Consider the following 72,089-nt stretch of genomic DNA (forward strand, 5'->3'; position numbering starts at 1 on the left):
GCTTATGATCCTGAATTCATATTATTAAAGCAGTCAATGATATTATTTCAGAGTTATAACTGACTTAGCAAAGTCACGTTATTATTTTTAAGCGAGATGGAATTAGATTTTATTTTTACTCAAGTCGTGGATTATTTCTGACTCGTGAGTTAATTAAATCTGCGGATTTAATTTAAATATTAAAAAAACAAACGAATTAAATCTACGGATTTAATTTAGATTCATTTTATAACTTATCGATTTTAGCGAGATATCACATGTCGAAATCGAGATTTATTTAAATAAACAGTACCAAGCAGATATGAGCACGCGATCCACTTTACAGTTACAGAATCACCGAGACATAGAAAATACATCATTAATCCTATACTATATATTTTTTTCTTCTTTCTTTTCTTTCCACTACCTTTGCTCCCCACATCATTTTGCCACCAACTCCACTTCATTTTGCCACCATTACAACGCCAATAATTCCTTCATCCTCCACTTAGCTCTCCACTCCACCAAACTTCCCACTTACTCCCTCCATGTCCTTTAACATTTCAGTCAGTAAACTCCCTTCACTCATTTCCTTTGACACCAGAAACCAGAAAATTTGAAGGAAAGAGATAGAGTTTGTAAAACTGCTGCCAACTTCAAAGGAGGTAAGTCTTGGCTAAATTTTCCCCAATTCCTCCTTTATTCACCTGCATTTATTAAAACAACAGCACCTTCAAATTCATTTTAGTTATTTCACACTTCATTCGATTCAACAACAAGCAATCAATTCGATCACATTCGAGGTATTTACTGAGCTCAATATGCTATGTCCTATAATGCATATTCTCCATCCAAGTATGATCAGTATACACATGAAAATAGGCTCCACAGTTTAATAAGAAAGGATACACCCTAGCTCGTGATCGGACAATTTTAGCTATGACATCCTCACACTGTTAGATGTTAGCACTGACTTTTCTCACTCAACTGAATCAATATGCATACTCCTCGACACCAATCGCGTAAACGAAAACAAACGAGACTAGAGAACTTAGCTTTAGGATGAGTGTGTCACGACCGGCCTTAATTAAGGATAATTAATCCGGGAAAACCATGACTGGGGAAGGGAAATTAAGAAGCGGGTTTAGAAAGGGGTGCATAAAAGAATACTCAAAGAGCTTGAATACGTGTGAAATATTCCTTAAAAAGGAAAAAGGCATAGTTCGCATAAAAAGGGTACTCAAAGAACTTGTATACGCATTATATTCCTTAAAAGGAAAAAGGCATCGTTAGGGCTTGGCTAAAACATTATCAGAGTTTGCAACGGAAGGCGTAACTGAAATAATCGGTGTTTACAGCGGAATGCATAACTGAGATACATGTATGAAGACATGTATCCTTTCTGAGCCTACTTTAAGTTCGACAAAAACTCCACTCAGCAACACTTCATCGCCCATCACAGCTCAACCTGCACAAACATAAACAACGAAGGGCTAAGTACAAGAGTACTTAGTGGGCAGTTGCCAAGCATATAACATAACATCAACAACAAAACACAACATCGCATAAGAGGAATAAGTTTCTTTCAAATCCTTTGCTTATTAAACCTTTCCAAATTCATAAACAGCATGAGCGCATTCTTCATCATTAACAATCATAAATACTCATCGTGTCGTGGAGAAGGCCTTCCCCAACGAACACGGGCATCGCGCCGTGAAGGGGGCCTCCCTCAGCGGTCACGGCATCGTACTATTGAGGGAGGCCTCCCCCAATAGACGCTGTAACACTGGCATACTGGCATCGCGCCGCTAGGGAGGCCTCCCTCAGCGGACACGGGCATCGCGCCGTGAGGAAGGCCCTCCTCAGCGGACACGGCATCGTACTGTTGAGGGAGGCCTCCCCCAACAGACGCAAGCATCAATCATAAGCATAAACTTATCAGCGTAAAGCATTCAAGCGTAAATAAGCGTAAATTACATAGGCGTAATAGTATAAATAGCATAGCGTAAATCATTTAACGTGCAACATAATAAAGCTTAACTCATTTAAGCGTAATAAAGCATACCACACTTGAAGATCCAATTTGCATTTTAAAGCATAACACTTGCATAGCATTTTATTTACGCGTATGAAATTGCCCACCTGATAGCAAAGTTTTGCTAAGGTACTCTAACTCCTTGTGTAGTTCTTACTCTCGCGCTTGACCTTAATCACGAGAATATAAAATAAGACATTGTCTCGAGGAAAATTCTTAATTAATGAGAAAGCGTAATTTAACTATGCATGAATCTGGTATGCATGAACTAATACTCTGAGCGATAATCGGAAATTCTACTATTAATCCTCGTTAATAGATTTAGCTAATTCTCGTCTAGCGCGGTCGAATAAAACTGTGATTCTTCCTTCCTCATCGGAATATTCTAGTCGTGAAATAAACCTCGCATTTGTACTTGATTGAAAAAGGACTAACTCGGCTTTAAACGAGGTGTGACCTTGTAGAAATTATCGGGCTTTTCGATAGAAGCATCATTACTAGCGTAACCTCAAATAATTAATAGGCTCAAAAGAGAGTAGCCAATTAATTAAATAAACCAGTGGCTTAAATGAAATAAACAATAATGGCTTGCTTTAAAGTCGGAAGTCCAAAAACATTAATTAATAAACTGGGCGGCTCATTACTGATAAATAATTGGGCTCCATCAAAAATTGATACTGCTAGGCTTAGCTCAAAGGAGTAACTTCAGCTCAAGCTTTAAAAGAATTAAAGCCCAACTTAAAAAGTCTTCGACCCAAAACAATTAAAATAGGGGTCCAAATAATAATTAATGTGGACTGAAAAGAATTAATCTTAGCCCAGAAAGGCAATTTAATCGGCCCAAATGATGAATTAAACTGGCCCAACGAAATATAAATGGGACTAGAATAATAGCCCATATTAAAATATGCATCAGCCCAACTCAACAAAATAGGAATGGCCCAAACTGAATAAAATAAATCGGCCCAGCTCAATTAAAAATCGTAGCCCAAGTAAATTAATACAAGGGGCTGCCCAAACTCAAATAATTAGAGGCCCATCTCTCAATTAACAATAAAATGGGGCCCAGCCTAAAAATAAAAAAAATCGGCCCAAGATGACATAGCCCAAGTTAAAATAAACAAAAGCCCAAACCTCTACTTCTCCTCCCCCTCTCGGTTATCTCTCTCTCAACTCTCAAACCTTTCGATCCTTCCCTTTTCTCTCTCTCAAATCAGCCGCTCACCCCTTTCTCTCCAGCCTGCTCGCTCGGCCACCCTCCTTCAAAATCGATCGGCCTCTTCTCATCTCTGGTCGGCGTCATCTTCCTCAGCCGTTCAGCCATCACTGCTCCGGTCAGCTTCGACCGGCGACTCATGAAACCCCAGCATCCCAGAGCCCAACATCGAGCCCTGATTCTGGAAATTATCACCGCTGTCGCACCTCCGTCTGGAATCCGGCGAGCGGTCGCCTCCTGGAAGCAGCGCTGTTCGTCTCCCATCCTCATAAATCCCTCTCTCTCTCGGACTTACGGTCGCTGAGGCTACCTCCGGCGAGGCAGCCGCCGGTCTTGGCCCCCCTCTGCTCCAGCCGACAGTAGCAGTCAGCCGGACCGCCACCATCGCCGCCATCTCTCCCTCCGACGACCATCGACACAATCAGATCTCGCTTTTCTCTCTCTGGAAGAGCCGCTGCAGAGCAGCCGCTGCTCGGCTCGGTACCGGTCAAGGCAGTCAGCCTTCCCTCCTCGCCCCGACGTCAACAGAGGCCCCATCATCGTGCCGTCTTCCGAGTTAGATCAGGGCAGCAGCCCGCTCCCTTCTAAAGCTAAGTCAAAAATAATCTCGCCCCGTTTTCTATCAGTTCTTAACGTGAAATAGGCAAGGATCAGGGGTAATTTTCTTGTTTTGCTTACATCTCAAATTTTGCTCGTTTAAAATTTCATATAAACTGTCACTTGTTCATGAAAGCATAGTTGGGGTGTTTACTAAGTTCAAAATGCTTATACGTCGTATCTCCTTGTGAAACTACTCATGATCATGCTTTGATATGAATGCTTTCTGGAATGGGTATCTGAAATAGAATTATACCTTGAGAACGAATGTTGGTTGGCTGTTTGTCGTTGAGCTTAACGAACTGGAATGATTTGGGCTGAACTTAAAGTTTGGCACAGCAGTGAATGAATACTCCCTCTTGCTTCTTCGATTTCTTAAGGTATTAAATGGGTTGGAACTGAACTGAAATAAATTGATGTTGTTGCTCTTTATTGCAGGTGGGTAATGAAAGAAAATAGAGCATTAAAGCAAGTTTACCTTGAGAACTTGGCTGAACGAAGTGGGGGCTTCTCTGCTCTTTGGAGAGACCTCTTGGTGACAGGAAAATGATAGAGAATGTTGTGCTCCCTGCTGGAGTTGAGAGTAAGTGGAGGAGAGTTGGTGGTGCTTTAATAAGTGAAATGCATGGCTTTCGGTGGAAAAGGTGACAGCCCACTTATTTGGTGCCAAACAAATAAATATTTGAGTGGAGTTAGTGAGAAAAAGAGTAGTGGTGCACTTGGCTAGTACGTAGGTCTCATAGATATATGTTGAGTGGAGTTGGTGGCTGAGTAGGCCACGTAGAGTCTACAGCTTTTGTAATATATTAGACGATTTTCCCCAAGCTGGGAACTAGCCTGTAATCTGTGAACTGTAAATAAATACTGGCTTTGATTTTTAATCATTGCATTTCTGTATCTTGCTTGATATCTTTTTCCTTGCCTGCTAACTTGATAAACTGTAATATAACTTAAATTAAATCCGTAGATTTAATCTGCGTTGCAGTCGGAATAATTCCTTGACTTCTAGTAGCACTAATAAAATATAAATGCTTCTGTTTTTCGATTAATAAATAACATGACTTTGCTAAGTCAGTTATAACTTGAAAATAATAATTATTGAATGACTCAATAATCCTCGTCGCGTTTTTCTCATACTTATAAAAGTATAAAGCTAAAATAATAACTTCGTTTCTGATAAAAAAAATCAGGACCATAAACTGGATTCATATATAACTGGCAACTGGGTTTCATTTACTAAAAGATGCGATATTAATTATCGCGATACCATATTAAATAAAAATAAAAATGCGGGTCATTACATACTACCCCTCTTAACAAAAATTTCGTCCCGAAATTTGCATATCTCTGCTAAAACAGTTCGGGGTATTTTCCTTCATCTTGTCTTCAAGTTCCCGCGTAGCTTCTCTTGTCTGCGGTGTCTCCATAAGATTTTCACTGATGTGATTGAGGCTGATTTCGCAAGTGTCCACATATTGCTGGCAAAGGGTGCGGGTGTTCCCAATTGCTGAACCTCGTTGTTTGTTGGGGTATTGCGTGGAGTAGTGACCCTTTTCGGCCACAATTGTAACAATCGTTAGTCCCAGCTCGACAAACACCCCTATGCATCTTACCATAATTTGGGCAAGGTAAAACTCCTTTCTGACCTTGGCTACCCCCAGTTGACTCGAGGTTAGTCTGTGCCTCGTGCCTTGGTTGAATAAACTGTTCGGCCCGTTCATATTCTTGCCATACTCGCTTATTAATCGGATTGATTTTGTCTTCATTGTTGTCCCACTTGCGCTTCCCTTTGAGGGTATGCGAGGCTCCTGGTGGATCGTTTGGCGTTGAGATCAACAATGGGGCTGACTTGTCCGACGGCATTGCAGCTTCAACGTCAAGTGCCCTGTTCAGAGACTCCGTGTATGAGAGTCCTCCGTGGCTTGCTAGAGCCATACTGATCTTGTACCGCAGACCGGCACAAAATTTCTCTGCCATCTTTTCATCTGTGTCCACTTGTTGTGGAGCAAACCTAGACAGGTTGCAGAATTCCTTGTCGTATTCAACCACAGATTTCTTTCCTTGCTTCAACTCGTAGAACTCAACTTCTTTCTTCTTCCTATAGCTTTTCGGAATATATTTATCATATAATCCTGTCTTAAAATCTTCCCAAGTATAACTTGCCCATTGTTCAGGTGTCAGAATTTTTCGTCGTGCTTCCCACCAGAAATCCGCTGATCCTGTTAGCTGGAATGAGACGCAAGATAGGCGCTCCTCATCAGTACAATGTAGAAAGTTGAAGATGCGTTCATTTGCACGCACCCAAATCTCAGCTTCAGCTGGTTCACTCGTTCCGTCAAACGTAGGTGGGTTCTGCCTTAAAAAGAGTTCTTCGACTCTCCTAGTCGGGGGCGGAGGGGATGGGTTATGTCCTCGAGCATCTTGTGGTTCTTCGGGTACAGCGTTACGGTTTCTGCGATTGTTATTGTTTCTCGCAGGGCGTCCTATCTTAGGCGGCATTCTGATAGCAGGGATGTGTCAATTAGTACACTCTAGCATAATCTAATACAAACCTCTAAAGAATTCTTGTAAAGGTCAACTTATTCTAACTTGTAAACAAGTCAAGACTCCAATGACAACATTGATGTAGTAAGCTTTAACGGTCCTTAGCATCTCAAATCCATGAGTCATAAAAATTCTTAAGCATATAATATCACATCATCTAAATTGGATACTTAAACATAAGTCATGGAGATTTATAGTGGCTATAAAATCATGAGCTTAAAAATTATTCTATATGCATCACTTATCTTGCTGCCTCCACTATAGCCACCAAAAGATACAATCTAATTTCTTCTATGTTTGCTTCTATGTTCTGTCGTAGTGGTGATCTCATATCTTAATAGCTCTATGTTCATAGGGATTCATTCCATAGGCATACTTAATCGTACTTGCGTAAATCATTTCATTCAATAACAACATAACAAAGCTATTGACAGTTTCTCACTTTGTTATTACGATAATTCTCACTTTTCGTAAACATTAACTTAAAACTTGGAAGAGCTTACCATTCTGCTTCGTTGAGTGTGATGCGATGAAGTGCTGAGCTTTGTCGATTGAACTCTAGACACTTTAGTGATCCATTCTAAGTTTGGCTTAAATAAACTCTTAGGCTCAGAGCAAACGAACTGCTCTGATACCACTCTGTCACGACCGGCCTTAATTAAGGATAATTAATCCGGGAAAACCATGACTGGGGAAGGGAAATTAAGAAGCGGGTTTAGAAAGGGGTGCATAAAAGAATACTCAAAGAGCTTGAATACGTGTGAAATATTCCTTAAAAAGGAAAAAGGCATAGTTCGCATAAAAAGGGTACTCAAAGAACTTGTATACGCATTATATTCCTTAAAAGGAAAAAGGCATCGTTAGGGCTTGGCTAAAACATTATCAGAGTTTGCAACGGAAGGCGTAACTGAAATAATCGGTGTTTACAGCGGAATGCATAACTGAGATACATGTATGAAGACATGTATCCTTTCTGAGCCTACTTTAAGTTCGACAAAAACTCCACTCAGCAACACTTCATCGCCCATCACAGCTCAACCTGCACAAACATAAACAACGAAGGGCTAAGTACAAGAGTACTTAGTGGGCAGTTGCCAAGCATATAACATAACATCAACAACAAAACACAACATCGCATAAGAGGAATAAGTTTCTTTCAAATCCTTTGCTTATTAAACCTTTCCAAATTCATAAACAGCATGAGCGCATTCTTCATCATTAACAATCATAAATACTCATCGTGTCGTGGAGAAGGCCTTCCCCAACGAACACGGGCATCGCGCCGTGAAGGGGGCCTCCCTCAGCGGTCACAGCATCGTACTATTGAGGGAGGCCTCCCCCAATAGACGCTGTAACACTGGCATACTGGCATCGCGCCGCTAGGGAGGCCTCCCTCAGCGGACACGGGCATCGCGCCGTGAGGAAGGCCCTCCTCAGCGGACACGGCATCGTACTGTTGAGGGAGGCCTCCCCCAACAGACGCAAGCATCAATCATAAGCATAAACTTATCAGCGTAAAGCATTCAAGCATAAATAAGCGTAAATTACATAGGCGTAATAGTATAAATAGCATAGCGTAAATCATTTAACGTGCAACATAATAAAGCTTAACTCATTTAAGCGTAATAAAGCATACCACACTTGAAGATCCAATTTGCATTTTAAAGCATAACACTTGCATAGCATTTTATTTACGCGTAAGAAATTGCCCACCTGATAGCAAAGTTTTGCTAAGGTACTCTAACTCCTTGTGTAGTTCTTACTCTCGCGCTTGACCTTAATCACGAGAATATAAAATAAGACATTGTCTCGAGGAAAATTCTTAATTAATGAGAAAGCGTAATTTAACTATGCATGAATCTGGTATGCATGAACTAATACTCTGAGCGATAATCGGAAATTCTACTATTAATCCTCGTTAATAGATTTAGCTAATTCTCGTCTAGCGCGGTCGAATAAAACTGTGATTCTTCCTTCCTCATCGGAATATTCTAGTCGTGAAATAAACCTCGCATTTGTACTTGATTGAAAAAGGACTAACTCGGCTTTAAACGAGGTGTGACCTTGTAGAAATTATCGGGCTTTTCGATAGAAGCATCATTACTAGCGTAACCTCAAATAATTAATAGGCTCAAAAGAGAGTAGCCAATTAATTAAATAAACCAGTGGCTTAAATGAAATAAACAATAATGGCTTGCTTTAAAGTCGGAAGTCCAAAAACATTAATTAATAAACTGGGCGGCTCATTACTGATAAATAATTGGGCTCCATCAAAAATTGATACTGCTAGGCTTAGCTCAAAGGAGTAACTTCAGCTCAAGCTTTAAAAGAATTAAAGCCCAACTTAAAAAGTCTTCGACCCAAAACAATTAAAATAGGGGTCCAAATAATAATTAATGTGGACTGAAAAGAATTAATCTTAGCCCAGAAAGGCAATTTAATCGGCCCAAATGATGAATTAAACTGGCCCAACGAAATATAAATGGGACTAGAATAATAGCCCATATTAAAATATGCATCAGCCCAACTCAACAAAATAGGAATGGCCCAAACTGAATAAAATAAATCGGCCCAGCTCAATTAAAAATCGTAGCCCAAGTAAATTAATACAAGGGGCTGCCCAAACTCAAATAATTAGAGGCCCATCTCTCAATTAACAATAAAATGGGGCCCAGCCTAAAAATAAAAAAAATCGGCCCAAGATGACATAGCCCAAGTTAAAATAAACAAAAGCCCAAACCTCTACTTCTCCTCCCCCTCTCGGTTATCTCTCTCTCAACTCTCAAACCTTTCGATCCTTCCCTTTTCTCTCTCTCAAATCAGCCGCTCACCCCTTTCTCTCCAGCCTGCTCGCTCGGCCACCCTCCTTCAAAATCGATCGGCCTCTTCTCATCTCTGGTCGGCGTCATCTTCCTCAGCCGTTCAGCCATCACTGCTCCGGTCAGCTTCGACCGGCGACTCATGAAACCCCAGCATCCCAGAGCCCAACATCGAGCCCTGATTCTGGAAATTATCACCGCTGTCGCACCTCCGTCTGGAATCCGGCGAGCGGTCGCCTCCTGGAAGCAGCGCTGTTCGTCTCCCATCCTCATAAATCCCTCTCTCTCTCGGACTTACGGTCGCTGAGGCTACCTCCGGCGAGGCAGCCGCCGGTCTTGGCCCCCCTCTGCTCCAGCCGACAGTAGCAGTCAGCCGGACCGCCACCATCGCCGCCATCTCTCCCTCCGACGACCATCGACACAATCAGATCTCGCTTTTCTCTCTCTGGAAGAGCCGCTGCAGAGCAGCCGCTGCTCGGCTCGGTACCGGTCAAGGCAGTCAGCCTTCCCTCCTCGCCCCGACGTCAACAGAGGCCCCATCATCGTGCCGTCTTCCGAGTTAGATCAGGGCAGCAGCCCGCTCCCTTCTAAAGCTAAGTCAAAAATAATCTCGCCCCGTTTTCTATCAGTTCTTAACGTGAAATAGGCAAGGATCAGGGGTAATTTTCTTGTTTTGCTTACATCTCAAATTTTGCTCGTTTAAAATTTCATATAAACTGTCACTTGTTCATGAAAGCATAGTTGGGGTGTTTACTAAGTTCAAAATGCTTATACGTCGTATCTCCTTGTGAAACTACTCATGATCATGCTTTGATATGAATGCTTTCTGGAATGGGTATCTGAAATAGAATTATACCTTGAGAACGAATGTTGGTTGGCTGTTTGTCGTTGAGCTTAACGAACTGGAATGATTTGGGCTGAACTTAAAGTTTGGCACAGCAGTGAATGAATACTCCCTCTTGCTTCTTCGATTTCTTAAGGTATTAAATGGGTTGGAACTGAACTGAAATAAATTGATGTTGTTGCTCTTTATTGCAGGTGGGTAATGAAAGAAAATAGAGCATTAAAGCAAGTTTACCTTGAGAACTTGGCTGAACGAAGTGGGGGCTTCTCTGCTCTTTGGAGAGACCTCTTGGTGACAGGAAAATGATAGAGAATGTTGTGCTCCCTGCTGGAGTTGAGAGTAAGTGGAGGAGAGTTGGTGGTGCTTTAATAAGTGAAATGCATGGCTTTCGGTGGAAAAGGTGACAGCCCACTTATTTGGTGCCAAACAAATAAATATTTGAGTGGAGTTAGTGAGAAAAAGAGTAGTGGTGCACTTGGCTAGTACGTAGGTCTCATAGATATATGTTGAGTGGAGTTGGTGGCTGAGTAGGCCACGTAGAGTCTACAGCTTTTGTAATATATTAGACGATTTTCCCCAAGCTGGGAACTAGCCTGTAATCTGTGAACTGTAAATAAATACTGGCTTTGATTTTTAATCATTGCATTTCTGTATCTTGCTTGATATCTTTTTCCTTGCCTGCTAACTTGATAAACTGTAATATAACTTAAATTAAATCCGTAGATTTAATCTGCGTTGCAGTCGGAATAATTCCTCGACTTCTAGTAGCACTAATAAAATATAAATGCTTCTGTTTTTCGATTAATAAATAACATGACTTTGCTAAGTCAGTTATAACTTGAAAATAATAATTATTGAATGACTCAATAATCCTCGTCGCGTTTTTCTCATACTTATAAAAGTATAAAGCTAAAATAATAACTTCGTTTCTGATAAAAAAAATCAGGACCATAAACTGGATTCATATATAACTGGCAACTGGGTTTCATTTACTAAAAGATGCGATATTAATTATCGCGATACCATATTAAATAAAAATAAAAATGCGGGTCATTACAGAGTGGTACTGGACTGTCGGAGCTCTGCGACTCACGGCGACGGCGGCTTCGGAAGAGGCGACTGCCGGACTCTTGCTGTTAACAACAGCGGCTGGCGGCGCTCCCAGGCGGCGGCGTCGAGCGGTGAAGGGTAGAAGACTCCCGACCTCAGCGGCGAATCTCGCCGATTCTGGAGTGCAGCGGCACGGCGAAGCCGGCCTTCCAGTAGCAGCAGCGGCGTCGGGGCTCGGGGAATCGACGGAGGCGTCGAACTTTTACCTGCTCACTGGAGGAACGCAGCAGCAACGACGAGATTGAGAGTGGGCTGAGGGGACTAGTGCTCGACCAGAACTGAGTTCAGAGAGGAGAGGTCGACAGACGAAGGAGGGGCGGCCTCACTCACCGGAAACGGCCGTTCCCCGGATTTCGAAAGTGGAGGTGGCAGATTCAGATGATGGAGAAATTAAGGCTTCTTCTTCGTTCCTTCAATAGATTCGAGGGAGAGATGAACGTTTGAAGCCGAGAGGAGATGGGCGAAGGGAGTGTCCGAGTCAGGCAGAGCAACGACCGGCGACCGTTCGCCGTCCTTCCATGGGCAGCGGCGACGGCGGCGATTTCTAAATTGGGAGGGGGGAGTGACAGCTCTGTTTCGGAGAGGATAAGAAGGACGTTGAGGGATTGACGTTGACGAGGAGAAGCGGCGAAGCGTCGACCTCGACGGGCTCCGGAGCTGCGGCGGCAGGCGCCTCGGCTGAGGCCGGTTAGAGGCGGAGCGAGAGGGAGAAATAGAGAGAGAAGGGCGTCTGCTTTGAGAAGAAAAAAAAAGGGGGGGTCGTCTGTTTTGGTGAAGAGAGAGAGACCGATAGTGAGAGAGAGAGAAATGGGCTTTGACTTTATTTGTTGTTTTGATTTGTATGGGCTTTATTTAATATTTGGGCCGAAAATTGGGCCTTCTATTTATTTTCTTTGGGCCTTGTTGTATTTATTTTCATGTAGGCCTTTATTGTGTCTCTTTGGGCCGAGTTTACTAATGAAAGCCCAACTGCATTCTATTTTAATTGGGCTTTAGTTTAATTCATTGGGCCTTTGTTATATTATTTCAGTTGGGCCTTATTTATTTTACTCAGATGGGCCTCTATTACATTATTTCTTTGGGCCGAATTTATTTAAATTGAAGCCCATCTATTTTATTGGGCTGTTATATTATCTTCGTTGGGCCTCGTTTGATTTATTTAATTGAGCCCAGCTAATCAAATTATTTATTTATTGGGCCAGGATTTATTTAATTACTTGAGCCGATGAATTATTTCAATTGGGCCTCTCATGTTAATTATTCAAGCCCACTTCTACTTAATTAATTATTAGGCTGCCTTATGTTGAGCCTTTTAATTATTTGAAATTATATTATTATTTCCATTCATATTCGTTAAGCCTGATTAATTCTTACGTGATCATATGTCGAATGTTCAGTTTAACTGCCTTTTATTCAGCTATAGCGAGCGAGATTTATTTAATTGGCGGATTAGAACACCCTAAGAGATTGGATTGATTTTTGTTAATTATCCGGCTTCATGAGACGAGACTTAGCTTTTGTTTAAATCCGATAATCTGGATTAACAATAGAAATTCCCTGATTATTATCTCAGAATAATAGTTCATGCATACGAGATTCATGCATAGTTAAATTACGCATTCTCATTTAATTGAGAATTTTCCCTCGATTTAAAGTCTTACGTTATTTTCTCGGATTAAAGGTCGAGCGCAAGAATAAGAGCTCGTCAAGGAGTCACTAATCTGTAGCAAAGCTTTGCTATCAGGTGGGCATTACTTTCATATATATATCAAATGAGTTTAATGTTATGTTTGAACAGTTATTTCATTGCAAAATCATTGAACTGAAAATTATTTCAACTGTTGTCTTGCCATAAATGTTTCAATGTTTGGTATGATATCTATCTGATGTGGCTTTGCCAGTTATGTAATCGAATTCGGGTCCTGAGCAGTTGATAGCTATCCTGCCAGGGCTAGTGTACACCAGTGACCGTGAGTCATCTAGCGGGTTGGCCGGTCAAGTGACCGTGAGAGGTGGCCACCTCTCCGGCACACAAGCTTCAGATATGATAAAATACAAGAGAACTTAGACTGATCAGTCGAACTTTAAGAATCACAACTGAATTTAGTAAGCTTGGGCCTTTTTAGCGAAAAACCCCTTGATGTACTGTTTATGATGGCATGACAATTTAAATTTTTACGAAGCATGTTATATTTCATAGTAGGCATATGTGCCCACTGAGTACCTTTGTACTCAGCCCTGCATGTATTTCTAAATGTGCAGGTTGAGCAGTAGACGATGGTGATGAAGTGACGAGTGGAATCCTCTTTTGTCGCAATATTATATGCTATGAAAGACTCTAGGGTTACATGTCTTCATACATGTAATCAGAACCTTATTCCGCTGCGTACTCAGAAGTTTTATGTTATTTTGGCTAAGTCGGAGTTATCTGAACTTACTAGTTATTTGAGTCTATACGACTAAAACTCCGTTATATTATAAATATCCATGTTGTTAACAATGATGAAATGCGATCCTTTCTTGTTTGATTATTCCCCTTTCTACCTCGCTTCTAATCTCCCTCCATTAGTCACGGTTTCCCCAACTTAATTATCCTTAATTAGGTCCGGTCGTGACAATTTCACTACTATTACTTACGGTCAACTTTTTGCTTTTATTAAAAAAGAAGGTCTTTTACTTTGCACAGAACTTAAAATACAATCCAAATATGGTTCTGAAAAGAATAGATTCAAAAAAGAAATATGGACTTTTTGTGAGTCTTTTGGTCTACAAAAGATTCAAGCTCCATCCTCAAAACTTAAACAAAAAGAGAAAAGATTTTCAAAAAACACTGAATATAAACCCCATAAAAGAAAATACTTCAGAAAACCTTTCAATAAATCCAGAAATTTTTCTAAACAAAAACCTTTTAAAGAATTTGAAAAAACAAAAATTACTTGTTGGAAATGTCATAAACAAGGACATAAAACAGACGTCTGTCCTCTCAAAAGCAAAATTGATGAAATATTTTTCGACAATGAAGATCTTAAGAATAAAATCTCATCTCTATTAATTTCAGAAAAAATATCATCTGATGAAGATCAAGAATATTCGAATGAAAATTCCTCAACTGATCCTGAAAACAATTTCATAAATCAAATATTTGATAGTGATGAGTCAGAAGAAGATGAAGATCCTTGTAATGGATTTTGTCCTCTTAATATTAATGTTATTACAAAAAATAAAAATGAAAAAGAATTACTTTTTGACCTTATAGAAAAGATCCCTGACCAAGAAGATAAACAAAAATATTTAAATAGACTCAGAGAAATAATTTTGAAAGAAGAAACTCCTAAGGAAGATAAAATTATCCAATCTATTGAACCCTTTAGTATTTCAAAATTATTTGAAAAGACTCCTTCTTCATCTATTTACAATAAAAGTATTAATACTAATGATCTATAAATGGAAAATAATCTTTTAAAACAACAAGTTAATATACTTAATAAAGAAATCAACAATTTACATATAAAAGATCTCGAATTAGAAACAAGAATATCCCTTCTCAAAGATAATCAAGAAGATATTTCTGAATCATCAGAACATCACACTATTGATAATTTTGACTCTTCTATACTCAATATTGAGCAAATATCTTTTCAGAAATGGTATTCGGTTATCACTTTAGTTATAGTGGAGCATATCAGAATTGTATTAGAGAAGGACTTATTCCTTCCAAATATTATAAAAAAACAAATGAAAAATTAACTGCAGCAAATGCCACTCCTCTTAATATAAAATATAAACTTTCTAATGCTCATATATGCAACGAAGGATATTGTTTTAAAACTCCATTCATATTAGTCAAAGATCTCAATCAAGATATAATTCTTGGAAACCCATTTCTTACTATCCTTTATCCTTTCGAAGTGAACGGAACAGGAATCACCACTAATATTTTAGGGAATTCTATCTCTTTTAAATTCATAAAACCTATTAAAGAAAGAGAAATATCTCTACTTCAACAACACTATATTTTTCAAATAAATTCTATTCAAAGAAAAGAATTTCATATTAAAACTCTACAAGAAGAATTACCTTATCTCAAAATCGAAGAAGAACTCCTTGATAAAAATATTCAATTAAGGATTACTAATATAGAAAATACTAGTCCCTCCGTCCGCCAAAACTAGACTACTTTGGTTGGGCACGGGATTTAATAAAATTGTTGATGATTTTGATGTAGTGGACAAAGGGTCCCACCACTTTATGAGATGTGTGGTTGTGTCACACCCCAATTCTTGAATGAATAAATATAATCGAGGTGCAACTAATTCATAGAAATAAACAAGGAACAACCTTGTAAAAACCCGAAATAGGATAGAAAGTCGGGCTATGCCCCTTTGGATCACAAGTTTTGTTTCATGCTTCTGACAACCGACATTCATTGGATAAATTAAGTAGTGAAGAGTCTAAGCTCGGTCAGATATATCATTTGAAATTTAACATGAAGATCTTAAGTTGGGAAAACAAAAGACTGATATGAGTAATTGCTATAGCGGAAGTCTAACATAGGAATTTATCTCTAGCCTCAGCTCCGTCCCGTCAGCACCGGCCAGCCAACCTGAAAACATTTGAAAGTATTTTTGGGCTAAGTACTAATGTACTTAGTGGGCATGCATTTTCATAAACATTTCATTATTTTCTTAAAGACAGTTTATCCAATCATACTTGACATGACTTAGAAGGTTTTAAATTGAAAGAAGTACTTCTAAGCATGTTAAAACATTTTCTTTCATTTGTGCGCACATGTCACACTCCCTTTCTGTTACTCGCTGTGATCCCGGACCTTTTAGCCACCGACGGATCCATTTTTCCCATTGCACTTGCCCTGAGGACGTAACTCAGACAAGTTGAATTGACCTCGGGACGCTACCCAGGCAGGCCTTACATGATACATGCTCCGGAACACATCCAGCCAAGCACCCTTATAACGCCTCTTACATGAATTAGTGCCCGATGGAGATCAACCCACCGAAACAACTAACAAGTGTACACAATTCTCAAATAACGTGTTAGGCCATAACAGAACCTCGATCGATCCATGAATTGCGAGCCTTAAACAGAGCAGAGTGCACATAAACATTTTATTGGATAAACAGTTTTCATTACATTAAATAAACAATTTGCATTTCATTGAAACATTTAGAGCTTAATAACTCAATCATACTTTGTACATTTGGAAAGTAAGCCCACCTGGATAGGCAAAGCCTGAAGATCATACACATATAAACCTGTCTTGGAAAAGTAGCGCTAATCCTCCTGGTCATCACAAAGCCTACAAGAAATCTATTCTCAATAGGTCTTCTTGAATTCTAATCTTAAGTCATGGTGTAGTGCTTAATATTCTATGATTCACTTAGCCGGGTTTTCAAAATTTAATGAATAAATAATTGAAAACATTTCTCTTGAGTTAAGAACACCAACAATATTCTTACTCATCTTTCTTTAATAATTGGAATTATAAATAAAACCAATTAAATCATAAATACTTTTATTGCAAAATATAATGCAATTTCATGTCATGCTTAGCATATAATAAGTAATAACTTAAAATATGCACATAATAATAATATGATATTATTATGCAAATTAAAATAATTAATCAAACTTAATAAGTCTAATTAATTTAAAATAGTGCAGTCCAATTAAATGGAGAAGCTGCACAGCCCAATGAATAAATTAAAGGCCCAAAGCATTAAATAAAAACATTGGCCCAACTGAAATATAAACAAAACTCGGCCCAATTAAAGAGCCCAACTGAAATTTAAAACAATGCAAAACTCGGCCCAACCCAAAGAAAAGCAAAGCCCAACCTTTAATATGTTTCGACCCATATGCTCAAGCCCAATTCGAAATTTCAAACCCATCCCCAAAGCCCAACACCCCCAAGCCCTAGCCCAACATTCCACCTCTTTTTCTCCCCCCCCATCTGCCGAACACCTCACGCACACACACCTTCACTCTCATTTCTTCTTCTCCCCAAATCACTCTCTCACGGTTCCTTCAAAACCACCGCACAGCCTCTTTCGGCGGCCGCAGCAGGAAGCTACCGCCGACCGCGACTCCCATCTCTCCCTCCGTCCGTGGCCGAGCAACAGCAGCCATGGCCGCCGAGCTCTGGCCTCCCTCTGCTAAACCCAGCTCCGACCAGCCCACCTCCTTCTCTCCAACCGTGGCCGGGCAGCAGCGGCACAGCCGCCGTGCCCTGCCTCCCTCCACTGAACAGCCCCGCTGTCCAGCCGCCGTCCACCCCCATTTCATCTCTCTCCCTATCATCTCACGCACACACCAACTATGAGCTCACGCCCAGACACCACCCTTCGTCCGCCTCCCTCCTTGGCAACGGCGAGGGCGCCGCCACCTCCCTCTCGCTCTGCTGCGCCGGACGGACAACAGCGATGAGCCGCCGCCGACCGCCGTATCACTTCCCAGACTCGGCTCACACACCCAACAAACATATAGCATTCTTCTTCTTCTCTTTTATTCATTTCGATTTTAATCATTGTAAAACATTTGATATGTTTGCTTAAACACATATATGAGTTTGTATATATATATAAATGAATGTATGCATATGTGTTTCTCTGTGAATGAACGAAAGGAAACATTACAATTTATAGAGTAGAATTTGGAAGTGAAACTTTTATAAGGATTCTCTGGATTAGTTTCTGTATATGTGTGTGTTTACTGCTATGAATGGAAGAAAAACCTTGATAGGAAAGGCTGAGCTTGTTCTTGATGTTATGCCTGAGTGTTCTACTAGTTTGAGGAAGGGCTTTGAGTTGAGCCGTTGAAATCTGAAATGGTTCGATTGCTGAAATGGTTCGATTGCTTGATTTGTGAGGAGAATGAATTGCTTTCTGTCTCAACTTGGCTCAGAAAAATAATTTGTATGAATTGAGTAAAGGAGAGCTTGGATATGGTATACTTATGGATGCAGAGGAGTTATGGAGCACTTGATTGCGTTAAAGTGGTGGTAGTAGGAGTTATGGAGCACTTGATTGCTTTAAAGTGGTGGTAGTGGGTGACAGCTTATTTTGAGGGAGGTAAGTGGTGTATGTTAGGTGAGTAGTAGGTGGGAGTAGTGGGAGTAGTGGGAGTAGTGAAAGAGTAGGTGGATAAATTAGGTGGAGAAATTAGTTGGAGAAATTAGGTGAATAAATAAAATATAATAAAATAAAGTCTTCCGGGTTGTATTATGAAAACTGTAATAATCGTTCAGGGTACGCTTAAATAAATAGCTCGTGAAAATACTTGAATGCTAAATTAAATAAATATGCAATGCATATAAATTTAATAACTAAATTTACAAATGTTTTTGTAAATCATTTTTGTTGGAATTAAAATAAATTCATTTTCTTTATATCCGGCGTGAATCATCCTGACTTCTAAGTTCAAAATAATTCTAAATTTAGCTAAGAAATAACGGGGTGTTACAGGTTGATATTGAATTTGGGGTGGGGTTTTTGTAAATAAAGAGTGTTTGTAAGGATAAAAGATTAAAGTGGGTGGTGGGACCATTTCCATAAAAGGAAAGTGGTCTACTCTTTGCGGACGCCCAATATAGTAAAAATGGTCTACTTTTGGCGGACGGAGGGAGTATTAAATAAAGTATTTGTTTAGATTTACCAAGTGCTTTCTGGGAAAGAAATAAACATATTGTTTCCCTTCCATACATTCCTAAATTCGATGAAAAGAATATTCCTACCAAAGCTAGACCTATTCAAATGCTGAAATAGAAATTTTATTAGAAAGGAAAAAAAGAAAAACAAGAGTCAAAACAAAAGCAGTCTTAAACACCCGCGAGAAACCACGGGTAAACGAATCATGAACTACTTAATACTTGCAAAGAAGAAATAAATTCTCTTCTTATGAAAAAATTAATTAGACCTTCAAAATCTCCTTGGTCTTGTGCTGGATTTTATGTTAACAATCAAGCAGAAAAGGAACGAGGAGTTCCCAGATTAGTCATTAACTACAAACCTCTTAATGAAGTTTTAGAATGGATTAGATATCCAATACCCAATAAAAGAGATCTTGTTAATAGATTATATAAAGCAAAAATATTCTCAAAATTTGACCTCAAGTCAGGATTTTGGCAAATTCAAATTATTGAAAAAGACAAATATAAAACAGCTTTCACAGTTCCTTTTGGACATTATGAATGGAATGTAATTCCATTTGGATTAAAAAATGCTCCTTCAAAATTTCAAAATATTATGAATGAATTTTTTAATGATTATTCAGATTTTTCAATTGTTTATATTGATGATATCCTTATATTTTCTCAAAACATTGAACAACACTTCAAACATCTAAAAATATTTATACAAGTAGTTAAAAGAAACGGATTAGCCATTTCTTCCTCAAAAGTAAAACTATTTCAAACTAAAATAAGATTCTTAGGACATGATATTCATAAAGGAACTATTAAACCTATTACTAGGGCTATTGAATTCGCACACAAATTTCCTAATGAAATTAAAGAAAAAACTCAATTACAAAGGTTTCTTGGATGTCTCAATTATATATCTGATTTCTTTCCCAAATTAAGAATAATCTGCAAACCTTTATTTCAAGGACTTCAAAAAAACCCTCCTCCATGGACTTCTATCCATACTGACATTATCAAGAAAATAAAAATACAAGTTAAATCTTTACCCTGTCTAGGCATTCCTAAACCAGATGCTTTCATGATTATAGAAACTGATGCGTCAGACATAGGATATGGGGGATCCTTAAACAAAACATCTCATCTCATGCATCTCATGCATCTACATCCCTTTCAAAGAAAAATGAACAACTTGTTAGATTCCATTCTGGAATTTGGCTTGGACCACAAAAGAATTATTCTACAATCAAAAAGGAAATTATTGCCATTGTTCTTTGTATTTCAAAATTTCAAAGTGACATTTTTAATAAAAAATTTCTTTTAAGAATCGATTGCAAATCTGCTAAAGAAGTTTTACAAAAGGATGTTAAAAATATTGTTTCAAAACAAATCTTTGCCAGATGGCAAGCTATACTTTCAAGTTTTGATTTTGACATAGAATATATCAAAGGAGAAAATAATTCTTTACCTGATTTTCTAACCAGAGAATTTCTTCAAAATTCTACAGAAAAGCATGAGTCGATACAATCCAAATAATCCGAATCAATTCCAAGCCCTTGTTGAATTCCCAGAACTCCCATACTCTCAAATAGTCAAAGTTCCCGCACCTACTACTCCCGTTAAAGCTTCAACTTCAAAGACAACTATTTCAAAATTCAACCCTTCCAATACTTATTTTACCAAACCAAATGCTCAGAATATTACCTTGACAAAATTCACTACAACTCCAGATTTTGCAAAACTCAAAGATATTATTTTAAGGTACTTTCCAAAATGATGCCAATGGTATTCTGACAATACTCAAAAGACTCAAATTTTCTATGAATTCATCCTTGTTGATTCAAATTCTATCGAACTTGTTCATACATATGATCCCAAAAATCCAGAAAGAATTTCATTCTCGAAATGTATCATCAAAAAGATCGTCCGTTCTGATGAATGGACTTTTCCTCATTCTGAAAGAGGATTTTCCAAAAAAAATTCACCAAAAGGATATTCCTATCCAGACTACAAAATGGCGTGGTTCAAAACCTTTTTCCTCAGACCCTTTGATCATTCATGGTTCTTTACTTTCCATTCGGAATTTTCAAAAACTTCATATCCAATCTGGTTTCTTGAATGGTGGATGGATTTCGGTCCATTACCCAATATCCTCCCAGCAGACGTCCATCAAGGATACGATCATTACATTTCAAAAGCCCCAGGTCCTATGTACCTCAAAGATATTCAATTCTATTCGGAATTCAAAGTTCCCTTGATCTTTTGCTGGAGTTATGCTATTGCACAATTCCATCCATAACCATTACCCATGTCAATTATTAGGGAATTCAAAATTAAATGGTGGAAAAACTTCTCCACCAAGCTCTGCAATTTCAATGTTGTCCAGAAGTTTCTCCAGACAGGTGAAAAACCCAAATGGGAGAAAGCAGTTGTAGTGACCCGCTCTTTTATATATTTTAAATCCAGTAATGAGTGTTTATTTTTGTTCATCAGTGAATGAAAACGGTTATTATCCTGATATGAATTCAGCTTATGATCCTGAATTTATATTGTTAAAGCAGTCAATGATATTATTTCAGAGTTATAACTGACTTAGCAAAGTCACGTTATTTATTTAAGCGAGATGGAATTTGATTTTATTTTTACTCAGATCGTGAATCATTTCCGACTCAGGAAGTTAATTAAATCTGCGGATTTAATTTAGATATCAGAACAACGAACGAATTAAATCTACGGATTTAATTTAGATTCATTTTATAATTTATCGATTTTAGTGAGAAATCACATGTCGAAAAATGAGATTTTTTTATAATCAGTATCAAGCAGATACGAGCATGCGATCCATTTTACAGTTACAGAATCACCGAGACATAGAAAATACATCATTAATCATTCTCTACATTTTTTTTTCTTTCTTTTCCTTTCCACTACTTTTGCTTCCCACTTATTACACCACTACATTTTGTCAAGCACTTCATTTTGTCACCATTACATTTTGTCAAACCACCACAACAACTTCTCCACTTAACCTACATCAGCTCACGCAAACCAAATTCACTTCTTTAATAATTCAGTAGCAAACTTCCTTCATATCACCCATTCTACACTAAAAACTTCACCAAAAGAAAAGAAAGATTTCATTTACTGCTGCCGACTTCAAAGGAGGTAAGCTTTGGCTTAAACTTCTCCATTTTCTTCCATGATTTAACCTGCAATTATTGAAACAACAATACCAATTTTCAGCTTCAATTCATTCAACTCAGCAACAACAATCAACCAACATTTATACTTCAAAGGTATTAATTCTATACCAAATATCCATCCAGTTTTCATATCATCCAATAAGTATATTCAGTTTCTAAAGAATTCAGAGTACATATAAATGGTATAGTCATTTCATCCATATAGAAACAACAAACTTCACTTATACAAGATTATAGAAAGACCAAAGCTCACTGGACTAATGGACAATAGCTTTAGAGATTTCGTTCCCTTCCACGAGAATCAGGAAATGCATTAAGAACCTCCATATAGACAGTAGCAAAGAGAACCACAACAACATTTTATTTGTGTAGTAAAAGAAGAATGACTAGAGAACTTAGCTTAAGGAATAGGGCCGACTGCTCTGCTTTGAATCGGAAGACGGCGCGATGACGGAGCTTTCATTGACGTCTGAATCGGGACTGTCGGAACTCTGCGACTCACGGCGACGGCGACTCCGGGAAAGGAGGCTGCCGGACTCTTGCTGTTAACAGCAGCGGCTGGCGGCGGCACTCCCAAGCGGCGACGTCCGGCGATAGAACTCCAGGCCGCGACCCGGCGAAACAGCAGCTGTAGTTGGTGGCGTGGCTCGAACCTTCGACTCCGGAGATAGCAGCAACAGCAGACCTCTGCTCGGCGGAAATTGAGCACAGTGGCGAGCGCTCACGGATCTCCAGAAATGCCACGACGGCGGCGAGTTTGCTTCGCCGGAGAAGAAGTTATAACAGCAGCGGTGTCGAGACTCGGAGAATCGACGGAGGCGGCCGAGACCAGAACGCGGCGACGATTTCCAGAAGTCTAGGGCACGATTTTGGGCTCTGTCGGAGGAGAGAGTGAGACGACGCTGCCAGCCATTCGCCGGTTGATCAGTGACGGACGCCGGAATTCCAGAGCGGCGGCGGGCTCCTCAACGGAGGACAAATCGAGAGAGTTCGAATTTCTTGAAGGAGGAATCCTTGACTGATTTTGAAAATGGAGAAGAGGGGTTTTAGGGAAAGGAAGCATCGGACCTTGGCGTGGCAGAAACTGACTCGCCGGATTTCGGAGCGGCGACGGCGGCGCCTCGGCTGGAGCGAGAGGGAGAAATAGAGAGAGAACTTGACTGTATTGAGAAAAAGAAGAGAGGCGTGTAGATTAAAAGATAGAGAGAGAGAACCGAGATGTTGGGGGGAAAGAATTTGGGCTTCTCCCCTTATTTGTGAAAATTGGGCCTAATTTAATTATTTCCTTGGGCTTTAGTTTAATGGGCTTATTATTTAATTGAGTTGGGCCGAAAATTTGGTCCTTTATTTTTCTTTGGGCTTCATTATTTATTTATTTTTGGGCCTTGTTGTATTTATTGTAATTGGGCCGATTTTAATTGTAAGATTGGGCCGATTTTAATTATGAATTGGGCCTCTGATTTTATTTATATGGGCCGATTTTAATTACTGATTGGGCCTCTGAATTTATTTATATGGGCCTTTAGTTATTCACATATTTGGGCTGCTGTATCATTTCAGTTGGGCCTTAGTTATTTTATTTCAGTTGGGCCTTATTTATTTTACTCAGATGAGCTTTTATTACATTATTTCATTAGGCCGAATTTATTTAAATTAAAGCCCATCTATTTTATTTTAATTGGGCTGTTATATTATTTTCGTTGGGCCTCGTTTGATTTATTTAATTGAGCCCAGCTAATCAAATTATTTATTTATTGAGACAAGATTTATTTAATTACTTGAGCCGATGAATTATTTCAATTGGGCCTCTCATGTTAATTATTCAAGCCCACTTTTACTTAATTATTAGGTTGCCTTATGTTGAGCCTTTTAATTATTTAATCTTATAACATTACTTATTCCTATTTATTAAGCCGATTAATTATGAGGTTATAAAGCGAATAAGCTGAAGTATTTATTTATTTTCTATTGACTACGAGGAGCGGGGTTTATTTAATTGACGGATTAGAACACCCCGAAGAGAACGGATTAATTTTTGTTAATTATCCGGCTTCATGAGACGAGACTTAGCTTTTGTTTAAATCCGATAGCCTGGATTAACAATAGAAATTCCCTGATTATTATCTCAGAATAATAGTTCATGCATACGAGATTCATGCATAGTTTAATTACGCATTCTCATTTAATTGAGAATTTTCCCTCGATTTAAAGTCTTACGTTATTTTCTCGGATTAAAGGTCGAGCGCAAGAATAAGAGCTCGTCAAGGAGTCACTAATCTGTAGCAAAGCTTTGCTATCAGGTGGGTTACTTTCATATATATCAAATGAGTTTAATGTTATGTTTGAACAGTTATTTCATTGCAAAATCTTTGAACTGAAAATTATTTCAACTGTTGTCTTGCCATAAATGTTTCAATGTTTGGTATGATATCTATCTGATGTGGCTTTGCCAGTTATTATGAAATCGAATTCGGGTCCTGAGCAGTTGATAGCTATCCTGCCAGGGCTAGTGTACACCAGTGACCGTGAGTCATCTAGCGGGTTGGCCGGTCAAGTGTCCGTGAGAGGTGGCCACCTCTCCGGCACACAGTTCCAGATATGATAGATTACAAGAGAACTTAGTCTGCAGACGAACTTTAAGAATCACAAATGAATTTAGTAAGCTTGGGCCTTTTTAGCGAAAAACTCCCTTGTTGTACTGTTTATGATGGCATGACAATTTACAACTTTACGAAGCATGTTATATTTCATAGTAGGCATATGTGCCCACTGAGTACTTTTGTACTCAGCCCTGCATATATTTCTAAATGTGCAGGTTGAGCAGCTGCCGATGGTGATGAAGTGACGAGCGGGATTTTTTTTGTCTTATTATGTATTAATGAACTCTAGGGTTACATGTCTTCATACATGTAATCAGAACCTTATTCCGCTGCGTACTCAGAAGTTTTATGTTATTTTGGATAAGTCGGAGTTATCCGAACTTACTAGTTATTTGAGTCTATACGACTAAAACTCCGTTATATTATAAATATCCCTGTTGTTAACAATGATACTGCGATCCTTTCTTTTTTGATTATTCCCCTTTCTACCCCGCTTCTAATCTCCCTCCATTAGTCACGGTTTCCCCGGCTTAATTATCCTTAATTATGTCCGGTCGTGACAGCAGTTCAAGAAAATATCATTCCAGATCTTCCTTCCAAAGAAAAGAAGAAAGAATCAGTTCCTCTTTCTCAAAAACAAGTCAAGATGTTCCAACTCTTTGAAGAAGATCCCGAGACAGCAAAAAAATATCTACAATTCATCAAGATGAAAAGAGAATCAGAAACAGAAGAAACCACCTCTGAAGGATCTTGTGCAGATTATGGAGGACCATGTGAACAAGATCCCTTTGATTTCTGACTACCTGTTCATCCTATTCATAAAAATAAAAAGAAAAAAGAAGCAAAAGAAAAAGAAAGAAAACTGACTCATCCTAAAACACCTAACGGATGGACTCGAATTTATACGAGGTAATTTGACTCATCCTAAAACACCTAACGGATGGACTCGAATTTATACGAGGTCGTCCTAGGGTGGTAAGGTGACTCAAGTCGTCTCACAAGGAAGACTTAGCAGGGCTCTAATCGTATTGCTCACAAGAAACTTAAAAGAAACCTAAACACTCTAATCGGGTAATTGGGTCTGACACTTTCTCTCCGATTAACTAATGCGTAATTAAAATAAAGCATATAAGTTAACTAGGCAAAAGATAGGAAGCCAATAAGAACGCAAGAAGGAAAACAAAGCTAAGGTTCTAAACTAGCAATCTAGAAAGCAATCATCAATTCAACACCATAAACAATGATTATCTAGGCGAAATAACATATTAACATTTAATCAAATGAATGTAAAGCAAACACACACAATCCAAGAGAATTCCGCAAGCAACTCAACAACGAACTAACTAGAACATGGTATTTGAACATTAACGAAATCAACAAGAGTTTCCAACTCCAACACTAAACCAAACGATCATAAACTTGTAAACATCAAAGATTAATAACTACCTAGGCAAGAAACTAAATCAAGCATAAGATTCGAATGCAAAGAAAATCTTAATCTCCATAAAAAGAAATCTCTAAACTTTCACCAACAAGAAGGGAAAAACGTAAGCAATAGCAACGAACTACGAATCACGTAGATTATCTAAACTCAACAACAATCATCTCTAATCCTTACATCCATCAAAAGTATAAAACAAGGATTCAATTAACCAAAGAATTCATATAATCAAGATTATCTAAACTCAACAATAATAATCTCCAATCATCACATTCATCAAAGCATAAAACACAAAACTTAATTAACCAAAAGATTCATAAACAAAGAGAATCAAAGGGAGTTCTTACAAAACATAGCAATCCAAGGAAATCCAATCGGATGAAATGTTAATTGACATCCAAAGCAATCCAATGAATCCACAATCGAAAGTAATTGATTTGAAACTCTAAAAACCTTAAGAAGAAGGTGGAAATCGCCTATGGAGGCTGCTGGGTTCGTGAATGATAAAGTAAAACCCTAGAAAGGGGTTTTTAATCGAAAAATCGTGCTGTCGGATCTGCACAGAGGCGGCCGCCGCCGTGTAACGGCGCCGCCGTGAGGGCCTTTCGCAGAATGGGCACGGCGGCCGCCGTCCCACGGCGCCCGCCGTCTACTGCAATGCGCAGCGGTTTTGTTTTGGCCTGTTCTCCCTCGTTTCAAGTCGGATTTTGGATCCGTTTTCGCCTACGAACTCGTATCGAGACGAACTTTGATTCTTCTTCAGACCATTCAACTAAATTCTGACTTTAATTTTGTTCACATATCAATCAATGTGAGCACAAAATCCTGAGACAACAAAATTAGCACAAAAGCTCAAATCATTCAACTCTTAAGTGAAAGAGACCAAAATAAAAGTCAATATAACACGTAAACACCCAGAGATTCATCACAAAATAGGGCTAAACAACCCCCCCACACTTGATCCTTTGCTTGTCCTCAAGCAAAGTCACGACACCAAAAGATAGTTCACAAGAAAACTTCCTCACCATTCACATCTCCAACCAATCTAAGTCTCTTAGCCTTTCACATTCCTCACGAGATGTTCATTGTTAAGATTTTAAGAAGCAACAACCACATGATAAAATTCAATCCGATCAGACCCAATTCTCCGCTAGAGGTGAATTCCCTAATGTGATTGCCTTTATAATCAAATCCCATTTTCCTTGAAGATGATAAACAATCAAACCAAATCAAATTTTATACATCTTTCTTTTAAAGGTGATGTTATTCCATTCTCAATAGATGGGCCAACTTTCGTGAGATCAACACTTTTGGAGGTAATCCAAAATGTTCTCACGTGGTTTTCCATGCTCATAACACTACTGTCAGAGGAGCAGAGACCCAAAGCTATAGATAACTTCACAACAAACCAACATTCAAACTCAAGGGATAAGATCGTAGGCTATCACAATGAAAACACTCCCTCTAGCATCTACTGGACAAATCACGTCAAGAATAGCTCATAAGGGTGTTGCATCCAAAACATTAAACAACTTACATCAAGAGAGGAATATGCATAGCCTGAGAGACAAAGATAGCAACCAAGCCAACACAAAGCATGAAATTTACTTGTGAACAAATCATCAAAGTGTGCATTATTACTTGAAGCCAAACAACAATCAAGATAAAGGAGACCATTTGCCCCACACAAGAAAGCCCAAGAACACAACAAAAAGACACCCACAGGATTCACAACTACCAACAAACACCCCCCCCCCACTTAAAATCTGGCACTGTCCTCAGTGCAAACAAAAAGAGAGGTGAAAGAGGAACTTCCCTAAATACCGATCCAGTGGTGAGTCTGTAGTGTCCCACGATGTCTGCCTCTCTCTCATCCATAGAACAAGCAGTCTCCAACGCAACAACCTGCACCAAACAGCAGAAGCAACAAAACACAACACAAACAAAACGAAAGAAAAACGAAACAAGAAAAAGCAAGAAAACATGGGTTGCCTCCCATGCAGCGCTAGTTTTTAAGTCGCCAGCCCGACTAAGAGAACCCCTTAACCAAAATCCGATTGAAGATCCAGCTGCCTTAGCGCCCTTGTAAACACATCTTCTTGAATTGCAGCTGCGGGTCCTCCAAATGAGTCCTCCATGCTCGTATCCTGGGATGGCCCTCTATCCACACATCCCACGAGATTGAATGACCCAACCTCATCAAGCTTCTCTTCTAGGAGCAAGGCACACAGAAAGCCTTGCTCAATATCACCTTCCTCGTGCAGCTTATCCAGAGATTCCTGCTCAATGTCAGCTTCATCCTGCAAGGTAGCAAGGAATTCCTCCACAATCTCGTCCTCCTCCTGAAACTTATTAAGGAATTCCTGCACAATACAATCCTCATCCAAAGCATCAAATGTTTCAACATAAGAGCAGATTTGAATTAAGGAAGTGGGGGTAGTAGGTTTTTTATCAAAAACTGAGAATGTTACCGCTCTACCTGCCCCTACCATACTTACAGTTCCCGTACCCACATCGATGCGAGTATGGGTGGTAGCCATAAAGGGTCGGCCAAGTAGCACGAGATGCCCATTCTCGCCTCTAATCCCTTTTCCCACATCAAGTACAACAAAGTCAGCTAAAACACTAATCCCCCTCACGACTACCTCAACATCCTCGACAAGGCCTCGTGGGCTGCTAATGGAGCCGTCAGCTAGTTCTATCTTAATGTTCGTGCATTTCAGCTCTTTATTTCCCAACCTCTCAAAAATATCAAGCGGCATCAAATTGACTGCCGCGCCCAAATCAAGCATTCCCAAGACCTTTTCAACCCCTCCTAAGCTAATATCAACGATAAAGCTACCTGGATCTCCTTGCTTGGGTGGTGGTTGGTCTGGTGCAACAGTGACAGGTGGCAGTGGCTCACTGGGGCATTGGGTTGCCTTGATTGCTTGCACGGTTCTGCTTCTCCATTTCCCCGTGGTTATTGGGGTAGTTTCCTTGATTACCGCCACGGCATGAGCTTGACGCGGCTGTTTGTCCTGGTTTAGGAACTTCCCAGTTGGCTGTTCTTGCTGCAGCTGATTTAGGGCTCCTGTAAGTTGCCCAACTGTAGTCTCGAGGCGCTTGATGGTAGCACTCTGAGACTCCATGTTCTGTTTGGTCATCTCCATGAAGGACTGCATGGTGTCCTCGAGAGACGGCTTCTGCGGTTGAGCTTGCTTCTGACACTGTTGGGAGGCATTCTGGTATTGCTGCTGCTGCTGAAAATTCCCTTGTTGCATAGGGAACTGTTGATACTGCTGATACTGCGGGGGCTGCTGCTGCTGATAAGCTTGAGTGTAGTTCTGCTGCTGAGCTCTCCAACCCGAATTGGAGCTTTGTTGCCCTTGATTAAAGATAGGCCTCTGTTCAAATTGAGGCCTCCCCGGATAGCTCTGAGCAGCATAGACCTCTGCTTCTCCTTCAGGTGTGAATCCCCCCATGCGATGGCACGCGTTGGTTCCATGACCAAAATCGCCACAAATTCCACATCCTTCTGCTGGTGGCGCGTGAACTGGTGGGGCTTCTGCCTGGTTCATCTTGAGGTGCTGAACTTGCCTCATCAATTCTGCTACTTGCTTCTGAAGCTCATTGTTGGGAGCTACTGCATTGGCTTCAACCCTCCTTCCTCTAGCTGATTTCTGTTGGGAACTCGCTGCAAGTGTGTTGAAAATCTCCTTGAGCTCATCAGCTGTCTTCCGGGCAATGTTGCCCCCTGCTGTACTGTCCACCATAAACTGTGCCGTCTGAATCAATCCGTCATAGAAGAACTGCATCAACATGACAGGTGGTAACTGGTGTTGTGGGCACTGGCGGAGGAGCTCTTGGAATCTCTCCCAAGCCTCGTGGAAAGGCTCGTCAGCTCCTTGCATGAAGTTCATTATTTGGCTCCTAATCTCTTGAGTCTTGTGATTAGGGTAGTACTTGAGCATGAACTTCTCACTTGCCTCTCCCCATGTGGTGATGGAGTTCGGCGGCAAGGACAATAACCACGTTCTCGCCCGGTCCTTGAGTGCATAAGGTAAGCACTTGAGTCTCAACTGATCCTCGGTGAGCTCCAGCAGTGGGAAGGTCTGCACTTGGGTGCAGAAATCACGGATGAACTGCAAGGCGTCCTCACTGGGCATCCCGTGAAAGAGCGGCAGCAGGTTTGAGTCGTTGGGCTTCAAATTATAATTCCGGACCGCCGTGGGAAACACTATCGCAGAAGTGCTAGTGGTCCCAATAACTGGCCTGGAAAAATCTCCCATGTACTGGACATTCTGCTCCGCCATTGCTTCTTGGTCAGGATTGGGCCGAGCTTCTTCTTCTTCTTCAGAATGCACGGAAAGTGTCTCCTCAACGGCTTCCAGAATGGGATTGGAAGCAATTCTCTCTTCACAGTTTTCCTCACTAAACTGTGATTCCACAAGGCTTCTCGAACTGGACTCGGACTCCTTCTCCAGGCTTGAAAGGACCTCACGAGGTCGATGAATGTTGTCAAAGTAAGGCACTAGCTTTCTCTTCAAGCTACGACGACCTTGCATACACAACACTAGCAAACCAAATCAAACGCACCGGAGGGAGAAAATAACCGAGTCAAAAGAAATAAACAAAAGAAAACACGGAAAACAATGCAACACAATCAAATGCCTAAAGCCTTCCCCGGCAACGGCGCCAAAATTTGACTCATCCTAAAACACCTAACGGATGGACTCGAATTTATACGAGGTCGTCCTAGGGTGGTAAGGTGACTCAAGTCGTCTCACAAGGAAGACTTAGCAGGGCTCTAATCGTATTGCTCACAAGAAACTTAAAAGAAACCTAAACACTCTAATCGGGTAATTGGGTCTGACACTTTCTCTCCGATTAACTAATGCGTAATTAAAATAAAGCATATAAGTTAACTAGGCAAAAGATAGGAAGCCAATAAGAACGCAAGAAGGAAAACAAAGCTAAGGTTCTAAACTAGCAATCTAGAAAGCAATCATCAATTCAACACCATAAACAATGATTATCTAGGCGAAATAACATATTAACATTTAATCAAATGAATGTAAAGCAAACACACACAATCCAAGAGAATTCCGCAAGCAACTCAACAACGAACTAACTAGAACATGGTATTTGAACATTAACGAAATCAACAAGAGTTTCCAACTCCAACACTAAACCAAACGATCATAAACTTGTAAACATCAAAGATTAATAACTACCTAGGCAAGAAACTAAATCAAGCATAAGATTCGAATGCAAAGAAAATCTTAATCTCCATAAAAAGAAATCTCTAAACTTTCACCAACAAGAAGGGAAAAACGTAAGCAATAGCAACGAACTACGAATCACGTAGATTATCTAAACTCAACAACAATCATCTCTAATCCTTACATCCATCAAAAGTATAAAACAAGGATTCAATTAACCAAAGAATTCATATAATCAAGATTATCTAAACTCAACAATAATAATCTCCAATCATCACATTCATCAAAGCATAAAACACAAAACTTAATTAACCAAAAGATTCATAAACAAAGAGAATCAAAGGGAGTTCTTACAAAACATAGCAATCCAAGGAAATCCAATCGGATGAAATGTTAATTGACATCCAAAGCAATCCAATGAATCCACAATCGAAAGTAATTGATTTGAAACTCTAAAAACCTTAAGAAGAAGGTGGAAATCGCCTATGGAGGCTGCTGGGTTCGTGAATGATAAAGTAAAACCCTAGAAAGGGGTTTTTAATCGAAAAATCGTGCTGTCGGATCTGCACAGAGGCGGCCGCCGCCGTGTAACGGCGCCGCCGTGAGGGCCTTTCGCAGAATGGGCACGGCGGCCGCCGTCCCACGGCGCCCGCCGTCTACTGCAATGCGCAGCGGTTTTGTTTTGGCCTGTTCTCCCTCGTTTCAAGTCGGATTTTGGATCCGTTTTCGCCTACGAACTCGTATCGAGACGAACTTTGATTCTTCTTCAGACCATTCAACTAAATTCTGACTTTAATTTTTTTCACATATCAATCAATGTGAGCACAAAATCCTGAGACAACAAAATTAGCACAAAAGCTCAAATCATTCAACTCTTAAGTGAAAGAGACCAAAATAAAAGTCAATATAACACGTAAACACCCAGAGATTCATCACAAAATAGGGCTAAACAAAAACAAGAAAAATTCAAAAGAACAAAAAAGAAAAGAAAAAAGAAACAAAAGAAAAAAGGAAAAAGAAAAATAAAAAAATTTCAACTAACCTATCTCAATGCAGGAAGTTCAAGACTTTCGGAGCAAAACCATGGGATAATTGACGTTGGCCGACATCTTTTTCCCATCATGAGTCTCACTCAAGACTGTGGCACTCTTTTCAAAAGCAGCAGATGGCAGACAACCTTTGACTCCAATCAAAGACTTTCAAGGCACACGACAACTTTTGACTCCAATCAAAAAACTTTCAAGGCACATAAACACATTTTTCAAAAGCAGATGGTCCACTCAACTATTCAATTAGAGACTTTGAGGTATTTCCAGCCAATCTCCACTCATCAGTCGACAAAGACATCTAAAAGAAATCCTCTATATAACAGGATTGAATTTCATTTCAAGAGGTAGACAAAAATTGACGGAGCAAGTCATTTTCTAAACCTCCAAACCATTCCCTCAGTTTATAAAGCCTACTTTCTTGTATAATTTCTCTTTACGAATTCAAAATTTCTCTATATAGTCCTAGATTTTATTATAGCACTCATTTTCAATTTTTATATTGCACTCAATACCATTATTAATTCCCTGGGTTAGGATTGGTATCAGAGCCATTCCAATATTATCTAGGAAAAGAGTAGGACTTTGCCTAGACTCTGTTTTACTGTTTAAATTTCAAAGCTTTATTTGGTCTATCAATTTAACGGTTTGGTCAGCCTTGTTTCGTTTGGTCAGCCCAAGTGAGGTGGTCCCGATTAGGTGGTCCCTGTTAAAATTGAATCGATCCATTAAAGCCTAAGAAATTTCATCAGTATTAATGGCATCCAGAATAAGAACTCTATTTTCCAAAAATAATAATGCGAATAATTCTGGTATTGTTCAATCCAGTGAAATCAGCATACCAAACAATTATTCAAATTGGACTATTCCTGAACAACCAATAGAATCTATGTATCAAATCGGAACATTTGATTTCAAAACTGCTTTTTCTATTAAAACTCATGAAGAAACTATTTCTCTTCAAGAAGAATTTCAAAGCATGCAACTTCTTTCAAAAGTTTCTATAAGAAAATACATAGAAAAGGGTTATAGGTATATTCATTTCGGGTTAATTCAAGTAGCAGTTAAACCCTTAGTTCATATTGGAGTTGATGCTCCTGTTTATCTTGCCCTTAGAGATAATAGATTAAAGAAGTATAAATCATCTTTATTAGCAATGATTCAAACAAATGTTTGTAATGGTCCTATTTATTTCAACTGTGCTCCCAATTATTCCACAGATCTCACAGATCCTTTAATTCTTGATTCTTTAATTCTTGATATTCACCTTCAAGGAGATGAATTTAAGAATCTTTGTAAAAAATTTGCTGTCATATATCGAGTTTACTTTAGAGTTATGTCATCTCATTTAAATCCAAAATTTAAATTCACTCCAACCTTAAAAGATGAAACTGTCATACTTCAAATTGAAGCTGATAATTCAACATCTTTCGTTCCTAAAAGACTTAAATGGAATGAAATAACTATTCCTAATGAATTCATAATTCAAAATCCTCAAATACCAAGAGGAATTGAAAAACGAGAAGTCTCAGAGATTGAAGAAGATGATGACGGGAGAATTCTTCTAAGATTTAATTCATATAGAGAACAAAGAAAATCCTCAATACGTATTCAAGAAGTCTCATCAAGAAATTCATTTTCTGAAAGTTCTAAATTTAATTATCCTAATATTAAAGTTAATTACAAATCTCCAATCCCTTCGACTAGTTATCAAACTGAAGAAGAAACACATCAAGTAGGATCTCCTACTATTTCTCAAATGGAAGATCAAATCAATATGATTTCTAATATGAATTTCTCTATTAATTTCAATTACCTTGAAAAGGAATTTAATGATCCAGAAGAAATTGAAAGAAAAGAATGGTTTTTAAAACTTGAAAAACCTTTAAGAGATAAACTTCAAATTGAATGGATAAAAGGATTACATAAATTAAAATCTAATATTCCAATTTTAGATTGGTTTCAAGGATACTGTCAGCTTAATGATATTAATAATGTCTACAATCTAGATCAAATAAATGTTCAAACAAACCTTTATAAAAAATGGAAATTAGCTACTGGTTCTATATTAACTTCCATTCATCCTCCTTTACAAAATATCAAAATACAAATTCCTAATGGAGAAATATCTGCTACTCCATTTCGTACTGGAAGAGACGGAGAAGATGGACCAAAAATGAGTGATATTAAAAAACTCCACGAACAAAATAATTATTCAAATCAAATCTTACAAACTATCGCCGAACAAATAGATCATATTTCAACAAAAATTGATTCACAAAAACAAATAAATAATTTTCCACATAATATTTCAAATCCTCATTTTATTCCTAGAAGTCTTCCTGAGAAAATAGAAAACAAACTCAAATTATCTACTACTCATAATCTTATTGATAGAATTTCTAAAAAGTTAGAAAGCCCCTCTGGTTCTGGAACAAAAAATATTAACTGTTTAGAAAACCAAGAAAATAATTCTGATGATAATAAAATCAATAGAATACATTTTAAATCTGGAACAAAAAACTATTATAATAATAGATATACTCCTCCAGATATTCAATTCGAGGAAAGACCTCAATTCAAAAATAATTCCAAATATGATGGTCACTCTATTCACGAATGGAATATTGATGGTAGATCAGAATATGAAATTCTTAATATACTTCAAGAAATGGGCATGGCCAGAATTGCTTATAAAGTTCAAAATTTAACTGAAGAAAATGCTGCTGCACTAATAGTCACGGGATTTACCGGACAACTTAAAAACTGGTGGGATAATTCATTAGACATAAATGATAAGCAACAAATACTTCAACACGTAACCACATTTGAAGATGAAGACGGTACCTTTGTTGATAAAAATGATGCCTGTGATTTCTTAATAATTACCATAGGTATGTATTTCATAGGAAATCCAAAAGAAGAATTAGATTCTACTCAAATAGTTCTATCTAATTTAAGATGTCCTACCCTATCTAATTATAGATGGTATAAAGATGTCTTCTTAACTCATATCCTTAAAAGAAGTGATTGTAATGCTTCATTCTGGAAAGAAAGATTCATAGCAGGACTCCCCAAACTATTTGGGGAAAGAATACATCAAAAACTCAAAGAAGCCACTGGATCAAATGAAATAAATTTCACAACAATCACTTATGGTCAACTCTTAGCTTTTATTAAAAAAGAAGGCCTTTTACTTTGCACAGAACTTAAAATACAATCCAAATACGGTTCTGAAAAGAATAGATTCAAAAAAAAAATAGGAACCTTTTGTGAGTCATTTGGTCTACAAAAGATTCAAGCTCCATCCTCAAAACTTAAACAAAAAGAGAAAAGATTTTCAAAGACCACTGAATATAAACCCCATAAAAGAAAATATTTCAGAAAACCTTTCAATCAATCTAGAAATTTTTCTAAACAAAAACCTTTTAAAAAATTTGAAAAATCAAAAATTACTTGTTGGAAATGTCATAAACAGGGACATAAAGCAGATGTCTGTCCTCTCAAAGGAAAAATTGATGAAATATTTTTCGACAATGAAGATCTTAAGAATAAAATCTCATCTCTATTAATTTCAGAAAAAATATCTTCTGATGAAGAACAAGAATATTCAGATGAAAATTCCTCAACAGATCCTGAAAATAATTTCATAAATCAAATATTTGATAGTGATGAATCTGAAGAAGATGAAGATCCTTGTAATGGATTTTGTCCTCTTAATATTAATGTCATTACAAAAAATAAAAATGAAAAAGAATTACTTTTTGACCTTATAGAAAAGGTCCCTGATCAAGAAGATAAACAAAAATATTTAATTAGACTCAGAGAAATAATTTTGAAAGAACTAGGCTTTATAAACTGAGGGAATGGTTTAGAGGTTTTGGAAAATGACTTGCTCCGTCAATTTTCGTCTGAATGTTGAAATGAATGAGAGTCTTCTTATATAGAGAATTCTTTGGGACATCAGTATCAATGAATACGAAAGTGGATCATCAGTCTTCATCTGCTTTTGAAAATTTGGTACGTTTGTCGGCCATTTTATGTAATCGTGCTATGAAAGTCTTCATTTGGTTTTGAAAATTTGGTACTCTGTCGGCCATTTCACCTTTTGAAAATTTGATACGTCTGTCGGCCACTTCACCTGCTATCAACAGTGATTGAGCACTTTACCTGCTACCAACAGTGATTGAGCTTTTGGAATTATGCCAGCTTTGAATTTCCTGCATTGAGAAAGGTTAATTGAAATTTTTTTGTTTTTCTTTCTTTTTTCTTTTGCTTCTTTTTTCTTTTTCTTTTTTCTTTTGCTTCTTTTTTCCTTCTCTTTTTTGTTGTTTTGAATTCTTTCTTTTTTCTTTTTCTTTTCTTTTTTATGAGTAGATAGTCAGAAATCGAAAGGATCTTGTTCGCATGGTCCTCCATAGTCTGCACATGATCCTTCAGATGTGGTATCTTCGGTTTCTGATTCTCTCTTCATCTTGATGAATTGAAGATATTCTTTTGCTGTTTCAGGATCTTCTTCAAAGAGCTGAAACATTTTGACCTGCTTTTGAGAAAGAGAGATTGCTTCTTTTTCTTGCTTCTTTTCTTTTAGAGGAATATCTGGAATGATTCTTTCTTGGACTGGTAGGAGCTACAGTTCAATGAATATTGAAATTGACATATACACCCCTAAACGTACTTTTTACTGATTTTTTAGCTTATTCAGAAAAAATTAAAAAAAACTAATAATTAATTAGATGTAATCCTGGCCATTAATCTGTTCAGATTGTACGATTAAGATTAATTATTTAATCTTTAGACTAAGGGGATTATTTGTAGATCTCCACCCTATATATATATATATATATATGTGTGTGTGTGTGTGTGTACGTTTTAAAAGGTATTGGTAAATCTCACGTTCTCTGTCACGACCGGCCTTAACTAAGGATAGCTAATCCGGGAAATCGTGACTAGGGAAGGGATTTAAGAAGCGGGGTTAGAGAGGGCACATTTGACTCATTTACAACTCGATTATAGACATTTATATCTAGCATTAATTCTTGAAATAAAATTTAAGACATTGAAAGATTGACGCATATAGTTAAAAAGGATACTCGATGAACCCGAGTAAGCGTTAAATATTTCTTGAAGAGTAATTGACATAATTATAGACTTGACTAAAACATAATCAATGTTTGCAGCGGAAGGCAAGACTGAGATACATGTATGCAGACACATATCCTTTCTGAGCCTATTCTAAGTTCGACAAAAGCTCCACTCAGCAACACTTCATCGTTCATCACAGCTCAACCTGCACATTCATAAACATATGCAGGGCTAAGTACAAAAGTACTTAGTGGGCAGTTGCCAAAAACTAAATTATAAGCTTAACATTTTATCATCAAACCACATCATCATATAAGCGACATGAATCTTCTTTCCAGTTCTTTGCATACTATCATTTTCAAATTCATAAATAGCGTAAGTGCATTCCTCATCATCAAAAGTCCTATTAAGAAGCATCGTGTCGTGAGGAAGGCCTTCCTCAACGAGCACAGGCATCGTGCCGTGAGGGAGGCCTCCCTCAGCGGACACGGCATCGTACTATTGAGGGAGGCCTCCCCCAACAGACGCTAGCATCGTACCGTTGAGGGAGGCCTCCCTCAACGGACGTTTGACCGGCCAACCCTCTCATTGACTCACGGTCGCGTTGCATATATATATATATATCCTTGGCAAGATAGCTATTCGCTCAGAAATCAAATTCGTTAACATCATCACATAAGCATTTGATAATAAGCATAAAGCATTAAAGCGTAACTCACATAGGCGTTAAATAATAAGCGTAAAGCATTAAAGCGTAACAAAGCGTGAACCACATAGGCGCATAACAAAGCGTAACTCCCTTAAGCGTAAATCACTTAAAAGCGTAACAAAGCATAAATAATAAATTATAAAAATTTAAGTCGTAATTAAGCATAAATAGCATAGCGTAAATTATTAAAGCGTGACAAGCGTAGATAATAAAGAGAAATAAAGTTTTAACTCATTTAAGCATAATAAAGCATAACTCATTTAAAAATCAAATTTTTGCATTTTAAAGCATGAAAGTTGCATAGTTCTTCAATAGCATTTTTATTTTACGCGTAAGAAATGCCCACCTGGTAGTAGAGACTCACGACTAAGCCTTAAACTCTTGTGCTTGACCTTTAATACGAGAAAATAAACAAGATTTTAATTCTCGAAAAATCTCAATAAATGAGGATGCGTGAAATGATTATGCATGACTCATATTCCTTTAATTAAATTATGAGATGCTAATCTTATTTAAGGAATTAAAGCTCGTCTTATGAGGTCGGATTATTAATCTTTAATAATCTACTCATCTTAAAATAATCTAATTCACTGTAACGACCCGCTCTTTTATATATTTTAAATCCAGTAATGAGTGTTTATTTTTGTTCATCAGTGAACGGAAACGGTTATTATCCTGATATGAATTCAGCTTATGATCCTGAATTTATATTGTTAAAACAGTCAATGATATTATTTCAGAGTTATAACTGACTTAGCAAAGTCACGTTATTTATTTAAGCGAGATGGAATTAGAATTTATTTTTACTCAAGTCGTGGATTATTTCCGACTCGTGAGTTAATTAAATCTATGGATTTAATTTAGATTCATTTTATAACTTATCGATTTTAGCGAGATATCACATGTCGAAATCGAGATTTATTTAAATAAACAGTACAAGCAAATATGAGCATGCGATCCACTTTACAGTTACAGAATCACCGAGACATAGAAAATACATCATTAATTATTCTCTACATTTTTTTTTTATTTCTTTTTCTTCCATTAACCTTTGTTCCCCAACTCCTCCACACCATTATCATCACTTTTCCCCACCACTACTCAATTTTTTTTTCCCACTACAATAATCCTCCACTTAGCCTACATCAACTCACGTAAACCAAATACACTTAGTTGACTCCATCCATGTCACGACCGGCCTTAATTAAGGATAATTAATCCGGGAAAACCATGACTGGGGAAGGGAAATTAAGAAGCGGGTTGAGAAAGGGGCGCATAAAAGAATACTCAAAGGACTTGAATACGCGTGAAATATTCCTTAAAAGGAAAAAGGCATAGTTCGCATAAAAAGGGTACTCAAAGAACTTGTATACGCATTATTTTCCTTAAAAGGAAAAAGGCATTTTTAGGGGCTTGGCTAAAACATTATCAGAGTTTGCAACGGAAGGTGTAACTGAAATAATCAGTGTTTACAGCGAAATGCATAACTGAGATACATGTATGAAGACATGTATCCTTTCTGAGCCTACTTTAAGTTCGACAAAAACTCCACTCAGCAACAACACTTCATCGCCCATCACAGCTCAACCTGCACAAACATAAACATCGAAGGGCTAAGTACAAGAGTACTTAGTGGGCAGTTGCCAAGCATATAACATAACATTATTAACAATTTCACAATATCGCATAAGAGGCATGAGTTTCTTTCATATCCTTTGCTCATTAAACATTTCCAAATTCATAAATAGCATGAGGGCATTCTTCATCATCAATCTTCATTAACAAACATCGTGTCGTGGAGAAGGCCTTCCCCAACGAACACGGGCATCGCTCCGTGAAGGGGGCCTCCCTCAGCGGTCACGGCATCGTACTATTGAGGGAGGCCTCCCCCAATAGACGCTGTAATACTGGCATACTGGCATCGCGCCGCTAGGGAGGCCTCCCTCAGCGGACACGGGCATCGCGCCGTGAGGAAGGCCCTCCTCAGCGGACACGGCATCGTACTGTTGAGGGAGGCCTCCCCCAACAGACGCTAGCATCAATCACAGGCATAAACTTATCAGCGTAAAGCATTCAAGCGTAATCAAGCGTAAATCATTTAGCGTAAAGCATAATAAAGCATACCACACTTGAAGATTCAATTTGCATTTTAAAGCATAACACTTGCATAGCATTTTATTTACGCGTAAGAAATTGCCCACCTGATCGCAAAGTTTTGCTAAGTACTGTGACTTCTTGAATAGTTCTTACTCTCGCGCTTGACCTTAATCACGAGAATGTAAAATAAGACATTGCCTCGAGGAAAATTCTCAAATAATGAGAAAGCGTAATTTAACTATGCATGAATCTGGTATGCATGAATTAATCTTCTGAGCGATAATCGGGAATTCTACTATTAATCCTCGTTAATAGATTTAACTAATTCTCGTATAACGTGGTCGAATAGAGCTGTGATTCTTCCTTCCTCCTCGAAATATTCTAAAAGTAAAATAAACCTCGCCTTTGTACTAGATCAAAAAAAATAAAGAACTAACTCGGCTTTAATCGAGGTGTGACCTTGTAGAAATTATCGAGCTTTTCGATTGAAACATAATTACTAATGTAATCTCAAATAATTAATCGGCTCAAAAGAGAGTAGCCAATTAATTAAATAAACCAGTGTCTTTAATAAAAATAAGCAATGATAGCTCGCTTTAAAGTCTGAAATCCAAAAACCATAATTAATAAACTGGGCGGCTCATTTACTGAATAAGTAATTGGGCTTCATCAAAATAGATACTGCTAGGCTTAATAAAAAGAAGTAACTTCAGCCCAAGCTTTAAAAGAATTAAAGCCCAACTTAAAAGTCTTCGGCCCAAATAAATAACACAAGGCCCAACTGAAATAAAATAAAACAAGGCCCAAATTAATAATAAAGCAAGGCCCATTTCTTCTAAAATTAGTCGGCCCATTCGAAATAAAAGAAAAGGCCCAAACAAATGAAATATGAAAGCCCAAACTTAAATAAAAGGAAGCCCAAAATTATTAAAACAAAATCAAGCCCACTCTCTCTCTCTTCTCAAAACTCTCGGTCCTCTCTCTCTTCAAGGAGCCGATGCTCCTTCTTCTTCAAAGCCTACGCTCGGCCACCTCTCAAATCCGGCCGGCTTCCTCCTCCTCGGCCGATCCGCGGCCATCTGCTTCGGTTGGCTTCGACCGGCGACGAGTCTAACCCCGGCGCCGTTCTCTCTCTGTTCTTCAGTTCACCCGTGGAACCCAAAATCGAGCCCTAGAATCTAGAACACCGCTGCTGCTCCTTCGCCCGGAATCTGGCGATTCAGCCGGCGTTAGCCGCATTCATCTCTCCCCTCGTCTCAACCATGAAGGGGAAGCAAAGCCTTAATTCTCCCCTGAAGTTTCAAACCGGGTTTTCTCCCCCAAATCCGATCGGTCTTCCTTCCCCGGCGTCGTCCCTTCTCGGTTCAGCCACGTTGCTGCTGGTCCAGAATCGGCGAGGGTCGTCGTGAGGTCGGGAGTCGTTTGCCTTTCACCGCTCGACGCCGGTGATGCTTCGGTCCCCGCGAGTTGCCGCCCACTGGACGTATCTTGGTCTGAACGAACAGGGCAGCAGCCCCGCCCTCTCTAAAGCTAAGTAACTCCCTCAATTCGACTCAATCGATTCGTAAATGTGAACTGGACAAGGCAAGGTGAAATCTTCTTGTTTTGCTTACATCTCAATTTGTGCTCGATTAAAACTACATAAGACTGTCACTTGCTCAATCGCATAGTTGGGTGTTTACTAAGTTCAAGATGTCTATAAGGTCTTCTATAATTAAAACTGAAACTGATCGTGCTCATGCTTTAATATGAATGCTTACTGGAATGGTATTTGAAATAGAATCAATACCTTGAAATGTGTTGTTGGTTAAATATTGTTGTTTGTTGAACTGGAGTAACTGAACTTAAGGTTCCTGGCAAAGAGGAAATGAATGATTCTTGTGTTAATGCAGGTGCTAATCAAATGGAATGAAATCATTGAAGCCCAGCCTTACCTTGTGAGCTTCGGCTGAATGAGCTGGGCTATTCTTTGATTCTCTTTTGGATGAGATGAGTTGAGAGTGAAAACTGTATTTGTTGGCTGATTGCATTTGTTGGGTGGGGAGCAAAGGGTGGTGGCTGATAGTATAAAGGGAATGAATAATTGAGTGGAGTTGGTGGAGTGGAGTTGGTGATTGAAGAGCTTTTGCTTTTGCTAATTGATTTGGTTGTCTTCTTGATTGATTATGCTATGTATGAAAGAGGCTTATGATGTTACTCATGTGGTCAACGTATATACATGCTTCATGCTTGAGGTCTAAATTATGCTATGGTATGTTGATAGTGTAGGAGACATTAGGGAGTGGAAAGAATAATGATGATTGTAAAGTATTGAAGTTACTAATAAAAAAAATCATCTAGCTTGATTAATATTAATTAATCAAGTATTTGTAAAACTAATATTGGTTTCTACTAAATAACGACGCTTCGTTATAGCTCTCTACGAATTAAATATCTAATTTAACTCGTTCTTATGATTCGGAATTAGATCACGACTTCCAAGTAAATAATAGAAATAATATTTCTATCGCATATAAATTAATAACTTGACTTTGCTAAGTCAGTTATTAAACTGGATAATAAATTATTGAATGGCTCAATAATTCTCGTCACGTTTTTCTCATACGTTATAAAAGTATAAAGCTAAATAATAACTCCGTCTCTGAAAAAAAAATCAGGACCATAAACTGGATTCATATATAACTGGCAACTGGGTTTCATTTACTAAAAGATGTGATATTAATTATCGCGATACCATATTAAATAAAAATAAAAATGCGGGTCATTACATACTACCCCTCTTAACAAAAATTTCGTCCCGAAATTTGCATATCTCTGCTAAACAGTTCGGGGTATTTTTCCTTCATCTTGTCTTCAAGTTCCCGCGTAGCTTCTCTTGTCTGCGGTGTCTCCATAAGATTTTCACTGATGTGATTGAGGCTGATTTCGCAAGTGTCCACGTATTGCTGGCAAGGGGGTGTGGTTGTTCTCAATTGCTGAACCTCGTTGTCTGTTGGGGCATTGCGTGGAGTAGTGACCCTTTTGGCCACAATTGTAACAACCGTTAGTTTCAGCCCGACAGACACTCCTATGCATCTTACCGCAATTTGGGCAAGGTGAAATTCCTCTCTGACCTTGGTTACCTCTAGTTGGCTCGAGGTTAGTCTGTGCCTCGTACCTTGGTTGAATAAACTGTTCGGCCCGTTCCTTTTCTTGCCACACTTTCTTTCTAGTCTGATTGATATTGTCTTCGTTGTTGTCCCACTTGCGCTTCCCTTTGAGAGTATGTGAGGTTACTGGTGGATCATTTGGCGTTGAGATCAACAATGGGGCTGACTTGTCCGACGACATTGCAGCTTCAATGTCAAGTGCCCTGTTCAGAGATTCCGTGTATGAGAGTCCTCCGTGGCTTGCTAGAGTCATCCTAATTTCGTAGCGCAGTCCGGCACAAAATTTCTCTGCCATCTTCTCCTCTGTGTCCACTTGTTGTGGAGCAAACCTCGACAGGTTGCAGAATTCCTTGTCGTATTCAACCACATTTTTCTTTCCTTGCTTCAACTCGTAGAACTCAGCTTCTTTCTTCTTCCTATAGCTTTTTGGAATATATTTATCATATAATCCTGTTTTAAAATCTTCCCAAGTATAACTTGCCCATTGTTCAGGTGTCAGAATTTTTCGTCGTGCTTCCCACCAGAAGTCAGCTGATCCTGTTAGTTGGAATGAGACGCAAGATAGGCGCTCCTCATCAGTACAACGTAGAAAGTTGAAAATGCGTTCCATTGCACGCACCCAAATCTCAGCTTCAGCCGGTTCACTCGTTCCGTCAAACGTAGGTGGGTTCTGCCTTAAAAAGAGTTCTTCGACTCTCCTAGTCGGGGGCGGAGGGGGTGGGTTATGTCCTCGAGCATCTTGTGGTTCTTCTGGTACAGCGTTACGGTTTCTGCGATTGTTATTGTTTCTCACAGGGCGTCCTCTCTTAGGTGGCATTCTGATAGCAAGGATGTGCCAATTAGTACACCCTAGCATAATCTAATACAAGCCTCAAAAGAATTCTTGTAAAGGTCAACTTATTCTAACTTGTAAACAAGTCAAGACTCCAATGACAACATTGATGTAGTAAGCTTTAAGGGTCCTTAGCATCTCAAATCCATGAGTCATAACAATTCTTAAGCATATAATATCACATCATCTAAATTGGATACTTAAACATAAGTCATGGAGATTTATAGTGGCTATAAAATCATGAGCTTAAAAATTATTCTATACGCATCACTTATCTTGCTGCCTTCACTATAGCCACCAAAAGATACAATCTAATTTCTTCTATGTTTGCTTCTATGTTCTGTCGTAGTGGTGATCTCATATCTTAATAGCTCTATGTTCATAGGGATTCATTCCATAGGCATACTTAATCGTACTTGCGTAAATCATTTTATTCAAAAACAACATAACAAAGCTATTGACAGTTTCTCACTTTGTTATTACGATAATTCTCACTTTTCGTAAACATTAACTTAAAACTTGGAAGAGCCTACCATTCTGCTTCGTTGAGTGTGATGCGATGAAGTGCTGAGCTTTGTCGATTGAACTCTAGACACTTTAGTGATACATTCTAAGTTTGGCTTGAATAAACTCTTAGGCTCAGAGCAAACGAACTGCTCTGATACCACTCTGTCACGACCGGCCTTAATTAAGGATAATTAATCCGGGAAAACCATGACTGGGGAAGGGAAATTAAGAAGCGGGTTGAGAAAGGGGCGCATAAAAGAATACTCAAAGGACTTGAATACGCGTGAAATATTCCTTAAAAGGAAAAAGGCATAGTTCGCATAAAAAGGGTACTCAAAGAACTTGTATATGCATTATTTTCCTTAAAAGGAAAAAGGCATTTTTAGGGGCTTGGCTAAAACATTATCAGAGTTTGCAACGGAAGGTGTAACTGAAATAATCAGTGTTTACAGCGAAATGCATAACTGAGATACATGTATGAAGACATGTATCCTTTCTGAGCCTACTTTAAGTTCGACAAAAACTCCACTCAGCAACAACACTTCATCGCCCATCACAGCTCAACCTGCACAAACATAAACATCGAAGGGCTAAGTACAAGAGTACTTAGTGGGCAGTTGCCAAGCATATAACATAACATTATTAACAATTTCACAATATCGCATAAGAGGCATGAGTTTCTTTCATATCCTTTGCTCATTAAACATTTCCAAATTCATAAATAGCATCAGGGCATTCTTCATCATCAATCTTCATTAACAAACATCGTGTCGTGGAGAAGGCCTTCCCCAACGAACACGGGCATCGCTCCGTGAAGGGGGCCTCCCTCAGCGGTCACGGCATCGTACTATTGAGGGAGGCCTCCCCCAATAGACGCTGTAATACTGGCATACTGGCATCGCGCCGCTAGGGAGGCCTCCCTCAGCGGACACGGGCATCGCGCCGTGAGGAAGGCCCTCCTCAGCGGACACGGCATCGTACTGTTGAGGGAGGCCTCCCCCAACAGACGCTAGCATCAATCACAGGCATAAACTTATCAGCGTAAAGCATTCAAGCGTAATCAAGCGTAAATCATTTAGCGTAAAGCATAATAAAGCATACCACACTTGAAGATCCAATTTGCATTTTAAAGCATAACACTTGCATAGCATTTTATTTACGCGTAAGAAATTGCCCACCTGATCGCAAAGTTTTGCTAAGTACTGTGACTTCTTGAATAGTTCTTACTCTCGCGCTTGACCTTAATCACGAGAATGTAAAATAAGACATTGCCTCGAGGAAAATTCTCAAATAATGAGAAAGCGTAATTTAACTATGCATGAATCTGGTATGCATGAATTAATCTTCTGAGCGATAATCGGGAATTCTACTATTAATCCTCGTTAATAGATTTAACTAATTCTCGTATAACGTGGTCGAATAGAGCTGTGATTCTTCCTTCCTCCTCGAAATATTCTAAAAGTAAAATAAACCTCGCCTTTGTACTAGATCAAAAAAAATAAAGAACTAACTCGGCTTTAATCGAGGTGTGACCTTGTAGAAATTATCGAGCTTTTCGATTGAAACATAATTACTAATGTAATCTCAAATAATTAATCGGCTCAAAAGAGAGTAGCCAATTAATTAAATAAACCAGTGTCTTTAATAAAAATAAGCAATGATAGCTCGCTTTAAAGTCTGAAATCCAAAAACCATAATTAATAAACTGGGCGGCTCATTTACTGAATAAGTAATTGGGCTTCATCAAAATAGATACTGCTAGGCTTAATAAAAAGAAGTAACTTCAGCCCAAGCTTTAAAAGAATTAAAGCCCAACTTAAAAGTCTTCGGCCCAAATAAATAACACAAGGCCCAACTGAAATAAAATAAAACAAGGCCCAAATTAATAATAAAGCAAGGCCCATTTCTTCTAAAATTAGTCGGCCCATTCGAAATAAAAGAAAAGGCCCAAACAAATGAAATATGAAAGCCCAAACTTAAATAAAAGGAAGCCCAAAATTATTAAAACAAAATCAAGCCCACTCTCTCTCTCTTCTCAAAACTCTCGGTCCTCTCTCTCTTCAAGGAGCCGATGCTCCTTCTTCTTCAAAGCCTACGCTCGGCCACCTCTCAAATCCGGCCGGCTTCCTCCTCCTCGGCCGATCCGCGGCCATCTGCTTCGGTTGGCTTCGACCGGCGACGAGTCTAACCCCGGCGCCGTTCTCTCTCTGTTCTTCAGTTCACCCGTGGAACCCAAAATCGAGCCCTAGAATCTAGAACACCGCTGCTGCTCCTTCGCCCGGAATCTGGCGATTCAGCCGGCGTTAGCCGCATTCATCTCTCCCCTCGTCTCAACCATGAAGGGGAAGCAAAGCCTTAATTCTCCCCTGAAGTTTCAAACCGGGTTTTCTCCCCCAAATCCGATCGGTCTTCCTTCCCCGGCGTCGTCCCTTCTCGGTTCAGCCACGTTGCTGCTGGTCCAGAATCGGCGAGGGTCGTCGTGAGGTCGGGAGTCGTTTGCCTTTCACCGCTCGACGCCGGTGATGCTTCGGTCCCCGCGAGTTGCCGCCCACTGGACGTATCTTGGTCTGAACGAACAGGGCAGCAGCCCCGCCCTCTCTAAAGCTAAGTAACTCCCTCAATTCGACTCAATCGATTCGTAAATGTGAACTGGACAAGGCAAGGTGAAATCTTCTTGTTTTGCTTACATCTCAATTTGTGCTCGATTAAAACTACATAAGACTGTCACTTGCTCAATCGCATAGTTGGGTGTTTACTAAGTTCAAGATGTCTATAAGGTCTTCTATAATTAAAACTGAAACTGATCGTGCTCATGCTTTAATATGAATGCTTACTGGAATGGTATTTGAAATAGAATCAATACCTTGAAATGTGTTGTTGGTTAAATATTGTTGTTTGTTGAACTGGAGTAACTGAACTTAAGGTTCCTGGCAAAGAGGAAATGAATGATTCTTGTGTTAATGCAGGTGCTAATCAAATGGAATGAAATCATTGAAGCCCAGCCTTACCTTGTGAGCTTCGGCTGAATGAGCTGGGCTATTCTTTGATTCTCTTTTGGATGAGATGAGTTGAGAGTGAAAACTGTATTTGTTGGCTGATTGCATTTGTTGGGTGGGGAGCAAAGGGTGGTGGCTGATAGTATAAAGGGAATGAATAATTGAGTGGAGTTGGTGGAGTGGAGTTGGTGATTGAAGAGCTTTTGCTTTTGCTAATTGATTTGGTTGTCTTCTTGATTGATTATGCTATGTATGAAAGAGGCTTATGATGTTACTCATGTGGTCAACGTATATACATGCTTCATGCTTGAGGTCTAAATTATGCTATGGTATGTTGATAGTGTAGGAGACATTAGGGAGTGGAAAGAATAATGATGATTGTAAAGTATTGAAGTTACTAATAAAAAAAATCATCTAGCTTGATTAATATTAATTAATCAAGTATTTGTAAAACTAATATTGGTTTCTACTAAATAACGACGCTTCGTTATAGCTCTCTACGAATTAAATATCTAATTTAACTCGTTCTTATGATTCGGAATTAGATCACGACTTCCAAGTAAATAATAGAAATAATATTTCTATCGCATATAAATTAATAACTTGACTTTGCTAAGTCAGTTATTAAACTGGATAATAAATTATTGAATGGCTCAATAATTCTCGTCACGTTTTTCTCATACGTTATAAAAGTATAAAGCTAAATAATAACTCCGTCTCTGAAAAAAAAATCAGGACCATAAACTGGATTCATATATAACTGGCAACTGGGTTTCATTTACTAAAAGATGTGATATTAATTATCGCGATACCATATTAAATAAAAATAAAAATGCGGGTCATTACAATCCAAGAACACCATATTCTTCATCCTTCACTTAGCAATTTCAGAAGAACAGAGATCTTGCTTCACTGCTCCTACCAACATTCAAGGTAAGACTTTAACTTCGATTCTTCCAATACCTCTCCCCGTTTCCTCCTGCATTCATTGAGGAAAAACAAATAATCAGTTTTCATTTCAGTTCTTCCCACTGATTACAATAGCAACACAACAGCCAACCAACACATTCTCAAGGTATTTTATGCTATATCAGTTCACTACTTTCATATACACATTTTACACCCCAACAGAGCATGCTTCATGTATTAAAGGTTCAGAAATTTAGGATTAAGCATATTACAGAGAGACATAGCAAACCATATGCGAATACATGATTTAAGGCGTTTCACAGAAGTAGTATGATTCATATATTGAGATATTACCACAGTATCAAATGGGCATAATATGTATAACCATAGAAAGATTTATACTTTACATCCTACTGCACTCTAGAACAACCAACTTAAGAACCTCCATCCTTAACAACTACTAGAAACTAGAGAAGAATAGGGAGATCGAATAAAGACTTAGCTCTTAAAAGTCACCCGATAATTGGTATGTTCCGTCGAACCGGAAGACAGACGGCGAGCCTCGCCGATTTCAGATCAAGTAACGACATTCCACTGGTTCTTCAACGAGGGCAGCGGCCATTCGCGAGCTTCTCGGAGAAAGCAGCAACGGCGGACTCTCCCCTGCTCGCCGGAAATCGCATCGCAGCAGCGGCGGTGCTCACCGATTCTGGAGTGCAGCGACACGGCGAAGCCGAAGATTCCAGTAGCAGCAGTGGCGTCGGAGCTCGAGGGAGCGACGCTAGCGACTTTACCGAACCTCCGAACGGCAGCAGCAGCGGCGTACTCTTCTCGCCGGTTGCTCAGTGACAGCACGGCGGCGCTGGAAGGCTTAAGCAGCGGGCGGCGGCAGCGCTCCTCCAGCAGGCGGCGACTCCAGGCGAAGCAGCAGCCACTCCCAGACGACGACCGACGCCGTTTGAGCCGCCGGATTTCAGATGGAGGTGCGACAGCCGGTCGAAGCAGACCGGAACCGACGGCCGCTGAGCGGCCGGAGAAGAAGGAACCGACCGGAACTGAGAGGAAGGGGCTGAGCGGTTCTCGGTGGTTGAGAGAGAGCTCGGCCGATCTGAAAATCCAGAGAGAGGGAGAGAACCGAGAAGTGAGGGGAGGAGGCAACGGCGAGGCGGCGCGCCGGAGGTGGCGCGCCGGAGGCGGCGCCGCTCTCAGCCGATTGAAGGAGGCTGAGCAAGAGGGAGAAATAGAGAGAAAGGCGAGATTGGTTTTACAGAGAGAGAGAACCGAGAGTTATGTGGAGATGGGCTACTATTTTTTTTAAAAATTGGGCTTCTTTCATTTATGTTAAATTGGGCTTCTATTTTAATTAAAATTGGCCTCTTTATTTTAATTGGGCTTAATTATTAAATTCTTTGGGCCTTGTTGATTTATTTTCAGTGGGCTTGAGTTGGGCTGGCTTATTTATTAATATTGGGCCTCTGATTTTATTTAAATGGCCGATTTTAATTACCGATTGGGCCTCCTATTTATTTTCTTTAGGCCTTGGTTATTTATTCAACTGGGCCCTAAAATTTGTTTAATTACTTGAGTCCATGAATTACTCCAACTAAACTTTTCAATTTAATTATTGGAATGCCACGATTTATTTAAATCAAGCCCATATTTGTTTAATTAATTATTAGGCTGCCTTATGTTGAGCCTTTTAATTATTTAATCTTATAACATTACTTGTTCCTATTTATTAAGCCCGATTAATTATGAGGTTATAAAGCGAATAAGTTGAAGTATTATTTATTTTCTATTGACTACGAGGAATGGGGTTTATTTAATTGGCGGATTAGAACACCTGAAGCGAACGGATTATTTTAGTTAATTACTCAACCACGCAAGATGAAACCTAGTTGGTATTTATTTGATCCGATAGTGAGGATTAATAGTAGTAATTCTCTAATATCATCTCGGAGTAATAAATCATGCATAAAGATCATGCATAATTAATTCTGTATTCTCATTATTTGAGGATTTTACTCGAGCAATATCTTATTTATATTCTCGTAATAAAGGTCAAGCACGAGATTAATAATCAGTTAAGGAGCTACTGTACCACAAAAAGTTTCTAACAGGTGGGCATTACTTTCATATATATCAAATGAGTTTAAATGTTATGTTCAAGCAAGTTATTTCATGATTAAATTAATTGAAGTTATTTCAAATATTGTCTTGCCATAAAATATTTAAATTTCAGTATGATATCTATCTGATGTGACTTTTATTATGTAATCGAATTCGGGTCTTGAGCAGTTGATAGCTATCCTGCCAGGGCTAGTGTACACCAGTGGCCGTGAGTCATCTAGCGGGTTGGCCGGTCAAGTGACCGTGAGAGGTGGCCACCTCTCCGGCACAAAGTTCCAGATATGATAGATTACAAGAGAACTTAGACTGCAGTCGAACTTTAAGAATCACAAATGAATTTAGTAAGCTTGGGCCTTTTAGCGAAAAACTCCCTTGCTGTACTGTTTACTATGGCATGACAATTTACAGTTTTGAAGCATGTATTTTATACTTAGGCATACGTGCCCACTGAGTACTTTTGTACTCAAGCCCTGCATATATTTCTAAATGTGCAGGTTGAGCAGCTGCCGATGGTGATGAGGTGACGAGCAGGATTCTTTTGTCTTATTATGTATTAATGAACTCTAGGGTTACATGTCTTCATACATGTAATCAGAACCTTATTCCGCTGCGTACTCAGAAGTTTTATGTTTATTTGGCTAAGTCAGAGATATCTGAACTTACTAGTTATTTGAGTCTATACGACTAAACTTCTGTTATATTATAAATATTCCTTTTGTTAAATGATGAAATGTGATCCTTTCTTGTTTGATTATTCCCCTTTCTACCCCGCTTCTAATCTCTCTCCATTAGTCATGGTTTCCCCGGCTTAATTATCCTTAATTAGGTCTGGTCGTGACAGAGTGGTATCAGAGCAGTTTATTTGCTCTGAACCCTAGAGTTAACCAATTTTTCTAGTATGATCACTGCTATGAAAGAGTCAGTCGACCAAAGCTCATCACTTCATCACATCGTCATGCTCAACAAGAAAGAAGGTGGTAATGATTTTAAAACATTGAGAAGTTCACGTTCTATATGAATGTACTGATGCTTACATTCAAGTTTTATGCTTTATTGATTGATTAGATATCTCAATGAACTTAGATGCGTTAAGAATGCATGATCACTGTTACGAGAAGAACAATAGAAGCTAGAAACTCAGTTATATTTCACTATAGCCATGATGAAGAGCTAAGAAAGAGGAAGAGAATCCAATGAAAGCAGTGCAAGCAGAGTGCCACGCACGAATCACTGAAGCAGGCATAGTTCTTCATTCAGATTGTTCACGCGAGATGGAACACCTAATCGACTATTGCCTTCGATGATAGTTTAAGTACAATATTGATTATAAGTGATGAGTGCGACTGATGTAATCAGTTAGCTAATTCCTAATAAGCTGAGACTCGCTTCTAGCCTCGATTATCACTAGCTATGGCTTGAGGATAACCTTCATGATTCATGTATGAACTTCAGAGTTAGACTTACGAGGGGTCAAAATGCTTTGTATATGATGTTATAATATTACGATTAAAGCTATCAGCTTATAGTTTCAGATATTCGGAACCATTCTACTTACAGTACCTATCGCAATAGATAAGGACATGACTGAGAATCCCTATTGATTACGATCACTTACTACGAATTAGAAAGACGAGATGTGATATGGGTACTAGTAGTTACCAACCATTATGATTGATCATAAAAGTTTACGCAAGTGTGTAAGACGAGAGAAGTTCTCGAAGATGGTTTAGAGTTTAATAATAGCTAGAAGCGCCGACAGTGGATCAATGCTGAAACAAAAGAATTAAGATTCTAATGAGACCCTAAGGATATACTCAAGATAAATATATATACCTTAACCTATCGAGGACATCGCCTCAGTTAGAACGTCTTGGATTATGCATTTAGTCTGGTAACCGCAATGAGAGCATTGACTAAGGTCATTCTATGACTTAGCATTACACATGGAGACACATACCCTATAAAGGTGCTCAGATGAGCAAAAGCTATTTCCTTATTGAATGTGTGATGATTCAAAAGGTTTTTGCAATAAAATGAAAGAGTGCTTCAAATTATATGGTTGCATTTCAAGCGCTATGTGAAGAAACACTAAGTACTAGAAGTACTACTTTAAGATCATATAGAGGAACATTGTTGAGTAAGGTCGAGCCTACCTTATTTCGCCTATAGAAGATGTTTAAGGATTGCATTAAACTAGGAGGTAGACTCCAAGTTTGAGAAGCTCTAGAATATTCTCAAGGACATGTTCAAGATATTAAGAAGAAAGTGGTGATTTTAGACCAAATATACCTTTTGCAGCCAAGGAACAAGAGTTGCCAAGTTCGGAAAAGTATTTCCGAATGACTGAGAAGTAGTTGTGTCGGACCTGGCCAGTCCACATAGCCAAAATCTCAGTAGTCGTCATATATGGGTCTTTAAACCTATATATTTTAAACCTTCATCTGAAAAGCCAAACGGGTTCAGACTATTAGGTCATTTCGTTTCGACCTTACAGTCAATTCATTTCTATCCTATGGTTATTCATTTTCAATTGTTTGGCAAATTATTGAAACACTTTGCCTAATTGCCATTTTTGATTTGAATCATTGCGATCTACTAGCTATTGGTAGATTTTTTTGTGACCCAAGGACAAACAGATACTCATCAGATTAAATCAGTCAAACACGTATGCATCAACCCAAGGGTCAAGCACGTAATGCATACAAACAATCTCTTGTGCATTTAGTAGGATCTTATTTGTATATTTCGAAAACGATGATCATTTCGATGCTTTTGTATGCCCCTATGTTGGCTTAGTTATTTAGACTAGTATTAAGTACGGAGACGTGAAACCTTGGGGCGTTCCGTGACTGAGTACTTTTTGTGATGGATTCGCTAGGTAGCCAGTTCATCATGTGTGGTACTTAAATAGATCTTTGAATCTAGACTTTTATGATGATGTAAAGTCCTCATTGAGGCAATTTTCCTATGTTATATATGGTGACCTTATTGGTCTTTCGCGGCAAGTCATCCCGCTATGTTTTATTTATATATTCGCTTAAGTTTTAGCAAGAGCAGAACTCGATGAGTTAAGGAGTAACCATAGAAATGATAGTATGTCCTTATTGTATTTTAATGCGCTGACAACTTGTGTTTTGACCTAATAGAATGCCGCCAAAACGAGGACGACTAAGAGGAGGGGGCAGGATTCCCCGAAATGAAAGAAGAGGCCCAGAAACAGGGCCAGAACCAGAACCCGAAATAGTTCAACCACCTGTTCAGCCAGAACGACGGATTGAAGAATTATTCTTACGACAGAACCCACCTACCTTCAACGGGACAGGAGACCCGGCAGAAGCTGAAACTTGGGTTCGCGCTATTGAACGCATTTTCAACTTCCTGCGTTGCACCGACCAAGAACGTCTGACTTGTATGTCCTTTCAGTTGACTGGGTCAGCTGATTTCTGGTGGGAAGCAAGGATGAAAACGATGACAGCAGAGCAGTTAGAAAACCTGACTTGGGAACAATTCAAAGCCGGTATATATGATAAGTATATACCCAAGAGCTACCGCAAGAAAAAGGAGGCTGAATTTTACAATCTAAAACAAGGGAAGATGTCGGTAACTCAATACGACAGGATGTTCTGCGATATGTCTAGATATGCGCCGGAACAAGTTGACACAGATGAGAAGATGGCTGAAAAGTTTTGTGCCGGACTGAGGCACGAGATTAGGATGGCTTTGGCAAGCCACGGAGGATTGTCTTACACTGAGTCGCTCAGCCGAGCATTAGACATTGAGGCAGCCATGCCTGGAGAAAGACTTGCAATTGTACCTGCGCCAGCACCTCCACAGGATCAAAATCATAATCAGAATTTTAAAGGGAAAAGGAGATGGGACAACAGTAAACCGAACCAAGGCGAGAAGAGGCCATGGCAGGGACGAGTCTTCCAGTCACAGGGCTATGGAGGCCAGAGTGCACCGAAACAGATGGGAAATAACCAACAGAGAGCCCCACATTGCCCCAAATGTAACAAAAATCATGTGGGAATCTGTAAGGCCGGCAGTGATAGTTGCTATATCTGTAACCAGAAGGGGCACTATGCAAACCGGTGCCCGAATAAGCAACATGGAACGGGTTCAAGACCAAACCCACCTATCCAGGCTCCACCTCTGCGAGCAATTCAAGCTTTGCCCCAACCATATCCAAGGCAGCAACCACAGTATCAGCAGCCACAGCAGCACCAACAGCTATAGTACCAACCACAACCTCAACAACCGTGTCAGCAACAGGTCCGCCAACAACAGCAGCGACAACAGAAACAACATGAAAAACCTCGTCATGCTAGAGCCTATGCTATGAGGCAGAAACAGCCCGAGAACAACCAGGGAAACCTGGCAGGTATGGGCATGCTACTCAATACTCCTGTTGTACTTCTATTTGATACGGGCGCATCGCATACTTTCATTTCAAGTACATGTGTCGACACCTTAAAACTTAAAATGGAAAGAGCTGACCAGGAGTTGAGTATATCATCACCTATAGGAGGGATGACGACAGTAGATCATGTGTGCTTGAACCTAGAACTGAACATAGGGTCACTCAAGATTGTAGTGAACAGCTCGTATGTTATACCGATGGGAGATGTGGACATAATCCTAGGAATGGACTGGCTAGCCGAGAACTATGCCACCATCCTTTGTAACGAAAGACGGATATCGTTTCGACCCCCAGGAAGGGAGCCGTCACATTTCCACGGAATTAGTATGGGAAGAAGAAAGATGATCATCTCCGCCCTCCAAGCAACGAAAATGATGAATAAGGGATACCCAGCTTACCTCGTATACTTGCACGGAGAACTGGGTACTGAAAAGAGCATAAAAGATGTAGCAATTGTACGTGACTTTTCAGATGTATTTCTAGAGATTCTGCCAGGGCCACCACCGGACAGACCAATTGAGTTTACCATTGATTTGGAGCCCGGGGCAGCTCCCATTTCGAAGGCACCATACCGAATGGCTCCTAAAGAGTTGGAAGAACTCAAGATACAACTGCAAGAACTTTTGGAACTTGGATTCATTAGACCAAGTGTATCACCTTGGGGTGCACCCGTACTTTTCGTGAAGAAAAAGGATGGCACATTGCGAATGTGCATAGACTATAGGGAACTGAACAAAGTGACACTGAAGAACAAATATCCTTTACCAAGGATAGATGACCTCTTCGACCAGCTCAAGGGAGCAAGCGTGTTCTCGAAGATTGATTTGCGGTCTGGTTATCACCAGCTGAAGATTCGACCAGAAGACGTACCTAAGACAGCATTTCGAACTAGGTATGGTCACTACGAATTTGTAGTTGTGCCATTCGGGCTAACCAATGCGCCAGCTGTGTTCATGGACCTCATGAATCGAGTATTCCATCCGTACTTAGACAAATTTGTTTTGGTATTCATAGATGACATCCTGATCTACTCGAAGAACGAAAAAGACCATGAGGAACATCTGAGAATTGTTCTAGAAACGTTGAGGACAGAGCGCCTTTATGCCAAATTCAGCAAGTGTGAGTTTTGGCTCAGCGAAGTCACGTTTTTAGGACATATTGTGTCATCAGAAGGGATTAAAGTGGACCCTGAAAAAGTGCAAGCAGTGCGCGAATGGAGATCGCCTACTAACCCTAATGAAATAAGAAGTTTCTTAGGATTGGCAGGTTACTATCGAAGGTTTATGGAAGGATTTTCCAAAATTGCAAGGCCAATGATGCAACTACTCAGGAAGGGAATAAAATTTTCTTGGACAGAGGAGTGCGAGAAGAGCTTCCAAGAACTCAAGGAAAAATTGACTACGGCACCAGTGTTAGCTGTCCCAACAGCTGATAAGGAATACGTGATTTATACAGACGCGTCCAAAAATGGACTTGGCTGCGTGCTGATGCAACAAGGAAGAGTGATAGCATATGCGTCACGACAACTTAGGCCACATGAACTGAATTACCCGACTCATGATCTGGAGTTAGCTGCAGTGGTGCATGCGCTGAAGATTTGGAGACACCACCTATATGGAGTTAGGTGTGAAATATTCACAGATCACAAAAGCCTGAAATACTTTTTCGAGCAAAAGGACCTTAATATGAGACAAAGGAGATGGCTCGAACTAGTGAAGGATTATGACTGCGGTATTAACTACCACCCGGGTAAGGCCAATGTAGTAGCTGATGCATTGAGCCGTAAAACTCAATCTAGGTTGGGATGTCTCGTCACCCAAAAGAATGAGCTCATCAAAGAATTTGGAAAAATGAGCATAGAAGTGGTTAAACCACCAGGGACGATAGCAAGCGTTGTTGCAACAATACCTAGCTTGAGAAAGATGATTGTAGAAGCACAAAGAAAAGACGAGAAAATGGAGAAACTACGGGAAGCAGTAAGGAAAGGAGGAGTCAAGAATTATCAAGAAGCAGCAGATAATGCTATCCTCTTTGAGGGAAGAATATGCATTCCCCACGATGATGAGCTTAAGGATCAAATCATGAGTGAGGCTCACGATACCCTTATACTGCCCACCCAGGGAGTACTAAGATGTATCAGGACCTAAAGAAACACTTTTGGTGGGAAGGCATGAAGAGAGACATAGCGTCATTTGTGGAGAAATGCCTGGCATGCCAACAGGTGAAGGCCTTACACCAAAGGCCATATGGAAAACTACAACCGTTGGAAATCCCATAATGGAAGTGGGAGCACATAGCAATGGATTTTGTGACCAGTTTGCCCAAAACAAAGAAAGGAAACACTGCCATTTGGGTAATAGTGGATCGACTTACAAAATGTGCTCATTTTATACCAATACCGATCACACATGGGTCAGACAAGTTAGCTAAGTTGTATGTTCGAGAGATTGTACGCTTACACGGTGTACCCGTGTCAATCACTTCAGACCGAGACTCAAAATTCACATCTAGATTTTGGACAAGCTTACAGAAAGAGTTAGGCACGAGGTTAAATTTCAGCACCGCCTTCCACCCGCAGACAGATGGGCAGTCTGAAAGGACAATTCAGACCCTCGAAGATATGTTGAGAACAGTGGTGTTAGACAGGGGTGGAAGTTGGGAAGCAGTGCTGCCGTTGATTGAATTTGCCTATAATAACAGTTACCAGGCGACTATTGATATGGCACCATATGAGGCATTATATGGAAGAAAATGTAGATCACCGCTTTATTGGGATGAAGTGGGTGAGAGAAAAGTTTTAGGACCAGACATGGTAATGAGATGGTTGAGATAGTCCGCCAGATCAGAGGGCGAATAAAAGAGGCACAAGATAGACAGAAATCTTACGCTGATGCACGTCGAACTGAGTTATGTTTTGAAATAGGAGACAAGGTCTTCCTAAAGGTATCTCCTACCAAGGGGATAACTAGGTTTGGTGTCAAGGGAAAACTTAGGCCCCGATTCGTAGGACCTTATGAGATTTTGGAGAGAATAGGCCCAGTAGCCTATAGGTTGGCGTTACCGCCAAGCTTTGGAAACGTTCACAATGTTTTCCACGTATCACAACTCATAAAATACGTTTTCGATCCAAAGCACATAATCCACCAAGAAGAGATGATCCTTTGCCCAGACTTGAGCTATGAAGAGAGACCAGAGGCCATTCTAGATCGAAAAGTACAACAACTCAGGAATAAGGCAATCACATCAGTGAAAGTCTTATGGAGACACCACGGACAAGAGGAAGCCACGTGGGAGCTTGAAGACAAAATGAAGGAGAAATACCCCGAACTGTTTTAGAAGAAATATGCAAATTTCGGGACGAAATTTTTGTTAAGAGGGGTAGTATGTAACGACCCGCTCTTTTATATATTTTAAATCCAGTAATGAGTTTTTATTTTTGTTCATCAGTGAATGGAAACGGTTATTATCCTGATATGAATTCAGCTTATGATCCTGAATTTATATTGTTAAAACAGTCAATGATATTATTTCAGAGTTATAACTGACTTAGCAAAGTCACGTTATTTATTTAAGCGAGATGGAATTAGAATTTATTTTTACTCAAGTCGTGGATTATTTCCGACTCGTGAGTTAATTAAATCTATGGATTTAATTTAGATTCATTTTATAACTTATCGATTTTAGCGAGATATCACATGTCGAAATGGAGATTTATTTAAATAAACAGTACAAGCAAATATGAGCATGCGATCCACTTTACAGTTACAGAATCACCGAGACATAGAAAATACATCATTAATTATTCTCTACATTTTTTTTTATTTCTTTTTCTTCCATTAACCTTTGTTCCCCAACTCCTCCACACCATTATCATCACTTTTCCCCACCACTACTCAATTTTTTTTTCCCACTACAATAATCCTCCACTTAGCCTACATCAACTCACGTAAACCAAATACACTTAGTTGACTCCATCCAAGAACACCATATTCTTCATCCTTCACTTAGCAATTTCAGAAGAACAGAGATCTTGCTTCACTGCTCCTACCAACATTCAAGGTAAGACTTTAACTTCGATTCTTCCAATACCTCTCCCCGTTTCCTCCTGCATTCATTGAGGAAAAACAAATAATCAGTTTTCATTTCAGTTCTTCCCACTTATTACAATAGCAACACAACAGCCAACCAACACATTCTCAAGGTATTTTATGCTATATCAGTTCACTACTTTCATATACACATTTTACACCCCAACAGAGCATGCTTCATGTATTAAAGGTTCAGAAATTTAGGATTAAGCATATTACAGAGAGACATAGCAAACCATATGCGAATACATGATTTAAGGCGTTTCACAGAAGTAGTATGATTCATATATTGAGATATTACCACAGTATCAAATGGGCATAATATGTATAACCATAGAAAGATTTATACTTTACATCCTACTGCACTCTAGAACAACCAACTTAAGAACCTCCATCCTTAACAACTACTAGAAACTAGAGAAGAATAGGGAGATCGAATAAAGACTTAGCTCTTAAAAGTCACCCGATAATTGGTATGTTCCGTCGAACCGGAAGACAGACGGCGAGCCTCGCCGATTTCAGATCAAGTAACGACATTCCACTGGTTCTTCAACGAGGGCAGCGGCCATTCGCGAGCTTCTCGGAGAAAGCAGCAACGGCGGACTCTCCCCTGCTTGCCGGAAATCGCATCGCAGCAGCGGCGGTGCTCACCGATTCTGGAGTGCAGCGACACGGCGAAGCCGAAGATTCCAGTAGCAGCAGTGGCATCGGAGCTCGAGGGAGCGACGCTAGCAACTTTACCGAACCTCCGAACGGCAGCAGCAGCGGCGTACTCTTCTCGCCGGTTGCTCAGTGACAGCACGGCGGCGCTGGAAGGCTTAAGCAGCGGGCGGCGGCAGCGCTCCTCCAGCAGGCGGCGACTCCAGGCGAAGCAGCAGCCACTCCCAGACGACGACCGGCGCCGTTTGAGCCGCCAGATTTCAGATGGAGGTGCGACAGCCGGTCGAAGCAGACCGGAACCGACGGCCGCTGAGCGGCCGAAGAAGAAGGAACCGACCGGAACTGAGAGGAAGGGGCTGAGCGGTTCTCGGTGGTTGAGAGAGAGCTCGGCCGATCTGAAAATCCAGAGAGAGGGAGAGAACCGAGAAGTGAGGGGAGGAGGCAACGGCGAGGCGGCGCGCCGGAGGCGGCGCCGCTCTCAGCCGATTGAAGGAGGCTGAGCAAGAGGGAGAAATAGAGAGAAAGGCGAGATTGGTTTTACAGAGAGAGAGAACCGAGAGTTATGTGGAGATGGGCTACTATTTTTTTAAAAAATTGGGCTTCTTTCATTTATGTTAAATTGGGCTTCTATTTTAATTAAAATTGGGCTCTTTATTTTAATTGGGCTTAATTATTAAATTCTTTGGGCATTGTTGATTTATTTTCAGTGGGCTTGAGTTGGGCTGGCTTATTTATTAATATTGGGCCTCTGATTTTATTTAAATGGCCGATTTTAATTACCGATTGGGCCTCCTATTTATTTTCTTTAGGCCTTGGTTATTTATTCAACTGGGCCCTAAAATTTGTTTAATTACTTGAGTCCATGAATTACTCCAACTAAACTTTTCAATTTAATTATTGGAATGCCACGATTTATTTAAATCAAGCCCATATTTGTTTAATTAATTATTAGGCTGCCTTATGTTGAGCCTTTTAATTATTTAATCTTATAACATTACTTGTTCCTATTTATTAAGCCCGATTAATTATGAGGTTATAAAGCGAATAAGTTGAAGTATTATTTATTTTCTATTGACTACGAGGAATGGGGTTTATTTAATTGGCGGATTAGAACACCTGAAGCGAACGGATTATTTTAGTTAATTACTCAACCACGCAAGATGAAACCTAGTTGGTATTTATTTGATCCGATAGTGAGGATTAATAGTAGTAATTCTCTAATATCATCTCGGAGTAATAAATCATGCATAAAGATCATGCATAATTAATTCTGTATTCTCATTATTTGAGGATTTTACTCGAGCAATATCTTATTTATATTCTCGTAATAAAGGTCAAGCACGAGATTAATAATCAGTTAAGGAGCTACTGTACCACAAAAAGTTTCTAACAGGTGGGCATTACTTTCATATATATCAAATGAGTTTAAATGTTATGTTCAAGCAAGTTATTTCATGATTAAATTAATTGAAGTTATTTCAAATATTGTCTTGCCATAAAATATTTAAATTTCAGTATGATATCTATCTGATGTGACTTTTATTATGTAATCGAATTCGGGTCTTGAGCAGTTGATAGCTATCCTGCCAGGGCTAGTGTACACCAGTGGCCGTGAGTCATCTAGCGGGTTGGCCGGTCAAGTGACCGTGAGAGGTGGCCACCTCTCCGGCACAAAGTTCCAGATATGATAGATTACAAGAGAACTTAGACTGCAGTCGAACTTTAAGAATCACAAATGAATTTAGTAAGCTTGGGCCTTTTAGCGAAAAACTCCCTTGCTGTACTGTTTACTATGGCATGACAATTTACAGTTTTGAAGCATGTATTTTATACTTAGGCATACGTGCCCACTGAGTACTTTTGTACTCAAGCCCTGCATATATTTCTAAATGTGCAGGTTGAGCAGCTGCCGATGGTGATGAGGTGACGAGCAGGATTCTTTTGTCTTATTATGTATTAATGAACTCTAGGGTTACATGTCTTCATACATGTAATCAGAACCTTATTCCGCTGCGTACTCAGAAGTTTTATGTTTATTTGGCTAAGTCAGAGATATCTGAACTTACTAGTTATTTGAGTCTATACGACTAAACTTCTATTATATTATAAATATTCCTTTTGTTAAATGATGAAATGTGATCCTTTCTTGTTTGATTATTCCCCTTTCTACCCCGCTTCTAATCTCCCTCCATTAGTCATGGTTTCCCCGGCTTAATTATCCTTAATTAGGTCTTGTCGTGACATTCACTTACTAATTAATAATTAGTAAGTCTTAAAATTTTCTCTAATTAAACTTAATAGAATAATTATGAAGGCCCAATAAAATAATCAAGGCCCAATAGGAATTTAATTCGAGCCCAAATAAATAAATTCGAAGCCCAATACATAAATAACATTAGGCCCAATTAATAAAATATGAGTCCAAAATAAAAATATATCAAGGCTCAATTCTTGTATTTCTCATTACCTCTTAGATCCTCAAAAATAAATCGGTACTCCCTATTTTCCACAAAACTCGGTAGGCTCATCTCTCTCGTAATAATACTCCCACAATTAAAACATAATTAATACTCTATTTTCTTTTTCTTTTTGATCAGAAATTTTAAATCCTCACAAACAACAAAATCGACACATCATTATGAAATTTTAAAAAAATTTATAGCACTCATGTAAACCCACAAAAAAATCGACACTTTCTTTAAAATAAAGCACTACTCATCATTTTCACTCCTACAATAAAACACCTCATATTCCCTTTTTTTTATATATATATTAATCGCCCCCCCCCCCCCAATCAACTTTTTATTTTTCTTTCTCAATTTACACAAAGGTGGCAGAGACCCACATTTTCCCAAATTCTCGGTTCTCTCTCAATGCTAGTCAAAAGTGGAAGTAAAGCATTTCTCTCTCTCAAATTTTTATCGGTTCTCTCTCTCTTTATTAAAGTGTAACATTCTTTCTCTTTCTTTTATCTAAACCGCACTCTCTCTAAAATCAAGAAACATACGCTGCTCAACATCTCTTTCTCTCTCGCTCAATCTTCGCTTAAATCTGGCGCCGCGTTGCCTAAAGCCGGTGAGTTTGCTGTGGTCTACTGCTGTTTTCTGGTCTGGGTCGCGACCAGCGGCGCTTGGCCTTCGGCCGCGCCGCCCCACTCCGAAGTTGGCGCCGCTGTCGTTGGGGGACCGGCGTACGCCTGCTGCTTCACCCGCGAGTCGCCACGGCCTCTGCCTTCTCCTTTCTCGACTCGAGTCCGAGGCTTCCTTCGGCGGAGCCGAAGGTCGACGCTGCTATTTAATTCCGACGAGCAGCGGCTCCGCTGCCTATGTATATCGTCGATTGATCTCGCTCACTCGCCGCCGCTGACTCGAAGCCGAGTCGAGTAGAGCAGTCAGCTGTTTCCTTGGACTCGACTGGACAGGGCGGTCAGCCTTTTCTCTTCTAAAGAGCTAAGTTCGAAGCTTGTCTACTTGAAGTTTTAGTTATGTAGGAGATACAAGGGAGCTATGTTCTAAGTCGTATGATTCATTCAATCTCTTAAACATTCATACACAATTTTGTGAGGTCTGTGGTTCTGTTAAAAGCATGATACTTACATGCCTCTTGCTGTGGTTCTAAATCATGAGTCTGTGCAAGGTTATGCTGTTGGTTCTATATAGAAGTAAACTGTTTATGCATTTCTCTTTTTGAAATGATCATGCTAATCAATGCATATCTAGTATTTCTAAGGTTGAACTCATGCTGATGGAACGTGAAGCATGTAAATGGAACTTGAAATAACTGAGATGATAATTACCTTGAATGATGCTTGGTGATTCCTCGATGGAAGGAGTAGATTTGCTGCTGTGATGAAGAAGGTGAATGAGGATGGCTTTATACTTAACTTATGGAGAGCTGATTAGTGTGAAAAGATGATGAATAGTACGGCTAAATTGTAGAGCGTGGTTGAAGAATTAAAGATGAGATTTGCTGTCGACATTCTTGAGATTTGTTTGCTGAATTCTTTTTGACTATGTAGGAGTGGAAAAAGAAAAGCTAAGCACGGGTGAGAATAGAGTGGCTGAGGGAGCATGGCGTGCTAGATTTAATACACGGAATAATATCTAAATTAATAACGTAGATTTAATTCTTCACAAGCCGGAATAAATTCACGACTCGAGAAATAAAAATAGAAAAATAATTCTATTGTGATTAATAAATAACATGACTTAACTAAGTCAGTTATGAATCTGAACTGAATCATTATTGGCTTACTCAATAATTCTCATCGTGGTTTTACTCACGCGAAGCTAACTGGCGTAGAAATAAAATAATAACCTTGCTTCAATTAGAAAATAATCCAGTGTCATAAGCTGAATTTAAATCATAAATAATTACTGGGCTTGATTTACTGAAAGATGAAATAATAATTATTATATTACTGGATTTAAATATAATAAAAGAGCGGGCTACTACATTCTCAGTGGAGGTAGAATACCTTTAAATACAACTAGAAATCCCCTAATTTAGAAAATTTCAAAAGTTTTAAATTTCTACTAAATAATTAATATATATAAAATATCGAAAAATAAAGAAAAATGGCGGCTATTACAGCCCACGTGATGGGCTCTGCTGCGCTCGAGTCGCAGCGGCACGTCAGCCCGCCACCCTTCCCATGGTATCAGCTCGAGCTGAGCTTCACACTAGCGATGGAGATGCTCTTAGTATAGAACCGCGCGGGTCTATTGCTATATAAAAGATCTACGATTATATCTTGACGAGTGAGATTGTAATACCCATAATTTTTATGTAGTAGCCCGCTCTTTTATTTATGATTAAGATCAATAAATGCGATATTTATTTATTGTGAAAGATATTATGGACTAGATTATGATATATTCCAATAACACTTAATTATTTAGAAATTAGTTGAAATATTAGACTAAGAAAGACAATTCAAGATTGGCTTCCTTAGTTGAAATATTAGACTAAGTAAGATAATTCAAGATTGGCTTCCTTAGTAAGACAATTCAAGATTGGCTCCCTTAGGAAGACAATTCTTTTGGCTTATAAAAGGTGACTTTGGCTTACAAAAACAATAAAGAGCACTATAGTTTCAATCGGAGATTTCCTAGCTGTCGAAGATTGAATCGTGCACTTGGAATTGTTCCTGCATCGAATCGACATACACGTGGATACCGTGGTGGTGGATTCATTCGCAGGAATTGTAATAGCCGCCCTTTTATTTTATAATTAAGACCAATAAATGTGATATTTAATTATTGCATGTTTCAGTTATATCAGCTCAATGCTTAGTATTCAGTTTATTCAGCTCAAATTTTTTAATTAAATGTTTTCGCGTCAGATAATCGCAATTAAATTATTGACAGACAATGATTGAGTTATTGAAGCAGTCAATAATTTATTTTGCAGTTTAATAATTGGCTTAGCAAAGTCATGTTATACATTAATTGCAAATGGAAATATTATTTCCATCTATTATTGATACTTAGGTCATGGATTTTTTTTTCGACTCGTTAAAGCAAATTAAATCTGCGAATTTAATTTAGATTTGTGTTACGAGTCTCCGCATTTTAGTAAAGCAAGAAATCGGATATCAAATATAGGATTTATTAGAGTAATCATTATTCGATTACAAATCTACCACGACAAAGAGTTTTATTAGTCACCATCTCTTACACTAAAATGATGATATTATTCTAAATTAGGGGATTTCTAATTTCAAAGCTTTATTTGGTCTATCAATTTAACGGTTTGGTCAGCCTTGTTTCGTTTGGTCAACCCAAGTGAGGTGGTCCCGATTAGGTGGTCCCTGTTAAAATTGAATCGGTTCACTAAAGCCTAAGAAATTTCATCAGTATTTATGGCGTCTAGAATAAGAACTCTATTTTCTAAAAATAATAATGCGAATAATTCTGGTATTGTTCAATCTAGTGAGATTGGCATACCAAACAATTATTCAAATTGGACTATTCCTGAACAACCAATAGAATCTATGTATCAAATCGATGCATTTGATTTCAAAACTGCCTTTTCTATTAAAACTCATGAAGAAACTATTTCTCTTCAAGAAGAATTCCAAAGTATGCAATTACTTTCAAAAGTTTCTTGTAACAACCCGCTCTTTTATTATATTTAAATCCAGTAATTCGATAATTATTATTTCATCTTTCAGTAAATCAAGCCCAGTAATTATTTATGATTTAAATTCAGCTTATGACACTAGATTATATTCTAATTGAAGCAGGATTATTATTTTTTTTTCACTAAGCCAGATAACTTCGCGTGAGTAAAACCGCGATGAGAATTTTTGAGTAAACCAATAATTATTCATTTCAGATTCATAACTGACTTAGCGAAGTCATGTTATTTATTAATCACAATAGAATTATTTTTCTATTTTTATTATTATTTCTTGAGTCGTGAATTTATTCCGGTTTATGAAGAATTAAATCTACGGATTTAATTTAGAATTTATTCTAGCTAAGAAAGGAAGCAGATATCGAGTAGTTTCATAGAGTACTTTTGAATGAGACCGAGAAGAGAGTCTGGATACAAATAAACATAGATACGCACAGATCAAATCAATTACTCTCAATTTTTTTTACATATGTATAAGAAAGATAAGATAAGTGAAGGAAATAAATGCACAACACGCTCTCCAACTCCACGCCTACACTGTGCATCTTTTGACTCCAACTCTCCACGCCTGTCTGTATTTTTTTTTTTTACTCCATTCTGCACATTTTTGACAAAAATGTGTGCATATTCACACCGAACACCTTCACAGATTGAAAGCATATAACCTCCTCATACCCATTCCACACTTAAACGTTTTCATCATTCTCTGCCAAAGAAATTTTCAAGTATCAGTTAATTCTTGCTTCATTCAACACCAACGAGCAGTTCATAAACACCAAGCATCATTCAAGGTATTTCATGCCATCTCAGTTCACTATCTTCATATATGCATTTCACTTTCCTCACTTCATGTTTTAGAAATTCAGAAATATAGGATGAAGTTTATTACAGAGAAACATAGCAAAACACATATGCGTACATGATTAGCATTCAACAGAAATAGTTTAATTCATACATTGATACCTTTATACTGCCTTTGTACTTAGAACCAAGTCATGAGAATTTCCATCAGCAACAAAACGAATTGAAATACAATAGTAGAGAGATAGAACAATAACTTAGCTTTTAGAAAGGCATCGAACGCGGCCCTGCACAGTCGAGCCGCAACAACGGCAACTTCCTCGGCCTCATCGGAGCCCGAGAACGACAGCAGCGGCTGCCGAGGCTCCAGCTAGCGGCGGCGGAAGTTCGAGGGAGAAGATGGTTTCCGGCGATGACTCGCCGGGAAAAAGGACGTCGGATGATGGGGAGAAAAATCGAACGAGAGAGAGAGAAGAGTGAGCAGCGTTTTTCTTGATTGAGAGAGAGCCGAGTGTTTTTGATAAAAGAGAGAGAAAGCTTTGATAATTTTGAAAAAAAAAAAAGGTGTGTGCATGTGTTTTGTTTTGAATAAAGAGAGAGAGATGATGTTGAAGCCTCGGTTTTGCTAAATAAAAGAGAGGGAGAAGATTTTGCTTTAATAAAAGAAAATGGATATGTTGATGGCATGAATTATTAAGAGTGAGGAAGTGTTATATATTTTAATATAAGGAGAGAGAGGGAACCGAGATAGTGGGAGAGAAAGAGGAAAATGTTAACTTTAATAAAAGATAAAAGATAGAGAGAGATTTGATGAAGATATAAAGTGTGTGTGTGTATGTGCGGTGAATTGAGAGAGAGAGGGAGAGTTAAATAAAAAAAAAAGTGTGTGTGCATGAATGATTGTTGAAAGAAAAAGGGAGTGAGGTTGGACCGGGTTTGGGCCGGGTTTGAGCCGGTTTGGGCCGGATTTTTGGGCTTTCTCTTTGGGCCTAGTTTATTTTATTTGTTGGGCCGGAGATTAATTCAATTGGGCTTTGCTTATTTTATTTCCATTGGGCTAATATATATATTGTTTGGACTCTATTATTTTTATAAATGGGCTCTTATTATTTATTTTGATTGGGCTTCTATTAATTGTTAATAATGAATTTATTATTTTTATTAATTGAACTCCTACTATTTAATTGATTAAGTTCAATGAAATTTATTTAGTTAAGCCCAATGAGATTTATTAATTTAGGCCCCATTATTAATCCTAATTATTTTTAATTAGTGATAAATTTTTAAGACTTACTAATCATTAATTAGTAAGTAAATTAGATTATTTTAAGATGAGTAGATTATTAAAGATTAATAATCCGTCCTCATAAGACGAGCTTTAATTCCTTAAATAGGATTAGCATCTCATAATTTAATTAAAGGAATATGAGACATGCATAATCATTTCACGCATCCTCATTTATTGAGATTTTTCGAGAATTAGAATCTTATTTTATTTTCTCGGATTAAAGGTCAAGCACCAGAGTTAGAGCTAAATCGTGAGTCTGCTATTCAGGTGGGCTTTCTACGTATAAACTAAAATTATATATTAGAATTGTTAAGACTTTATGCTTATGAATTTAAATGATATTGTCAATGCCTACATGCTTTATGTTTTATTATTAATTGCCTATCTGATGTTAATCGAATTCGGATTCTGGATGGGACCGCAAATCCCTTCAGAATTAGTGTACACCCTTGTGATCGTGAGTCATCTAGCGGGTTGGCCGATCATAGTGTCCGTAGAGGGAGGCCTCCCTCTCGGCACGAGTTACTGATATGGTGATTAATGATATAAAATACCTGCGCGGGTTATTGATGAAAAGAAATGATATTATGTTTGGTAAATACGAGTCTTTAAAGGAAAACCCTCGTATCTTACTACTGTTGAAAGGCTTGACAATAAAATATTATGCATGTATGTAAATTTCGGCAAGTGTCCACTAAGTACTCTTGTACTTAGCCATGTATGTATTTATAAATGTGCAGGTTGAGCTGTGATCGAGGATGTAGTGTGCAAGCGGAGCTTTTGTCGATCTAGGATGATTACCTCAGAGTAGAGTATATGTCTTCATACATATACTCAAATTGTTATTCCGCTGCGAACATGTCACACCCCAATTCTTGAATGAATAAATATAATCGAGGTGCAACTAATTCATAGAAATAAACAAGGAACAACCTTGTAAAAACCCGAAATAGGATAGAAAGTCGGGCTATGCCCCTTTGGATCACAAGTTTTGTTTCATGCTTCTGACAACCGACATTCATTGGCATAAATTTAGTAGTGAAGAGTCTAAGCTCGGTCAGGTATATCATTTGAAATTTAACATGAAGATCTTAAGTTGGAAAAACAAAAGACTGATATGAGTAATTGCTACAGCGGAAGTCTAACATAGGAATTTATCGCTAACCTCAGCTCCGTCCCGTCAGCACCGGCCAGCCAACCTGAAAACATTTGAAAGTATTTTTGGGCTAAGTACTAATGTACTTAGTGGGCATGCATTTTCTGAAACATTTTATATTTTAATAAAGACAGTTTATCCAATCATACTTGACATGACTTAGAAGGTTTTAAATTAAAATAACTTCTAAGCATGTTAAAACATTTTCTTTCATTTGTGCGCACATGTCACACTCTCTTTCTGTTACTCGCTGTGATCCCGGACCTCTAGCCACCGACGGATCTCTGTCTCTCGCTGACACTTGCCCTGAGGACGTAACTCAGACAAGTTGAATTGACCTCGGGACGCTACCCAGGCGGGCCTGATATTTCTCATGCTCCGGAACACATCCAGCCGAGCACCCTTATAACGCCTCTGGTTAGAGCCCGATGGAGATCAACCCACCGAGTCAACTAACAAGTGTACACAATTCTCAAACAACGTATTAGGTCATAAGAGAACCTCAATTGATTAACTGCGCGAGCCTTAAACAGAGCAGAGTGCACATAAACATTTTATTGGATAAACAGTTTTCATTACATTAAATAAACAATTTGCATTTCATTGAAACATTTAGAGCTTAATAACTCAATCATACTTTGTACATTTGGAAAGTAAGCCCACCTGGTTAGGCAAAGCCTGAAGATCATAATCACATATAAACCTGTCTTGGGAAAGCAGCGCTGATCCCCCTGGTCACAAAGCCTACAAGAAATTCTATTCTTAATAGGTCTCGTGAAGCTAATCTTAAGTCATGGTGTAGTGCTTAATATTCTATGATTCACTTAGCCGGGTTTTCAAAATTTAGTAAATAAATAATTGAAAACTAAATTCTTGAGTTAAGGACACCAACAATATCCTTACTCGATTTTCTTCAAATAATTGGAATTATAAATAAAACCAATTAAATACTTTTATTGCAAAATAAATGCAATTTCATGTCATGCTTAGCATTTATTAAGTAATTTACTTAAAATATACACATAATAATAATATAATATTATTATGCAAATTATTCTTTAAAATAATAATTAATTAAACTAATTAATAGTTCAATTAATTAATATAAGTGTAGTCCATTTAATTAATAGAAGGCAGTCCAAAATTTTAAATAAATGAAGGCCCACTATTAATTAAAACTGAGTCCATGTTAAATAAATAAAATAGGACCCAAACACTTAAAATAAACTTAGCTCAAACCATTTAAAAGATGAGGCCCAAACATTTTAATAAAAGAAATCGGCCCAAGTCAAGCCCACAACCCAAACCTAGCCTAGCCCAAAACTCAAAGCCCAACCCCCTTCCCTTCTTCTCCCCCCCCTTCAGCCGCAACACACACGCACACACACTCACAACCTTACGCAGATTTCACTCTCTCTTTCTCCCAAGGCTCCGCCTCTCTCTCTCCCTCGAATCTCCTCCGGCGGACGACGACAACTATCGCCGAACACACCGCCGCCCCTTGACTCTCCTCTCCCTCAACTTGTCTCTCTCTCTCGGCCCTCAACACACGACATTCACCGGACACGGCGCCGGCCACCCTCTGACTCCGGCGACGACACGACACCAGCCGTACCGCCGCCTCACACACAGACGCACGCTCCCAGCGTAGCCAGTAACCCCGCTCAGCCCTCTCTCTCTCTTCTCTCTCAACTGTCGGCACAAGGCGCAGCAGGCGCAACCGCCGCGGAGCGCCGCCGCCTCCGGCGTCCTCGCAGCAGATCCGCCGTCACCTTCTTCTGAAAAATCCAGCGGACTACGGCAGCGGCTTCACGCCACCACCACCGGCGTCCTAGCCCCCAACTCTCTTCTCAGATCGGAACCCACCGCTGCGGCTTCGTCTTCGGCGAAGGGCCACTGGCCTCATCTCCCTCTGTACCCCCCCTGTTATTTCTCCGAACGGCGACTGCAGCGGCGATGAACAGCCGCCACCAACTCACCTCCGAAGAATCCGTCATTTCTTTGCTCTCCGGCAACAGTGGCTCCGCGCCACCGCTACCGTCCAGCGTGCCCCATGTTCTCCCCCTTCCTCTTGCTCCGACGGACAACGACCGCCAGGCCGCCGCCGTTCTCTCATTCCCCTCCACTGACTCGACATCGCAAAATCGAGGACGAAGAATAAAAACAGAGTTCCAAGACTCAACCTTTCTTCCTTCTTTTCTTTAAAAACAGGCATGCTTCATGTATGTATCTATATGCACATAAATTGTATGTCTGAACATTGGTGATTTAAGAAATTGTTGTTCTTTATGAATGTATATACATATGCACCGAAATGATGAGATGAAAATATGTGAAAGTTTGATGTGCTATAATTGCAGTGTCATAACTGAATGAGCAAGTATAAAAATAGATAGAGAGATTCAAAGATGAAACCTCTGGTTTGAGTTGCTGAAATCTGAGTTTTGTGGCAGTTTGATCCATTCGCAATATGGCTGAGCTCTGCACTTGGATTTCTTTGGGTTTAATATAATTGAGATATGGCAGAGATTGTTGGATTTCTTTGGGTTTAATATAATTGAGATATGGCAGAGATTGAGATATGGCAGACAGAGAGGAGTGGACGAATGATTTGCTGTGTAGGAGTAGGTGTAGTGGGTAGTGGTTGTAGTGGGAGTAAGTGGGAGTAAGTGGAAGGGAAAGTGGGAGGAAAGGTGGAGGATGGAATAAAAAAAAATCTTTCGGGTTGTACTATAAAAACTGTAATAATACTTCATGGTTCGCTAAATAAATAGCTCGTGAAAATACTTGAATGCTAAATGCAATAAATATGCAATGCATATAATTTAA

At 39.1% G+C, this 72,089-nt stretch overlaps 4 long non-coding RNA genes across 6 annotated transcripts; all 4 read right to left on the reverse strand.

Annotated features, from left to right (window-relative positions):
* Positions 1-3,898: 3,898 nt before the first annotated feature.
* LOC131002238 (uncharacterized) lies at positions 3,899-4,703 on the reverse strand. Of its 2 annotated transcripts, none has more exons than XR_009094213.1 (2): positions 4,306-4,703; positions 3,899-4,225 (listed from the first exon to the last, which is right to left on the reverse strand). It is a non-coding gene; the product is annotated as an uncharacterized LOC131002238 (long non-coding RNA). The 2 variants fall into 2 exon arrangements; XR_009094212.1 differs by having other exon boundaries at positions 3,899-4,230.
* Positions 4,704-7,122: 2,419 nt separating this feature from the next.
* Positions 7,123-43,442, reverse strand: LOC131002248 (uncharacterized). Its single transcript, XR_009094223.1, has 3 exons — positions 41,973-43,442; positions 8,085-8,147; positions 7,123-7,410 (listed from the first exon to the last, which is right to left on the reverse strand). It is a non-coding gene; the product is annotated as an uncharacterized LOC131002248 (long non-coding RNA).
* LOC131002237 (uncharacterized) lies at positions 9,862-10,666 on the reverse strand. 2 transcript variants are annotated; one of them, XR_009094211.1, is made up of 2 exons: positions 10,269-10,666; positions 9,862-10,188 (listed from the first exon to the last, which is right to left on the reverse strand). It is a non-coding gene; the product is annotated as an uncharacterized LOC131002237 (long non-coding RNA). The 2 variants fall into 2 exon arrangements; XR_009094210.1 differs by having other exon boundaries at positions 9,862-10,193.
* LOC131002254 (uncharacterized) lies at positions 15,588-16,665 on the reverse strand. Its single transcript, XR_009094229.1, has 2 exons — positions 16,380-16,665; positions 15,588-15,747 (listed from the first exon to the last, which is right to left on the reverse strand). It is a non-coding gene; the product is annotated as an uncharacterized LOC131002254 (long non-coding RNA).
* Positions 43,443-72,089: the final 28,647 nt, after the last annotated feature.

This window comes from Salvia miltiorrhiza, unplaced genomic scaffold (assembly GCF_028751815.1).
Source record: "Salvia miltiorrhiza cultivar Shanhuang (shh) unplaced genomic scaffold, IMPLAD_Smil_shh Hic_asm_8, whole genome shotgun sequence".
NCBI classification, from domain to species: domain Eukaryota; kingdom Viridiplantae; phylum Streptophyta; class Magnoliopsida; order Lamiales; family Lamiaceae; genus Salvia; species Salvia miltiorrhiza.